Raw genomic sequence first — 72,089 nt, 5'->3', positions numbered from 1 at the left:
ATTATGAATTAACCCACCCTCATCATGTTCTTTTTTTCCTTAATCGGTTATCAAATAATTTTCAAACCAGTTAAATTGCTTGACCCTTTAAAATTTTTCCTGACCATTTTTTCCTTCTCCTTTTCATCAGAACTTCCAACCTTCTGTTGAACTGGCAATTAATCATAGCAACTCTGTTGGCAGGCAATTGCTTGCTCTTTATAGAACACACCGTATGTCTCTTGCTCACAACTATATAGTTTTTGGATATGTTAAAAATAAGGTTGGGTGTAAATAGATGAGATTTAAGCTAGAAGCTGCTTTTGGAATTCTCTGTATCATAAGTTCAGACTGTTTTGCATATCAAAGAAGACTACACTGTTAAAAGATATAAAATAACCTTTAAAATTTCTTTAACAGTACAAATAGATCCCATACAGTCATACAGTTTTGACTCAGATTTCCCTCAGATATTACAGCAATGTCTGTATGAAATAGGACTAACAGCCTGGATTCAGAGCAAGAGTGCTACTCAAAACATAGTTCAGATGTATTTTAATCATGTATACAAGCCTGATGGGAGGTAGTGGGGCTTAACCCTGTGCTTAAATCCATAAATAATCAAGAAGTGTTTATAATATATATGTAACTTTAAACGGAAGAGGGAATGGCTTTCTGATTTGCAATTGAAATATTTAGAACAGATTCTGGCTGTCATGTTCAATGTGACCTTGTTCCAGAAGTGGAATATATTTTTAGGGTGTGGTGGTTTTTTGTTTGTTTGTTTTGTTGAAATACATGTAGCTCATATAATAGTTTAATAATTCATAAATTACTTAAAGTAACAGCATCAGAAATTCTGCACTTAATTCTTTTAGTAAATCAATTTATTTTTAACAAATATTAGCATTCTCTTGGAGCAGACATCACCAGAAACTGGAGAGCAGGCTTGGGCCTTTTCAAGGATCTACTTGGTAGAGTCCTCTGGGAAAGACTCCTGGAAGAAATAGGGGCCCAAGAAAGGTGGTTGATAGTCAAGGATCTCCTCATCTAAACTCAAAAGTGAGGCATACCAACAAAGAAGAATTCAGGCGAAAATGCCAGGAGGCCTTCATGAATGAACAAGGAGTGCTAGGCCAAACTCAAACACACACACACACACACACACACACACACACACACACACACAAAAACACCACCACCAACAACAAAAAACCAACAATGAAAAAAAAAAAAAAAAAAAAAAAGCCTGCAGAGGGTTCTAAATGAAGAGGAATATAAAGTTATTGTTAGAGAATCCAGGGGTGGTGTTATGAAAGCTAAAGCCGAAATGGAATTGAATCTGGCTAAGGATGTCAAAGCCAACAAGGGCTTCTACAAGTACATCAGTGACAAAAGGACGACTAGAGAAAATGTGAGCCCTCTCCAGAAGAAAACACAAGAGCTGGTTACTTGGGACAATGAAAAGGCCAAGGTATTGAATACCTTCTTTGCTTCAGTCTTTGCCAGCATGACCAGCCTTCAGGAATCCCAGCTCCCCGAGGCCAGGCTGAAAGGCTGAGGCAAGGAAGATCTATCTTTGGTGGAAGAAGATCAGGTCAGGAATGCTTGAGCTAACCAGACATTCACAAGTCCATGGCCCTGATGGGATGCACCATGAGTGTTGAGGGAGCTGACATTTGTGATTATGATGCCACTCTCGATAATCTGGTCAATCATGGTAACTAGGATAAGTGTCTGAAGGCTAGAGGAAAGCAAATGTTACTGCTATCATCAAGAAGGTCAAGAATTCCCTCAAACTTTGCCATAGCTTATCAGTGGTGAGCCTGATTTTATCCCAAGCATAAACCTGCATCCATATCCCCCTATCTCTTCAGTACTACCTTCTGCCATGTGGCAAGAGTCTGGCTGATGCCTCCATTGCACGGAAGGTCAAGTACAATTTCAGCAGTCAATCTCCTTCTCAGGCTCTCTGATGCTCCTCAGCCTACCCACCTTCTCCAGAAGCTCTGCCACTAGGCTGAGCAGTTTTTCTAGCTGGACACACCCCCCTCCACAGGTGCACTCTTTGCTGCCATCAGAAAACTCAGGCACACCCTGCAGCCTGAGATCTATGTGGCCGCATACTGCCTTGGAAGCTCTGTCTGGGTAGCTGAATCAGTTTCTATGGGTGCAGAGGTTGCAGGGGACACAGAGGACAAGGCTTTCTGCTGGATGGATACCATTGCTGAAGCTCCTCATGAGAGGATTACAGCCCAGATTTGAACTGGCCATTTGAGCTGGTGGAGTGACAACACCCTCACACACAAATTACCAAGCCACTCCCTGACTGACATGCCACATACTGTTTACCTGCCCTGTTCCTAGTGCTTCCTAATGCTGCCTTCTACAGGTGTGGAGGTGGCTGCTGTTGCTCCTGGTCCTGCCCAAGCCCCCTCAGCCTCTCCTGGGAGAGCTGCTAGCTTCTGGTGGGTCTCTGCCCTCCCCTGGGGTTTCCGCAACTCCAGAAACCTGCCTGTACACTGAAATTCCAAACTCACTGCGGAACACACCAGCACCAGAGCTGATAACCTCAGTGAGCCACATTTGCCAATCCAGCCTAGGATGCGGTTGGCAGTCTTTGCTGCAAGGGCATGCTGTTGGCCCATAGTCAAGTTGTTGTCTACTAGGACCCTCAGATCCTTTTCTGCAAAGATGCTTCTTAGCCAAATGGACCCCAGCCTGCATTGTTACATGGCTTTATTTTATCCCAGATGCAAAACTTCAGAGTGGCTTTTAACAAAGCCCTGGAGGGAAGAGGGGCTTGAGAAAGCTGGTTAATATTTCAGGATCACCTCCTCCAAGCTCAGGAGCAATACATCCTAATGAATGGACAAGAGTGGCTGATCTAGAGATATCTCTTAGTTCCTTATAGAAAGATTCACTGATGTAGTCATCCTGTCTGGGTGGTCTACACATGTCTGGGGAGACTACACAGTAGGACACAATGGCACCATATTATTTGCTTTGCCCTTAATCCTTACCCAGAGGCTCTCAACTGCGTCACTATCTCCTGAAAGCTGCATACAGTCCAGCCCCTGCATTACATACAACGTCATCTCCCTTCCTTGCCTGCTCGTGTATCCCTTCTGAAGTCTATAACTGTCCATCGAAGTACACCAGTCACAGGACTCTTCCCACCACGTTTTGCTTATGTCACTTATGTTGTAGCTCTGGGACTGAGCCAAGGCTCCTCTTGCTTATTCCGCATGATGCATGCAGTAGTATAGACGTATATCAAATGTGCTTCAGTGTATCCAGTGCCTCACAAAGTAGACTGAAGGATTTCACTAGCACATCGTCCCTCAAATTTTGGTGTGTCAAATAAGTGACCAGGGCTTTTCTGATGGTTGGAGGAAATCTAGCTCTAAAAAAAGCTGCTACGGTCTATTTCTCAGATAAAACATTTATTGATGGTAAGTTTAGTTCCACATTTGTCTTTGCTACAGTCAACAGATGTTGCCTTTAATATATACAGCATCAGGAGCAACAGAAAGGGTCACTGTGGCAGCTGTATTTTTCCCTCCGCAATCAAGGGCTTTCCTGCCTTTTATTTGGAATACGTCTTTAGCAGAAGAAGCAGTGTAATACAGTGCACAGGGTAACTTACTGCTTTTCAGTTGTCTTTTGGGAGTAGATGTCAGTCCTTCAAATTCCAACAGATGCATGAGAAATGTGGGATGTGAAATAAATATGAGAAACTACTGAGTAGAGATTTTCAGCAAAGTACTTATGCATCTGCAAAAGAAACATAAATGTTTTGGCATAGGTTTGGTGTTTGGCAGCATGAAAAATAAACTCTGTGCAGCAAATTTCTGTCTAGCATAGCAATAGTGTACATTGCAATTATTCATTGCCGATTCATGCTAACTCTACCTACACCCCATATACTCTGTTAACTTAGCCATACCCACCTTTTTATTATTATTATTATTATTTTTATTATTATTATTATTATTATTATTATTTTTTCCCTCAATGTTTACTTGCAATTGTGTTGAGTTTCAAGATATGGGAACCTTACATTAAAGGGAAGGAAAACCTATATTAAACCATGAACCCCTTTGTTACTCCAGGGAGCACTTATTTATGGGACAAATCCCCATAAATTACCTGTACAATAATTATGCAGCCAAGTTAGAAGTTACTCAAATTACTCACAAAGGTACAGCCTGTTAAGGATTATATCTTCCAGCCTGTTAAGGATTATATCTTCCAAAGAAGGCAGTACATTTTGCTTTCTATCTCAGTACCTGCTCCTCAATAAATAGAAAATTCCTGATCTGAAATGAGGATCACTCCACAATCATGAAAACATGTGCCTACTTTCATTGTAATCATTTAAAAAAAAAAAAAAAAAAAAAAAAAAAAGTGTGAAAGAACTTGTTTATCAGCCCTGATTTCCAGACATAGTTTACTGAATCCCGTTACGTACATCTCAATTAAGTCTGGAGTTGAGGTGAATGCAGTGTGTGGTTTTTGTTTTATTTGGTTTTAGAACTCTGGAAAATGATATCATGTGAAACCTTGGAATGCAGTTTCAGTAGACTGTAGCTTATATGCACCTCTTTAATCTGAGTTGTAGATTTTGAATCAATCATTGTTTTCTATTAAGAAGAAAACTTTTTAAATACTAACTCCAATTACCAAGAAACTAGCAGGCAGGCCTGTTGCTTTCATTTGAGGAAAAATAAAAGTAGCAAATTCTGATATCCACAGGCAATTTTTTTTGTAGCTTTTTAGTAGATGATTTTAAAAAATAATCTAAAAATTAGTTTAATACATTTTTAATGTGTCTCATTCAATATTTTTATGGTTAAGTTAGAGGAATACACTTCTTGTGATAAAAATAATTTTTAGTTATGATGCATGTAAATAAAATATTATTTCTAGAAGCCAAAAAATATAGAATGCTTAAAGTTTCATACAGATATGTGACAGTAAGCTACCTTAACTGTCATTTTAATTAGCGTATAGATCCTTACATATAATTTCAGAAGCAAGTGAACTGAGGTAATAATTAAATAACATAGATGAGTAGATATGAAATTTACATTGTGGTGTTTTCCAATGGCTGTTTTTGCTTCATATATCAAAATACCAGAAATCTATATAACAACAATATTTGATAGAATATTTTTTTTTATAGTTTACAAAGGAAAAATGTTATTTATATGTAATAAGTACTTTAAGTTAATTCAAGGCAAAGAAAAGTAAAAATTAATATAAATAGCACTAGAACTCTAGATATATTACTAGTGATAAACTGAAAAACAAACGTAGGGTTTTTTTCCTCCTTTCTGAAGGAACAAAACAACTACAATATAACAAAGGATGCATTGAACTAACTTATGACTAAGGGAATGCAGATTAAAGCAGACAGAAGCAGCAGGGAAGAGCTTTGTGAGACAGGGCTAGCAATCACCTTAAGTGCATAAGTATTTGTATGTGTTCTCTGCCTTTTCTGGATAATCGCTCATAGTGTAATAGTGTGTATTCAAAATTCTATTCATTTTGCACTTGCATTACACATGTTATAAATTCATAAGCAAAGAGTTTATTATTGTTCCTCCACAGTAGAGATTAAATCCAGAGGCTTACAAATGTCAGGAATTGCAGAAGGAAAGAAGAAAAATATAATTTGGTTGTTATCTTTAAAACCATATTTACTCACTACAGACAAGCATCTACAACACTTTTGTTCCATGGGAAGATAATATAATTGGCAGAAGAATTAATGTCTTTCAAGAAACAAAATATTGGGCTGTTAATGATATCCAGGGGAAAAAAAAAAATAAATAAATAAATAAAAAAAATGAGATTTTGAGGCTCTTAGTGATGGATCTTTCATGTTCACTGCGGAAGGGAAACCAACTGCATTGATAGATATATGTATATGTAGGTGAGGAAGGGTGAGGAAGTTCTGAATAAGAATCTCTGCACAACTTCACTATTTCAACAGAATTTATGTGATAGTTGGATGTTGGTGCAAACTGAGATTGCAAAGGTGGAATTTAACTGAGAGTCATATTATTTTTGGATATTTTCAGTAATGTAATATGAAAGTTATGGTAACAAAATTTCTTTGCAAGTGTGCTTGTCTTTTGTGTTGATTTTGAATCAGTTAGAAAGCAGAAGACTGAAGAAGTAACTTGTTATGCCAAGTCAAATTCAGATAAAAGAAAATACAACAAAGATTGTTGTTATTAAGTGACCCACCTTTATCAGCTTTTTTCTAAAACATAAGTATAGTGCATATACTTGGGACCTATCAGTGTTCTGATTGGTTAAGGAACAATTTACATTTAATCCTGAGTAAATATTATTTTTTTTTCACTAGTACATATAATGCACATATTTATCAGGTCAGAATAAACTCAAATTTCATATATTTTCTTCCCAGGAAATATCATAGCTCCCTATTTAAAACTAAGTCTACATTTAGGATTTTTCATGAATAGGATTCTTCTGAACCCCTGCATGAATTTCTTTGTCTGTTTATTTTTTATTTTTTCTTTAAAAAATAGGGCTCTCCATGTACCATGTACCATCAGCATTACTAGAACCTGATCCAAAGACCATGAAATTCAGTGTAAATATTTCCACTAAGTGTAAAAAACTTTGGAGGAGGCTTCATGATGTTCATTGTAGGAGCAGGGTCATAGAAATAAGATAAATAGAAATGTCCATGTTTGATTAATTGTAATGAGACATTGTGTTTGTTCTGTTCAGACTGAAACATTCCCCTGACCTTTTCTGCAGCTAGCATTGGCTAAAAACTAGAAAGAACGAATGACAAATATTGCCATTATTATCTCAGTAATTTATACATCAGTATAATTAAACTGAAAAAATATATATATATATATTCAGTGAAAAATGGCAACATTTACAGAACAATTTATTCACATAATAGTATTGACCAAGTCTACTTGCAAACCAGACACTGGAGTTTTGTGGTACTTAAAAAGAATGGCCTGAGAGGGTTGAAAGAGTCTAGGCTGTATTCTTTGTCAATTTTGTCAATAGTGTGAAACCTAGCCAGCTTTAAAAGTTAGTTTTGCAGACATATGGCTTCTTTTGGTAATCTGAATGAATGTTTTTAAAAAAATTTCAAAAAAATTTCATATATATATTCTTTTAGGAAGGAAGAATATATAAGAGATAATTGTAACTCTCTATCCAGAAAATAATGATTTTCTGACATTTTTTTTTTTTAGTTATAGCACTATAAATATGTTATATTAACAATGAAACATTAACAATGTTAAGTTCTTATTTGTTATTTTTCATCTGGAAATGTAAAATTCACCTCTGCTCTGTGTCACAGTAAGACTCGTGAAGTGATTAAAGCAAGGACTTCAGTGCAGAGGGAGAACTTTTATGTTTCAGGCCAATGCTCTAACGAGACAACCAATATTAATTTTGGGTATGCTTGGTCTGGGAATACACAACAGATTACAGCTAGTGAGCAAGCAACATTTCCAGGTAAGGGTCATTTAGAAACAAAACAAAGAACTCCTCAATTTTGAGTTTTGAATATTTTGGGCGGAGAAATGCATATCTGAGAAATAGGGAAGCCAGCAGAGCACACTGGAAATATCTATTGCTAGCAATGATCTCTCCAAAGATTTAATGTATGCTGCACAGAAAATGCTGCATAAAGATGTACTCAAGATATTATAAAGAGATGTTACGTTACCTTAGCATTTCTATATTTCAATTAAAATAAGGTAAGTGAACCTCTTTCATGTGTTTCAAAATAGCTTTAGTGTGCACCACAGTGAACATTAGTGCTTTACAAATTGGATGAATTCATGCATCACTGGAAGACAGTTAAACTCAATACACAGAATATTTGTAGTACAGCAGGTGAGAGTGTTATAGTCAATAATATTGCAATTGTTAATTAACCTCAGGTGTTTTGATAAAGTTAGGCATATCACTTCATTAGAACAATCAGTAGAATTGTTTATTATGTAGAGTGATGGCTATGTGGGAATTATTTATCTGGGAAGACAGAAAAAGTTCCAGCCTGTTTTGACTCTTAAAATTAAATGACTATATAAGCTCTTGTTTTCCTATTTGCCTTCACATTTGTGTAATTTGAGTAATATTGTTTTGAGCTTTTCATATGCACAATTCTGTCTTGATCGAATTATGAATGGTCGCAAACATGGAGCTAATGTCTTATTCCAGTTCATTTAAATTGAAAAAAAGAAAAAGAGAATGACAATTTTTGAGTTCAATATAATAGGTTATAGAATTCATTTTTATATCCCTATCATCAGCTATTTCCTTCTCAATACAACTTATTTGAGTATTTATTTGTTTAATTAGAGGCAAAACTTTACACATGCCAGCCATAGCTGTTTGAAGACTGGGCTACACATAAACTTGCTGCATGGAAGTAACCCTACCAAAGTCAAATTTTGCCTCAGTTTTCAGTAAAGATTATGACATAAAGGTAGTGCAGCTCATGGATAATAGTGTCTGGATTAGCCTATTGCCACATCTAGAGTTAAAACAAAGGACAAAAAAATGTTATTTGTACAAATTAGAGCCATGAAGTGATATTCATTCAAAAATTTGTAGTAGCTATACTTTCTTAATAGTAATTTTTATTTTAGTAGTAATATTTTAAAAAGATTTTTTATCATTCTCTAGTGCCAGAGTTCCCATGTTACTGAAAATTGGCAAATGTAGCTACTATACATTTAAATAAGGGTGGAGGGGGATAGAGGATGCCAGAAGCTATTACCCAGTCAGTCTGACCTTAATAGTATTCAAGACTTCAGAAGAAATTTTTTAAATTGTAGCTGATCTGAGTAAAATAACAAGAACACTAAACACACACTTTTCTTTTTGCAATGGGAAAACAAAACAAAACAAAACAGATCTGAACTAAAAACAAGACATACTCATCTATTTTACAACTATAAGAATGCAGATTAAAGCAGACAGAAACCATTAAAACAGCTGGTTTGTTTGTTTGTTTGTTGACAAAGTTAGGTATCATTATAAATTGCAGTAGTTTTTGTGTTTGTTTGTTTTCTACACTTCTGAAGTTTTTGTTCCAGTCCTAAATTATATTATGCTAAATTATATTATGTGGGGCTCTTATATCCAGTAATGACTATTTCTGATTTCAATAGAGACTATAGCTTAGAGCTGAGTGTGTGTTGAAAATAATAATAATAATAATAATTAATAATAATAATAATAATAATAAAGACCCTGTTTAGCTGAACGGGAAGCCTTTGTAGGTTTTTCAACACAGGTATATGCTTATACCTTTGCATTCTGATAAATAATTAACAGGTTGAAAATTATTTGGCATTTTATCTTGTATGCAACTGATGCAGTATTTTGAATGCCTATTGTTACTGGGGAGTTGGTTGTGTTAACCTATACTTGCTTATTTTAATGTGGGGGAGGCAACAAACTTTTTACCTTCACGGAGTGGTTGTATCAGCAATGCATAAAGTTTGTTGTTAGTTGATAGTAGTCAGCCATTTTAAGTTTTCCATTCCACATCACTCAAGGACTTCTCTGTTTAGAGACAAATTTCTCATGCTGATTCTACAAAAATAAAAAATAAAAAAAAAAAAAAATCAGATGCATCAGCATTTTGAAAGAAAGTATGGTGAAAGAAGTTACCTCTTGTGAATTCTAGTGTCTGTAAAGAGAGTGAATGTAGTAAAGAAGTCATCAGTAAAGCAGATGAAAGCCAATTATTTGATTTACCAAAGCTTTATTGGCTATTGGTTTTTAAGCATAGTTTGTTTTTTGACTTGCTCTCTTGGCTTCATACTGGATGTGAAGATGCAATGTACAACCATCTTTTGCAGTCTGTTAGAATGCATTTCACATCAATTTACTTCCACAAAAAAAAACTCAGAGAAATATTCCACTGAAATTTCTTTTATGCATTTTTGAATGTTCAGTATTTTTCTGGTCTTATTTTCCCAGCTAACTGCCACAGGTCTGGAACAAAGCTCTCAATTCTAATAAAAGGTTAAATCACAGAAGAGAAAGTTTATGTCCATGCCCTTGTTCTTACAGACTGACAGGTTATTTTAATCATCAATCAGAGCACAGAAGCCCTTGCTTGTTACTGCAACCTTTTCCACCTTTGGGGGCAATGTTCAGTGACATTAAGGAACTTTATGATAAGATGATACCACCTAATGAGCTACAAGATATCAGGCACTTAAGATGAAGGCTAATACTGAAAGAAACTGGAATTCTTTGTCTCTTCTTTCTTTTCAGTCTGTTAAGTTAACCCTCGATTGTGCCTGTCTGTTATCTCTCCAGAACTTGCAGTTACGCAGCATCAGTTTTAACAAAATGAATGTCACTCCATTTCCCCAAAGAGAACTAATTTGCTTGATCTCTTATACTAGAAGTAGCATGCCTTTTCCTGTGTACGATAAGTTTCATCCTCCCATTCCATGATCCCTCCATTCACTTCTTCTTGAGAATGTGTGTTCCTGTAAGTAAACAAACCCCAACATCCCATCACTCATCCCATCACTCTCTCTTTGGGAATGCTGATGCAATGTATTTTATTGGTTTTGCTTTGAAGTTTTGAATTACCTAGAATGGGGGCTTTAATAATTAAGTAATTTATTTAATAAAGAGGTGACATTTAATAAAAAAATAAACTACTTACATGATTAGAGAGCGTAGTAGTGACATTTTGTAAGGAAAACATGGGCTAAAGTTTAGCATGTACAAATGTTTAATGTACTTTTTTGTTGTACTAGTGCAACCTTCTTGACTTAGATGTACCACTTCTTATTTTTGTGGCTAAATGAGTTTAGACTCATGGAATAGGTCTCAAATTTACATATGCACACTGAAGAATTATTTACAAAAATAGCTTAAAATGCAAAATTTACATGTTCAAACCTAGCACTTTCAAAATTTAGTACTTTAAACTCCATTAAGTAGATTTATCCTGAAGTCTTTACATACAACGTTATTGCCATTTATCTTTGATTACCACACTTTCTGAGAGGGGCACAGTCTGGTCCATGCTGTTTTGACTGCCATATGTTGAGACGAGCGTTTAAGAAATACCTATGTCTTCTTATTTAAGTGGTCTTAAAGCAAAAGAAGTTTTGTTAAAAGCAATTTTTCAATGCATCTATATCTGACTGGTTGCCCTAATTTCAGTGAAAGCAACAAGAACTGACAATATCACTCCAAGATTCAGGACGAGAGAATGAGAAGTTTATCAAATTAAAAATCCTAAGCATTGACATATTTGGACTGCAACACTGAATAAATCATAATTTAGATGGGGTCCTGTACCAGGTTTACGTGGCAAGGTTTTGGTAGCAGGGGGCTGCAGGGGTGGCTTCTGTGAAAAAATCCAGTGGCTGCCCCATGTTAGGTAAGGACCAATTTTAGCTGTCCCCAGTAGAGACAGCTGGCTAGAGACAAGCCAATAAGTGATGTTTGCGCCTCTTTGAGACCAGCTTTAAGAAAGGGGAAAAAAAAAAAAAGAAACACCAAAAGACACCACACTGGAGCAAGGGCAGAGAGTGACTATGAAGGAGCAGCTGAGAAGAAACTTCATGGAATGACTACAGCCCCAGTTCCCCATTCCCCTGCACAGTTTGAGAGCAAGAGGTGGAAGAGGGTGGATAAGGGAGGGAAGGTATTTTTAGTTTGCTTTTGTTTGTTTGTTTCTCACTGCTCTAGCTTCTGAGTAATAGGTAATACATTACATTAATCTCCCTATGCTGAGTCTATTTCGCCCATGATGATAATTGTAGAGTGATCTCCATAACCTTATCTCAACAATTTTCATCATATTTTCTCCCCCTTTCCCTTTGAAGGGGACTGACAGAGCAGTTGTGGTGGAGCTCAGGTGCCCAGTTAAGTAAAACCACTATATTATGGAATGATATTTTAAAATGAGAAAAACAGATGAAACACTAATTATAATGAACTGGACAACAGTTTACCTTAAATAAATAAATAAACAAATAAATGTTTTTTATGTGTTTCCATCGTGGGAGAATGGCCTCCACCAATCTGCAACTCATCAGTTATGCAGAGGGTACAGGGAAAAGACAGGTCTAGGAGTTTATTGGAGAGGGAGGAGAGCCTTTAAATTGTTGTTAATTTCCTCCTTAAAGATAAGGGATTTGGGAGGATTTCCTCTCTGTTTGTGGGATAATACCCCAGTGGCATTTCTCAAAGGCAAGTCTCATAATACAGACACAAATAAGCCTTAAAGAGAGAAACAGAAAAACATGAAAGACAAGAGTCCAGAAAGCATTTAGGAGAATTCATATTTGCAGGTTTGAATTAAAGAGAAAAAAGCTATGTCTGATTGATGGAAATGAATCAAAATAACCTTTTGTCTTGCTGTACTACAAAGATATAGCTCTGGTCTAAGTATGATTTACCAAAGTGAAAACACATTAAAGGCAAACACTGTCTCTTTTCCATTCCTGTAGAGTACAACAGAACCTCAGTTATATTTAGATCCTCTTAAGTACTGCCACTATATAAACATCTGATAACCTTTTACTGTGGATGAGATCTTCACATTTTCTCCAGTGCACTGCATAAGCTAAGTGACCCACTTAAAATATTACTATGAAAATTTTCCTCAAAGTAACTCATTCCTCTGGCAGTGGTTATATGAAACAACAGTAGAACTTCTATTTATTTAGTTAGTTAGTTTTCAGGTGTGAAATGTGTTTATTTGATTCGTGTCAGTATGGAACAATGCTAGGGCTGCATGATGAAATATAAACTCCTATTTAAGAAAAACAGAGTGATTAGTGTACATAGTTCTCATATCATGCCTAGGAACGATCCAGCAATTTGTGTAAATAAAGGGTTTGAAGGGCAAACATTGAGACTCTAGTCTGGGAGATAAGAGGACCAAGGAGTTTTTTTTTTTAGAAAACTGCAGACTTTTGCATGGGACGCTGTGCAAGCCTCTGATAACCAGCAAAGAGATCCACCAAATAAGGAGAAAGGGGGAATTGAAGGACGACCGAAGGACAAAGCCTGGGAGGAAGACTACAAGCCTTCAGCACAAGAGACCCCCAGAAAGACCACCAGAGACTTCTACGCATGCGTCCAGAGAGGGTTTGGATTACAAGAACTAATTATAATAACCCCGCCTTTTCTAGGAATAGTGATGAATATGTATTAGTCTAGGAGCGTAAAAATCAACCACCTGATGTAACAGGTGTGCGTCCTGGTAGAGCAGAGACTCCTGGTGCACCCAGCGCTGTTTGCTTGCCTCTATTCGCTTAATAAATCACAAAAATCCTATTTGGGACTTAATCATTTATCAGACAGGTAGGATCAGAATGTACTCTATCTACCTCCACAATGAAGAAGTGAGTGACCAGTTCTTACTCAGCAGCAGTATACATCTCTTTCTCTAAGATCTGCCTCATCCCTCAAACATGATGGCTGAGATTTCTGGGCATAGCAAAATCTCCATTCTAGTGCATTAGGAATCAAGAGAGTCTGTCCCCAAACCCAGCGACCAGTGTTCTGAAGAAGAAGTAGCCTTCTTCTAAAGTTCCTGCTAGCACAGAGTAGAAGGTTGTTCTAAGAGGGATGGATTTGGGGAGCAACAAAGAACCCAAGGATAAAAGTTACATCCAGCTTTGTTCTGTGAGCAAAAGAGAGTCTATTACATTCCCCTTTTTGTTTCCTCTGTTGCAGGGAGCAAGAGATATTAAAGGAGTGAAGTTCAAAGACAAATGCTATAAAAAGGTAAACATTATTTTTCTTTTTTTGGCTCCACAGAAATCAGAAGTTGTCATTCCACTAAGATTCCCTGAGGAGAATTTTTAATTTGGAGTCCTATAGGTATGCTACATCCCAGTCAGAAGTACCTGTAAAGTTTTAGTTCCTGTTTCAGTTTTAATCTCTTAGCATTGTTTCTGAGAAAAGAACAGGTCCTTTATGCTCTTTTCTGTATGAATAGTTGTCTGAATACTTGCCTTTATATACATAGAAATTATTTGCCCTGTTCTACTAACTGTGTTTTTTAATCACAGTTGTGTCTGTATGTGAATGTATGGATCGATACACAGAAAGATATTCATTCTGCCTGCTTATGCTCACAGTCACTAAATCTCTTTTTATTATACCCTCAGAATCAATGGGGCTTACAATGACTTTTATGCTTTTTTTTTTTTTTTTTTTTTTTGTCCATGTGACCTGCAACACTGTCACCAAACCATAGCAGACACAGTATTTTCCATGCTCTATGTACAATGACTATGAGACTGAACATAACAAGGATCTATGTACCACAACAAGAGATATAAAGATAATCCAACCAGGCAACTTTATTTTTTATTTATTTATTCTTGTGCTTGAATCAGAATCAAAAATAATGAATCCTATTCCCAAGTACTTGAAGAGTATTACTTTCAGCCTAAACGTTACTTCTGTTATGCTAAGATGATTAGAAAGTCACAGTAAATGATCACATATGTCACAAAAATACATCTTCCTCTTCCTTTCAGAAGTCTCACCTATTTTTAAATCAAAGCTAGTTGTTTTTGATTTTTTTTTTTTGCATTCATATTTGAAAAGCAGTAATAGTTTTATGTTCTAGACAAAACCAGACAACTGATACAATATGCCAAAAGTATTTTTTTTTTTTTTTTTTTTTTTTAATATTCTAAGTTGTGCCATTGTGGTGGTTTTACCGTGCTAGGCAGTTGAACACCACAACCGCTCTCTCACTTACCCTCCTCAGATGAGGAGGGGAAGAAGGAAAGGAAAGAACAACTCACGGGTTGAGATAAGGATGATTTAATTAAAGAGAAAAAAATATATATATATGTTATAAAGGAAATATTAATATTAATTAAACAATTAAACTAAAGGGTAAAAAGGGAAAGGGTAAGAGGGAGGGGGAAAGGGAGTAACTAAACAAAACAAGTAAAGGCTATGTGGAAGTGCAGAGGAAAGAAATTATTCTCTACTTCCCACAAATGAGCCACGTCCTTGAAGCAGGGCCTCAACGCATGTAGCCGGCGTTCAGGAGGAGGACAGATGTTTTCTCAATGAGAGCCCACCCCTCCCCTCTTCTTCCTTTTTCCACCTTTGTGTGGCATCACAAAGGTGTGACATCATATGGTATGGAATGTCCCTTTGTGTGACATCATATGGTATGGAATATCCCTTTGGTTGGTTTAGGTCAGCTGCCCTGGTGATGTTTCTTTCTCACTTTTTGCCCACCCCCCTAGGAGTGCTTGCTACACCCCCTGTGCTTGCTACAGGAACTGAATTCAAAAACCACTCTAAAGCAACCAGCAAGTAATATTGCTGCAAGTGGAGAAGTGGAGCAGAAGTACTGATGATGTCAACAACAGATGAGTCAATGACAGTGGATATGCACTCTGATATACAATAAGCACAGTCTTTAAATATTATATAAGGGAGTATTATATGTCATCATCTTACCTTTCTATTTACTCATTTACTCTGGAGCCAATACCAAGCTCCTAGCAAAATGTCAAGCCAGCTTTTTTTTTTTTTTTTTTTTTTTTCATTGTGCCACAAATATTTTTTTTCAACGTGTCACAAAAGTTATTCTATAAATAAGACCAGTGTGTTTCTGAGTCAGTTTATGAATTGAACAATGACTTGAAGGGTATTTTTATGCTCCCACTCAGGGGAGAGTGATGGTGTTCCCCTTCAAACACTTTTAGAGAATTGACTTAGCTTGTTATAAATTCCTTATTATTTCCAATTTATAAAGGAAAAAAAAGTAAAAATCCTTTCATCATGCTTCACAGTAACTTGGTGCAGTGGCTGAAAACCAAGGTGTCTCTAAATGAGTTACCCAAGACATGAAAGTTGTTTGTGCTCTTACTGGGTCTTATCACATTTCGAGAAGTCCTTTTATATGCTTTCTAGGAACCCAAATGTGTCTGCACAGCATGGGCACTTTGTGCTAGTCATCTCAGCAAAGAAATACTTCTTCGTGCTATAAGCAACCCCAGAAGCAGTAACAGAGAAATATATATAAATTAAATATCTGGGATTGAACACACAGAGCCAAAACCAATGGGCATCTACATTAGCATTCTGACACCCTGACTTTTGCTTGCTAAACTCAATAGACATTAAAATGCCTTTTGAATTAATATCTGAACTAAAACGTGGAAAAATTGAATGGACTTTTCCCCGGTCTTGGGGAAGGAAAAACAGTCCAACCTAGCAACTGTTTTCAGAAATAAATGTTGATTATGAAGAAGACATTAATTAACTCCAGAAGCCAAACTATTCAATTTGTGATCACAATATTAACACATTTCACCCACGCATAACAATCACTAAAAGTGAAATGAAATAGCACACAAATAGAAAGGTGGACATAGTGAAATTGTTGCATAACTCGAAAACTGAGAGGCTTGGAAAAAATTGAGAAGACAAATTACTAATAAACTGGATTTAAGCAAAGTGTGGACAGACTAGTCACTCATCAAAAGAAAAAGAATAAATTAAAGGATATATTTAACATGTTGTAGCCTATGTCAGATGGATCTGAGGTGATTTTACTCATCTGGGCACCTATTTCCATCACAACTGCTCTCTCACTCCCCCTCCTCAAAGGGCAAGGGGGACAAAACAGGGTGAAAAGAGCTCAAGAGTTGAGATAAGGATAGATAACTGCTCCAGCACAGGTCCTCCACAGGTGGCAGCTTCCCCCAGGCCCTCTGCTCCTGCGTGGGTTCCTCTCCGTGGGCTGTAGCTCCGGCCCGGGGCCTGCTCCTGTGGGGGCTCTCCATGGGCCGCAGCCTCCTCCACCTCCTCCACCGGGGCACCTCCACGGGCTGCAGCGTGGAGATCTGCTCCATGTGGACCCATGGGCTGCAGGGGGACAGCCTGCTTGCTCCACCAGGGGCCTCTCCACAGCCCGCAGGGGAACTGCTGCTGTGTGCCTGGAGCACTTCCTGCCCTCCTGCTGCACTGACCTTGGGGTCTGCAGGGCTGTTTCTCACTCCTCCTTCCCAGCTGCTGTTGCAAAGCAGTGTTGTTGTTTTTTTCCGTTTCTTAAAGCTGCTGTCACAGAGGCACAAACAGAGTCACTCATGGCTCAGCTCTGGGCAGTGGTGGATCCTTTTGGAGCTGGCTGAAACTGGCCCTTATCTGACATGGGGCAGCTTCTGGATTCTTCTCACAGAGGCCACCCCTGCAACCCCTTGCTACCAAAACCTTTCCATGTAAACCCAATGCATTTTTAAAAGACAAAAGCGATTATAGTGATTTTGCAGATAAGTAATGAAAACCCCTCTCAAGATATGGTTGCCCATTTATTAATTCAATTGACTGGAGGTGGGAAATTTAAGATTGTGTCCTCTATTGATATAAATTGTACATATTTGTTTGTAATAATCTAAAAATAGTGTTCTACTTTCATTAAGAAATGATAAAAGCAAGTATTGCCCCTTTTGGAACTATTACTATAATTGTTTTGGGCTTTTCACAAAGTTTTCTTCAGTGATGAACAGTTCTATGGGTTACATTGCCTTACAGCTCTCTTTATAACAGGGTTGTCATATACAGTGCTAAAAGTCAAGTATATGAAAGAATTTGTAAACAGAAGACCAAAATTTGGAAATTTGTAAAGAAACATGCAGGATGATGAGCCTTTAATTAGAAGTACAGAGTTACATTTGACACCTTGCTATAAGTATTATGTCCAACAAGGACAGAAGTGCAGGTCACTGCCAGCATAGGCTTGTTCTGCACTAGGGAACATTTAGAGAACATTCCCACCATTGCAGCTCCACTGACATTAGTATATGAGAAGCTGCAATATTCACAGCTCTCCAGCACCAGCAGCTGTTTCAACACTGTGTTAATTAGATTGGCACTGAGCTGGTTTAATAGACATGATGCTACTGACAGCTGCTGGGGTGCCATCTACACTAGGACTGCCAGCACTGATAAAGCTGTAGTAGTACTGGTAGCTGTGGCAGTTATATACAGAGTTTTCCACAGTAAGTAGAACTGAGGTATGTGGGCTGAAGTCATAGTATGTATATGAATGTATAGATGTGATTTTATTTGTTCTCTCTTTTCCCTTAACATCCTACTCCTATGTATACAGTTTACTGTTCATTTGTGAGAACTGAAACTCTCATGAATCATGTATCTTCTGGTTTGATATTGTCTTAGATCAGCAAGAGTGGAGGGAACAAGAAATCTTGATATTTAGGATCAAAGATATGAAATAAATTGTGTCTGGGTAAGAGCAAAATAAGGATGACAATTCTCTCACTGTGCACTGTGCAATCTGTGAAGTGGTAATGAATTGTGTATTGATTGTTAAAGCAATTGTTTTCAGTGCCCAATGCAAGTTGATTGTGCTGATCTCATCCACATGTATCTGTACGTGATACCTGCTTTACCCTACAAGGCAAAGCATGTTTGCATGAACCATGTATACCTCCAATGAAGTGTAACTTATAAAGATAAAGCAATAGTAGAGTGTCTGCACCTGAGAACGTCAGATCATTCATTTTTTGTACAATGCTTTGCCATTTGTCTTTTGTGTGCATGTGTTTGTGTGTATGTATGCTTGTTTTGTCTTTTTTTTTTTTTTTTTTTTTTTTATTCCACTTACTCAGAATAATATAGTTCTTGACATTTATTTATTCATTTATTTACCTGTATGGGAAATTAGCACTGCTTGGTTTAACTCATATGACAGTTTTCTTAATGGCAATAAACTACATGAATATAGGTAACATTCACTTACTCCAAGTAGCATCAGTTTCTTGATTTGTAGAGAGGACCCACCCTTTGAACATCCAGCTGTTCTTCAGTACCAACCACTTCTGAAGCAGCTCAAACCCCTTCATATGCAGCCCATATCTCCCTTTTGGTTGGCGTGTAGTGGGTCTGAGGTCATCTGTATCCCCGACTCCAGAACCCTAGGGGTCTACCTCAAGTCTCCCATGAGGCTTTCTTACCAGAGGTTCCAGATAGGAACACTTCTCTCCAGCTGCAATATAGAGCACGTTTTTTTTACATCTTTTCCTGCCTGGGCTGGACCTAAAGGCTACTGCATGATATCCTGTATAATTTGTTCAAAGGGTTAGGGAACAAATAACCTTTTATTTATTTATTTATTTATTTATATTTGTTATTTGAGGCCTTGGGGCCTCATTTGAAATTGTTCTTTCAAATCACTTGATAGGGAGGGCATACAATCAAACTTTAATTTGTTTTACTCTACCACACATTTTAGGTTTACTCTACCACACAGTTTAGGTTTAAAGTACAAGAGTCTCAGTGTGGTAAATTTTCTAATATTAAAGAAAATCCAGGCCTGTTTGTTATGCTTAAAGAATCTGCCAATTCCTTTTTACTTGCCTTTTTTTAAAACAACAACAACAACAATAACAACAACAGCAACAACAATCCCTTTGTTTGAAGAAAGTTTAAAGTTTATAGCTTTTAAAAATGTAGTATGTATGTCAAAGGTAGATTTGCTGTATTGATTACTTTTTGTGTTTAAAACAAAATAAAAATGTCAACTGTATTCAAGAATCTGCACTGGAGTCATTGAAGAGCAGTACATGCAAATAAAAGCTTCTTCTTCATTTGTGTTTATCTTAGTATGTACTACTTGTGCTGGAAATTGCCAAAAGCAACTGTAAACTCCAGTCATTTGAGAGTGTGAGAAAATTGTAATGAAAGGTCTTCAGAAAAAAATAATAATAATAAAAAAGTTATCTTTGATACTAGATGATAAGCCTATTTATTAAAAATCAATATAGTGATTTTACTGGCAAAGGCCATGCTTTGGCTCTGCTTTGCTATTTTATGTATTTAATTTCTTGTTCCTAAGCATCTGTAACACTAGCAGCCCTCTTGTGAAGGAGACATGATCATATTACCTTCTACATGTTGTTCTTTGTCTTTTCTCCTGTAGATATCATCCCTGAATAAATATACATATATTCAAAAGTAACCATGAAATATTCATGGTTGCCTTAGGTGCAGTGAGAAAATGGATGCTAGATTTTTCACCAGTGAAATAGTGAAAGTTTTCCAGGATTAGTGAATTTGGACTAAAGTTCTTCATTGTTTTTTAGAGACAAAAAAAATTAAATCCAGTTGCAATGCAGACCTTGGATGACCTAAATTCTGGCTTCCTTCATTCATTGTGCTTGATATTTTCAATGTTAAAATAATTAATCATTTTTATAAGCAGTGGCTGTTAAATACTTTCACAATAAATTCTCACCTCCTGTTAGTTCATATTATTCTTAGTCCTTTTTTCCATCTACAAGTTCATATTATTTTCCCAAGGGATTCCATCATGGTATTGCCCTGAAAATGTACAGTTTGTAGCTCTGATGCTGCAAAACCTTTTTTCATCACTAAGATCAGTCCCACAAGACCAGAAGATTGGTACTGTTAGTTGCAATACCTTTTTCCATACACAAAGAAGGACCCAAACCTGATATTGTAGTTTTTCAGTGATTTATAGCTCCTAGGCATTATTGCTAAAGGAGGTATATACATTAGAAGAACTGAAGTCAGCCACTGGACAATAGATGTCAGCAAGCATTGTTTAGAAGGTGCTCTAAAGATGAGAAGAATGAAATAAAGGAACCACTTAAAGCATCTGAACTAAGGCCAATTTTCCTCCACCTGCCTTTGCTCCATTTTTTCATTTGCTTCTGTCTTTGTATAGCTTTGCTCCAGAATTCATAACTGTAGTGTTAATAGTGAAGGAATCCTGAAACAATTCCTCACAAAATGTTTTCAAACCTCAGTGAAAACAAAGTGTGCATAAGGAAAATTGAGGAAAAATTACAAATTTCCTATTTTGGAATCTTTAGAAATTTAAGCAGAAATCACACACCAAAAGACAATATGGGATAAAGTCTCAATGCAATTTCAAAAGTTCAAGGTTTAAATTTAAGTTAGAGAATAATAAACAGTTAAACTTTGACATACAACGTTCTTCTGCTCTATTTCTTACATAACAAAACCAAATAAATATATATATATAAAACCCCGCCTCTAGAACAAAGTTCTTTCACCAGCTACTGTAAATTGTAATGCAACCATCATCTACGCTAATTTAAAATATTCCACATAAACAAATTAGCAATGGGCTTATGTTTAAGACCAGTGATGACAACTGCATACATATCAGGATAGTATATATATATTAAGTATGATTAACTGGGTCAATTAAGTACTTTGGGTAGGAATTTAACTTAGTTTTTTAAACAGTCAATTCTGGTAGGATTTGAAATGAACTCAGCACTAATGTGTAAATGGAGAGCTTGAGAAAGCAGAAATGGAAAAGTGCTACAGTAATGTGGGATCTCACCCACCTACCCATTAACTCACTTTCCTGAACTGTGAATTAGTAATAGCTATTTTACATCTAGTGTAAGTAGACTTCTGTTTCTAGTAACAAGAGCACATGGGGCATGAAAAGCACTGGAAAAAGAATAGCCTGAAAAAAAAAATATGAAAAAAATAAGAAAAAATGAAGAGGATAAAAACTGATTTGCAGAGAAATTACTGAATGTAAAAAATAATAATAAAAAAAATAGATATTTTTTTTCTCAAAGAAATGCATAAAACTTGAAGTTCTCTGCAAATGTCAACTAGCGTATAAACTAGTCATTTTGCTGTTTTGGTTTTGTTTGGTTTCATTTTATATTTTTGTTTGTTTGTTTTTTTACATTTTGGAAAGCTTAAAGTTGTTTACATTAAAATGATACAAGTTGCCAATGTTTCAGTGAAATGTTTTTTATGAACTGGCAGCATCATATTGTATTAACTGCCAAATTATTATCTAGTTCAGAAACTGGAGTTATCAAGATTATTTGCAAGAAGTTGCAATGCTTTGCAAGATTAGTTCTTGCTATAGTAATTTGATGGGGAAAAAAAGAGGGCTGGTGTACCCCTTGCTAAATTATATGAAAAGTTCTGAAGGTCTCAGCTGATCATAGATTTTGAAAAACAGAATATTCAAAAAGCCACCCTATTCATGTACACCAGCAAATCTGTGGGAGGTCCAGGTCTTGTGAACATTATGTGGAAAGTGGATTCCACACAGCCCTGAATTCTTCTCCCCCTGTAATTATCCTCCAACACGCTTACCACTCAACATTATATAAATGAAAAAGTAATAAAACCTAAGTATGAAATGGCCCTAAGTATGAAAAGACTAAATCTGAAGATTGAGACAGAAGCAGAGGGCTTGCTCGATGGCTAAGTCAGAGGCAGAATCTGACAAATTTGCACTACCTGTAAATTTGCATATCTGCATATAGACTATAGATACGAGTGCTAGAGACCAGTTGAATCTTTGAATATGACAAGTCCTGAACAGTAAGGGAGGCTTCAAGAGTATCATGTGGAAGATTGCACAAGGCTTTGAAGAATTCCAGCCTCTGTCAGACCTTTGGTGGAATTCAGTATCATTCACAAAGGCAAGTGACTCTTTCCTGAAGCTTGCATCATCTCCAAAAAATTTCCCTGCCCATGGAAGCAAGGCGTTTTTATTTTGCTTCTGTAGCCACGTGCTAGGGATTGTGCCTTCTAAGCAAGACAAATATACAAGCATTGCAGTATTTTCAGTTGATTTTAAACTTTAGGAAGTTATTCAAATAAATGTCAAATGCTGTCATATTTTTAATTGCTTTAGAAAGTGTTATGACTAGAACAGGAGAAAAAAAAACACATAGAAATACATATGTACATTATATGTATATATATAACATGTATACACATCTGTATGCAGAAATATTTCTCATAGTATCCACTAGGTGGACTCATGAATAGAGTGTTCAAAACCCAAACTCCAGGTAACGAAAATCTAATGTTAAGTTACTGCTGTAGTCTCACTAACAGCAGCACAGCTGGGGAAAGGTGCTTCAGCACTTTCACCTTCTGACAGTGCAACAGCTACAATAATTTTGCTAGGAGAGAAGTTCTGGCTGAATCCCGATGTTCTCTCTAATGATAGTGTTGAAAACACCTGCTTATATTCAGCCAAGAATCTTACAGATTTCATAAGATACAAAGCATTATGTCAGTACTTGAGGTAACATAAATACGACATTTGATGTGCTCAGAGTGGAGGTAGGGGTACCATATGGCCATAAATGTGGAAAAGGTATGTGCTGAGATGTGCTAATAACTAGCTTTAGCAGACAAATGAATACATTGCTTGAAATGACTGTCTTTCTCAATCCACAAAATCTGAACAGTTATCAATGTCTTCAACAATAATAATTTCATTAAAATCATAGAATGGCTCTAGTAGGAAGGCACCTTAAATATCATCTTATTTCAACCCCCCTACCATGGGCAGGGATGACACCCTCGTCCTGCTGGCCACTCCTCTTTTGAAGCAGCCCAGGATGCAGTTAGCCTTCTGGACTGCAGGCTCACATTGCTGGCTCATGTTGAGCTTTTTTTCCACCAGAACCCCCAAGACCTCTGCAGGGCCTTTCTCAATGAGTTCTTCTCCCAGTCTGTACTCATGTCTGGGATTGCCCCAACCCAGGTGCAATCAGGTGCCCTGACATCTTGCACTTAGATTTGTTGAACCTCTTTAGGTTCACATGGGCCCACTTCTCCAGCCTATCCAGGTCCCTTTGGATGGCATACCTTCCTTCTGTTGTATAGACTGCACCACTCAGCTTGGTGTCACCTACAAATTTGCTGGGGGTGCACTCAATCCCAAAATCTGTCATTGATAAAGATATTAAATGATACTTGTCCCAGGACAGACTCCTGAAGGACACCACTTACCACCAGGCTCCACCTGGACATAGAACCATTGACCACGACTCTCTGGTTATGATCTTCAAGCCAATCCACTGAACGGTCTACCCATCAAATCTATCTTTCTCCAATTTGGAGATCAGGATGTCATGTGGAACAGTGTCAAAGGCCTTACAGAAATCTAAATGGATGACATCAGTTGGTTTTCCTTTCCAGCTGATGGAGTCACTCCATTGTAGAAGGCAACCAGACTGGTCAGGCGTAATTTGCCCTTGGTGAAGCCATGCTGGCTGTCTCAGAACACTTCCTTGTTTTGCATGTGCCTTGGCATTGCTTCCAGGAGGATTTTTTCCATGATCTTGCCAGGCACAGAGGTGAGACTCACCAGTCTGTAATTCCCCAGGTCCTCCTTTCTACCCTTTATAAAAATTGGAGTGATGTTTCCCTTTTTCCTGTTACCAAGGATTTCACCTGACTGCCAGGACTTTTCAAATATGATGGAGATAGGCCTGGTGACTACATCAGCCAGTTCCATGGGATGCATGTCCCCATACACTTGTACCTGCTCAGTTTCATCAGATGGTCCTGAACTTGTTCTTTGCTTATAGTGGGCGGGACTGTGCTCTTAACCTCTTTATTGAGTTCATCTGCATTGGTGAGGACCAGATCCAGTAATGCCTCTCCTCTGGTTGTTTTCTCTAATGCCAGGACCAGGAAGTTGTCCTCAATGCACTCTAAGAATCTCCTGGATTGCTTACAGCCTGCTGTGCAGCTTTTCCAGCAGATATCGGGGTGGTTGAAGTCCCCCATCAGGATGAGAGCCTGTGAGCATGATGCTTCTTGTAGTTGAAGCAAGAATGCCTCATCCACAGGCTTCCCTAGATTAGGTTGCTTGTAGTAGACCTTGACCACAAGGTGTCTTTTATTGGTGTGGGCCTTAACTTTCACCCACAAGCTCTCAACCTGCCCATAGCTGTCTTTCAGAGGCATCTCTTTGCAATCAATCCCTTTCCTAATGTAGAGGGCAACACCCCCACCCTTCTCTGTCTATCTCTTTTGAAGAGCCTGTAGCCCTCTATTCCAGTGTGTCCAGTTGTGTGATCCATCCTACCATGTTTCTGTGATAGCTATCAGTTCATATTTGTCTAACTGCACCATGGTTTTCAAAATATTTTTCTTTATATCACCTTGAATGGACAGATGTAGTTATGCATACAGTAAGGGGGAGAAATGACCTCCAGAGAACACAATTACATTTCTAGTTAGCACCAGGATGCCAGAGTAGCACTGTATTATCTCCTTTCTCAGTTCTGACATCAGAAACAAGCGAAATAATAGTCAAAAGAGAAAATGTAAAAAGACATTAGCAAAGCTTTGTGACTAATACCCACTCTTGCTCCAACTTCTTTCTATTTCATGCAGTGTAGGAGCTGAAGTAGTTCTTCAGCAGCTGTAATGGCACTGGGGTTTAACAAAGGTCCTGGGTTGCTTGACTGTAAAACTGAATGGAGAGTATGTAATGACTCTGTTTGATGCTTGATAAAATAGTCGATGAAGTCAGTAAAGTGTCCCAACAGTAACATGACAATGCAACACAGAACACAGAAGTACTTTAGTGCTGTGAAAGTTGAGTAAAATAAATGTTAACAAACAATAACTACTGCAAAATAAAATAAACAAGTGCTCCTACCACAACCATTCAATCTTCATGATAGTGTAATATATGTTATATAAGTGAAAGTTGCCAGTCATAGAGTTATAGGATTGCAAGGAACTTCAGGAGGTCACCTAGTACAGGTTGAGAACACTTTGCTATATCATTCCTCATAGATTTTCTATTCTTAATGCTATGAACGGTTATCCTTTTCTTAGAAATTGCCAAAGTCAATGACTGACACTTCGCCAGGCAATCTGTTACAGTAGTTCATTATCTCTATCATTGAAAACATTGACTTATTTTTTAATCAACCACCCCTGACTGTATCCTGTTTCATTTTTCTAATCAACACTCATTTCTTGTCCTATCCACTGTGGACATGGAGAACAAGATTATTTCCTTCCTCATTCCAGCAGGTTTTTGTGTCATTTGAAGTGTTACCGTGGTGTCCTTTTGCACCTCCTTTTCTCTATTAAACCGTAAACAACCCTAATTCAAATGATTATGACATGTCTTGAGGAAGAAGTCTTATATTTCAATCTATACCTAATATTTTTAGATATATCAGGTGGATTTGAGAGGTCAATTTCATTAGATTGGTGATGAAATTGGGTTTTACTGTTCCTTCCAGCTGTGGATGACTGATCATTCACATATCAGCCTGTTGCTATGCCCTTCTGTGGGACTTTTTGCTGCGGTGATAATAAAACATTGCAATCTAAAGAAACAAAGGCTTTTTGAAGTTAACTAAGAGAAATTAGAAAGTTTTTTGATAGACAGGTTTCTATGTATGTTTTCAAATGTGAAGAATCAAAAGTGAGAAGAATGCAATTGTGAGAAAGGTTTATTAACTGACTAAGGAGGATCGAAGCCTGAATGCACTCAGGCAAAGGTGGAGACTTGAGGAACAAGAATCTTTTGCAACTCAGCCCGCAAATATTGAGTCAAACTAGTCTCTTGAAACTTTGTCTTTGGCAAATGAAAAATATTTGTCCTGAACAGGAGACACTTTAAGCATTTTGTATGTAGTCTCAGTTCATCTTCTAAATTATAAGACAGACTTAAAGAAGGTACTGTGAATAGCATATATGCAGTCTCTTCCAAAGGGAGAAAACTACTGAAATTTAAATGGGGAAAAAAGAGTTATAGTGAAGTTTAAAAATGGCTCTTGATTTCATGTGACTTTATTGTATTTTCCATCAGTTTGAGAATAATACAGTTGACAACCCTGTCATTTACATTATGTTTTGAGTAGGTCTCATTAAAAAAAAAAAAAATGGACATTTCCCAGCTTACAGTGTTTGTGGTCGTCCTAATACTCAGAGTGGAAGATAACATCACAGTAAGTTTCACTTACATAGGTGATAAATGATTTTTTTTTTTTTTCTTACATCACATATGTAATTGAATGAGTTTGATAAGTTGCATGGCCTTGTGAGGATGATCTTATGCTCTGTTTCTTTACCACTTCAGCAACACTTAGCTACTAAACTAGTAACAGAATAAACCGTGAATTTTGCTAGATATGCACAAACACCAAGTCTTAAGCATGTTTTGGAAGAGGTCTGAGTCACGCTGCTAAGTGTGATTCCTAATCCAGCCTCTCAAAATCTGATTTAAATCAATGACTTTAAAAAACACATTGCTTCATGCAGTGTGATAACTGCTGAAGTCACCTTACTTGGAACAATAGTAGTAACCTGCATTAGGGGTTTTTATGTCTATGGTAATCTAAAAATATAAGGCTCATATGTGCCTTATATTTTCTCAATAAAGAAAGTAGTTTGTAGTGTGTTTAGATTGTATTATATGCAGTTTGAAGTGTATTTAAGGTGCTATTCACAAGAATCCATCGGTTAGTACATCTCTGTGTAACTATGAGACAGGCCAAGCACAATATTAATTTTAAATACCTTTATAGTTTCTCACGTTAGCCCTTCTATCTTACTAGCCCTGATAATCTGACTAGACCTGATGATCAGAAGACTACAACAAGGCTTACTTAATTAATGAAAACTGTAGATCTCAAGTAGCTGTATGAATGTGTACTTGTGTGATAGCACAAGCATGTGGTTAATGTTGTGCCTTTCAGGAAAAATACAAATTATTAAAAAATCTGTGGTAAGATTGCAAAAACAGACAACATTTGGAGTAGAGAACTATTCCCAGCTCACACCCCCATTGTCTAATGCTTTCCTTGGTTGTAAAATTTGTCCTGTGAATGTTAAGAAAACAGTGAGCACTAGGGAATGGCAGTAACTGTAGTTCACTGTGCTCATGAATATATCAGCTGTGACAGCTTAGCAGCTATAAGAAAACAAAATCATGTTTTCATTTATGGAATTCCTGCAGTTTTAAATAAAAATGATAAATTAATTTCTGTTCCCTGTCCTACACCCTTACTGTTACAAAGGGACTGAACACAGAGACATGCACATTGTGCTCAGTTAATAACAAGATGCTAAACTGGGATTGCATTTTCTTCATTTTTAAAGCCTGTAAAAATAGCTTTTAAAGATTCTTAATTGCTTTTGAAAATCTAAAGAGGTTTCTCTTGCCTAATATTCTCTCTTCTAAACTATATTTGGATATATACATATATGGCCATATCTAGCCATATATACAAATATATTGTATTTACTTTGTCTGAATAGAAGAAATTCTCAAATTCATGCCTTTGGGTGAGCTGCTGTTGAATACATAAAGCTATTCTTTATGCATGAACTGATGCTTCTCTCATTAGTCAATGCAAGTACTGGGAAAGCCTTCAGATGTATCATGCCATTAGAAAAAAAAATAATAAATAATAATAAAAAAAATAATCAATTGCTTGTTTCACTTAGTTTGGTCCTCAAAAACACTTGGCAAAGACTGTAATAAATCTTTGTTATTGTGCTGAATAAGTTATTTCCTCTGGACATCAAAATAAATCTGGATGATCCACATAGGGTGCCTCATAAAAAATTCCCCTCATATATGCTGAACCCCGAAAAACAGTTCTCATGGTCTTAGAAATACCATGTAAGTTCTGAAAGCTTCCTGTGCAATACTTCTAGCTGAAGTCTTGTCCAGTGAATTCCTGAAGTCCATCAACCTACAGGTCAGACATTTTTATTGAAGGGTATTGGCCCTTCAAGCCATGTTTTATTAAAAGGGGACAATGCTACTACTAGACTGTTTTGGTGAATGCAAACTCTTTGGTGAATCTTCCAGTCACTATGATTGAGTTCTGTAATTATAGTCTTTATGGAGCAATTTTTTTTAATTTTTTTTTCATCCCAAAACTTTATTAACTTTCCAAAGGAATACTACAGGTTCATGCATTCTGAGAATCTGTTTAGAAGTTTTTCATAATTTTCTATTTCTGTGAAAGCTTGAAATGTTTAGGGTAGAAAGTGGGCACTTGAGTTAATGAAATTATGGAGTCATCGGTCAGTGGAATTTCCATGGGAAGACTCAAGGCACTCAGATGCCATCTATGTGTCACTGACTACGTGTAAGGTAAAGCTCATTTATGGGTATGTGTATTAACTGTTTCAAGCTGACTGTAAATTTGTTAGTCTGATGGTAGATATGCTATTCAACCACCTGAGATTGGACAAAATTTGTATTTACTCATTTTCTCTTACAAGTAAAAAAAATATTTTATATGGTCAAGTGTACTGGTATTTACGTTTCTGAAAAGAGAAGTAAATTAGGTGTGGAGAATCAATTAATTACTTCCAATACGAAGTGCTTAAGTTGTATGAGCAATGTCCGCTGTCACAGTTCGCTCGGGCATTTTGCTCAAGCACACGAACTAATAAATCTGTCCATTTTTCCACCTTAATTTAAAAGGAAATGTTTTTGTTGTTGTTGTTGGTTGGTTGGTTTTGTTTTGTTTTGTTTTCATGAGTTTATGAAGAGATAAGAGGCTTTCCTTCCTTTTTTTTTTTCTTTTTTTTTTCTTTTTTTTTTTTTTTTCTTATCTATGCCTAATTTATGATCTTGTGTTTACCATTCTTTAGTCTTACGATCTTATTACAGTTTGATAGGATATTTCTCTCAAGCAGGACTAAAATGGCTCTTTTAACAGCAAGAATATGGGTAATTTAGAGTACAGGAGACAACCAACAGGCAAGGCCCCTTTTATGACTAGCTAGTTTTTCGGAAAAGAAGGAAAATAAAAAGAATGTGGTAAAATTCTGTTTGACAATAGGACAATCACTTTATCACATAAATATAGCAGTCCGAGAAGGCCTAATGTGAGCTGTCCGTCCTGAAGCAATGGGACGTATGGCGATGATCTCCCCTTGAGCTGGGACACCTCTCAAGGTTACTTCTGAAGGTCAAGATATCCTTGTTATGCTTGTTGTTCAGTGAAACTTTATAGGTACCTGATTTATGTTAAGTTTTAGCAACCTGGATATGCAGTAAACTATTCACTGTAACTCTTGTCAACATAACAGATTAATGGTATCAATCTACTTCTTATAATAAAATAAATTGCTGCTATATCACTAAAACCATGTAAGAGCTGTGTATTTCCTGTGACACAAGCATAAAACAATATTTTAAACCCCTTAAATTTTCTAAGTAGTTGTGTATATCTTTCCTTTTCAATGGTATATTTTTCCTTCCTGTTTCTGTAAACTTTCACCTTTGTTGTGACCTGCACAAAGTCCAATCTAGTGCAGAACAGTCTATTCAATGGCTTAAGGATAAAATTCAGCTCTTTTAGGGTAGACAGCGCAGTACTGTATGTTATACAGGAACTGCAGGGAGGATATAGATGAACCAATATAGAGGCAATAGCATCAATCTTAAATGCTATAGATGTGGTGTCAGTAACAACCTCTCTGAATGCTCTGGAGTTAATCATGATAGGGAAATGACAACCAGAGACATAAGATTCCTTGGAGCAATCCTCCCTGATCTTTATAACTATGCATTTTACCTAACCATGAATTAGACTGTCAGTCCCACACATTCTTTACACTAGTTCATTTCAGAACTTCAGTATAGCAGTTTTTATAAACATATGCATCTCTACATAATAAATTACTCATTGTACCTTAAAGCAAAATGGTAATGACTGAATAATACTTCAGTGTAGTAACTTAATGAATAAATAATACATGTTAATTCCATGGTAAGTACAAGGAAGTGCTGCTTCCTTTCAATTTTAGTGTATCGGATGTGCAATTATTGCATAATTAAGTTCAGCTTGTATGACAGGTGACTGACATTTCCACATTTCTGTTCCAAGTTGACTACTCAAGCACCCTAAGTATGTTATACAACAAAATTTCACATATAAGCAATGCAGACAGCTACTTGAGTGCATTTCATAAGCCAAAATGGCTTCTGTCTCATTTTCTGCTTCCTTGGATAGGCAAGATACGCTTCTGAGGACATATGTATGAACTAAGAGACCCAATAAGCCAGTGAAGTTCCTTAATTAGAGAAATCACAACAGTGGAGCACAGAGGTTAAAATGAGTGCAGTTTCATCTCTTCCACAGTATAATTTCTATCTTTTCTTTCTTTGTTTAAATGCACCTACTCCCATTTGTCAACTGACAAGAGGTCCCATACCACATTTGCAATTCTAAATGGCTGAGCCCTATGAATCATTCTGTTAGAGATGTGTAAGTCAGTCTCAAGGGAAGGAAAATATTCCTCTAATCAAATTGATATAGCTGATTCCTCACTGCAGCTCTAAAAAAATATTGAAGAAAGTTATATTTCTTTAAAATGATGGATCTTGTAATTAAAAACAAAACAAAACAAAACCCTTTATTGTCATTGTAATTGCATGGAAATTCACAAATCTGTAATAGTTGACTCATAAACTGCTTTTATTTGGAGACTTTTTTCCACTAATAAACCAATTTATATTTACTATATGGAAGAGTGTTGTGCCATTATAGTCAATAAATAGCAGATTCTAACCTTACTAGGTGTTTCCAGTTAATGAATATTTCAAATACAGACTTTCTGGAAAGATAGGTACTCTTTATTATACTATAAAGCTATGAATGCCATATGCAGAAGGAGTTGCAGTAAAATCAGTTTTTCACAATGTGAAAATAAGCAACATTCCCCAAGTCCATAGAAAGGGCAAACCCAATAATGTTGTTTCAAAATTATTTCATTCAAGCTATGCTCAAAGGCTATGACTTTGTATTTTATTCTGTCTTTTCCATCCTTATTTTATTTTTAATGGGGCTTGTTTTGGGAGCATGGAACTCAAATAAGAGTTTTGCCTTTCATTTCAGCCCATGATGAAGAGTTCATTTGAGTAAGAAGAGAAATACAAAATGGTGAAATGTTTTCTGTAGATATGAAACGGTTAAAATTCCTTTTGGTCCACTTCTGTTAAATCTAAAATGTGAAGGAATTTGTTTTTACCAAGTGCCCAAATTTTTCTAGTCAAAAACTGAAGTGAGCTAAGCTAACTCCCCCAACATAGTGAGAAAATAAGGTAATCACATCTTTTAGCTTAATGAAGTGGAATTTGAAAGTACTTTAATTAAAATTAATATTACCATTAAAGTCAATTCACTATTAAACCATTATAAAGCACCCCTGGTAGTGACAAGCAGAAAACAAGTCCTCGAAGTTTTTCAACTTTGCTTATCCTCTGTTATGTTCTGTTCATCTGCAGACTGTTTATCAAACAAATATTCCCATGAATTACTCACAGGATCATGATTTCATTCTAGTTACTTCCACACATTGAAAAAAAAAAAAAAAAAAGAGAGAAAAAAAAAGAGAGAAAAAAAAAACATCCTTTCATGCATGTTACATTCATTACTGCTTATGCCATCAAATATATCCTTGCTTTTGGAATTGTACAGAAGGAGACCCTGAATAGTCTTCTTTACCTGTAGCATTATCTTCTTGTTCTGTTTTAAGCACTGATTGCATTAAAAGTCTTTTCTAACCCAGTGGTGGAAACCCATTCTTTCTGTGGAGATTTAATTAAATATACATAATTATTTGATAGATGTTTGAAAGGTCTCAGAAATTCCTGGTCTAAGGAACATGAGTTTTCAGTGAATGAAGGAGGTATTCTAAAATGCATAAACGTTAATCCTGTAGTTCTATATGTCATCAACTAAATTTCCTAAGTGTACCTGGACATGTATGCATTATTGAGACAAACTCATTTAAATACCTTGTTGCCTTTGGGAATATTTTTAAAACTGTGGCAAATATTTATCTTGACTTTCACTGTAAGTCAAAGGTGTTCTATTGTATTGCTTCGTTTGCTAAATAGGGGCACCCATAATTCTACTTATGCTCGGGTTTCATTTATTTTCAAGCATTTCCTCAAGTAGAAACAACACAGTAACCTGTAAGTAAAATATGGTTTGTGATTTATTTTTTCTTACTGTAAGAAGTCCACAGCAACACACCTGAACATGGATGAGAAGAGGCTTAATTAAACATCACAACTCTATATTTTTCAAAATTTCTTGTGGATGCTTATGTAGTCTCTTCAGAAAGCAATCTAAGAATGGTTGAATTTTCTATGTTATCTGCACATTCAGTATTAATTCTAGTTTTGCATTTTTCAGAGAACATCTTTTTCTTTTATATATATATAATTTCTGGAAGAAACTTGGCTGGCTTATTTCCCAGATTCGTGTTAGAAAAAAATTATATTTGAGTGTCATTTAGCACAGTAACTGATCTAATAAAACTTTTCAATCATGGTGTGTAAAAAAGGATATTGCAATTTAAAATATGTTGCATTTTACTAATAGTGATTTCCTCTTTACCTACTTTAAAATTTTCTGGAAAAAAAAAAAAAAAAAAAGTACAGAACTACTTAATCGCCCAAAAAAATGAATCACAATAAGGTTCTGTTTGTTTTGGGTTAAGCTCATGTTAGAAGTAAAGTAAAAGTAAAATGCAAACAAATGATAGGGTTCAATTTTTTTTTTTTTTTTTTTTTTTTTTTTTTCCCTGGATAATATGACATTAATAAGAAGCCAGAGAAAAAAGTAGTCTATCTAGCTGCCATCTGGTAGCTATCTAACACATTTATGGTGGTCAAGCAAGTTGTGATTAACCAGGATTCAAAATGACTATTCACAGCAATCGTCCACAGCAGGGAGTGAATCATGACACTCAGCAATATTCTGCTGGAATTCACATGCTGAGGAAAACAAGGTGACACAAAAGTTGTGTGGGCAGGAAGGGCTAGGAACTTCATTTCCTTTTGAAATTATCAATGTTTTTCAAACATCTGATGGTTTTGTAGGATTGTCCAAAGAACTGTAGGAGTAAGGGCAAGCTGTCTGATGTTTATTTTTCATTGCAATGTACAGAGATGGCTCAACAACTCTGAATATATTTTTAAACAAAATTATAAAGGATGTCCTTTATTCTTCAGTGTTAAAGTCATTCACTGAAATAAAACATGCATACTAGATAGAAGTACATGAAGTCCTCTTCAAATAGTCCCATTACAGAATCTGCAGTTGGACAGGTATAATTAAGAAGATGTAAATTGGAATACAATTCCACATTCTTAGAGAAGTAGGATTAATCAAACTGATCTCTATGTTTTCTTTTGTAAATGAGAACTTCATGATCATCTTACTTGGTTGAAAGTCAGCATAGCATTTGGCATGGAGAATGTAGAGATTAGACACTAACATTTTGCAGCCATGAATACATAAGTCAAGAGCCCTTTAGAAGGGATTATATGTTAGTACTACTCTACACTGAAAATTCATTTGGAATTATGTGCAATTCTGGTTGTCCATGTGTAAGAACGATTAATACAAACTGGAGCAGGCACAGAATAGCAGACTGAAAAGGAAGAATATAATGCAAGAAGTGAGTAAACAAGCTTGGTTTGTTTGATTTAGCAAAACACAGATGGAAGGAGAGATTATTCTACATTATGAATACATCAAGGGAAATACCAGGGTGGAAGAAGAGCTGTTCAGTTGGAGACTGTTTGCACACAGAAAATATGAAAAGACATAGCTATAAATGTATTTAGGATGAAAACTACAACATGCTTTTGAAAAGTGAGGTGCTCCAGCTCTTAACAAGAGGCAGTGAGAACAAATTTTAAACCAGGAAATTCCATTTAAACAAAATAAAATTATAACAAAAAAATACTGTCATGGTAGTCACAGAAGGGGTTGCCCAGAGAGGTTGTGGACCATCCCTTCATGAAGGTATTCAAAGGCATTCTCAATGCAACCCTGAGCGGCCTGCTGTAGATGTCCCTGCTCTGTGCTGAGTTGGTCTACATGATCTACAGAGGTCCTTTCCAATTACAACCACTCAGTGACTCTCTGATTCCAACAGCAATAGGAGAAGGACATGTGCTAAAATGGATGAACACAGATTTCAGCTGAAGCTTGATTGAATGTTGTATAAAATGAATAGTACTGGAGATGGAAGTCCACCCTTGTTCCTTAAAATAATGCATTGTTAGGACTAGCGGAAGATACTCACTTTCAATATGGGATGAGGGAGAAAAAAGAAAAGAAATGAAGTGTTTGTCTAAATATGAAATAAAAAGAAACATAATTGCACTTAGTCGCAGTATTGGATAGAATTATCTGTATAGTCATCACAGTAATTCAAGTATACTCAGAAGCTGATCACAGACAGCATCTGACTAATGCTCTGTATTTCTTTTTCATAGGCTGCTATGTTTCAAGATTGGACACCAATTACTTCAAACCAAGCAGCTTCCACTTATGTCAAAGACATCACTGATACTGAACCCAGTCATCAGATCATCAGAGATCAGTCAGAGCAGGTAAGATAAGTTTTTGGTATCTCGTAGAGTTAAACTTACAAAATTACAGTTTTCTTTGAATTTAGTAACATAAAATAAAGGAATAATATTTGTTGAAAGACTGTAACTTAACTCTTTGTCATTAACACCGGTGATGGGCACCAAGGACCCCTGGAGCCCTGAGTTGTAGGACTGTGACAGTGAGAACAATAAACTCCCAGCCAATTCTAAACTGGTGCAGGATTTGTTGCTCCAGCTGGATGCACCTAAGTATATGGGGCCCAATGGCATTCATCCCAGGGTACAAAAAGAGCTGTCTGATGTCATTGTGAGACCCTTCTCAATTACTTTTCAACTGTCTTGAGAATCTGGAGAGGTTCCAGTGGACTGGATGCTGGCAAATGTCGTTCCAATTTTCAAGAAGTGAAAGAAAGAAGACCCTGGTAATGACAGCCCTGTCAGTCTCAGTCTCATTACCTGATAAAATTATGGAGAAGGTTATCCTAGGAGTTATTGAAAAACACTTGAAAGACAATGCAGTCATTACTCACAAGGGACATGGGTTCATGAGGGGAAAGTCCAGCCTAACTAACTTTTTTTGACAGGGTTATCCACCTAGATGACCACAGGAAGCTAGCAGATGTAAAGATGGAAAGCTTTTAATAGTTTCTCACAGTATCTTTCTCAACAAAATGTCCAGAACGAGCTAGAAAAGTACATAATGCAAAGGGTGAAGAATTGGCTGACAGGTCAGCAGGCTTAAAGAGGTATAGTAAATAGTGTTACATCAGGCTGGTGGCTGGTCAGTAGGCTTCTGCAGAGCTCTATTTTAGGGGCTGTTCTCTTCAATATTTTCATAAAGGACTTGCATTCAGAACTTGAATATATACTGTGTTTGCAGATGACACTAAATGGGGAGGAGCAGTTGACTCCCTTAATGGCAGAGAGGCAGAGAGGCCTTACAGAGAGATTTCGACAAATTATAACACGGGTTACACCAAGCCAATACAAAGCCAGTTAACTTTTTTTATTTCACTGTCTTTCTTTTCTTCCACAGTTGCTGAATATGTTGGGCTCACTTCGTCTTTGCCTTTTTTAGGTTATGTCAATATTCACTCAGATCAGCAAGTTCTATGCAGGTTAAGGTTGAGGCAAATGATCTTTCGACATACAGGTGTTTTCTCTGCATAGCTTATATTTTGCATCTGGACATGGATAAACTGTAAATATTGTGCCAAAATCAATGAACAAACGGAAAAGTGAATCTAATGCTGCCTGAAGTGAACAGCATTTTATATTTGCTTCTGATCCCAGAATTAATGTAGGTAAGCCAGAATTCAATTAACAGGAGAAAATGTCAAGGATAATATGAACAGTCATGGCTATCAAGAGACTACACGGGTAAAATGAGAACAGGATTTCAGGAAATAACAAACTGGATCCATTTTAAACACATTTGTCAAGATTATCTGTTGTTTTGTAATATTCTTAAAAAAAATATTAGCCCAAATAATGAGGTATACATCTGCTTAGTGAAATGCTACTTACTGTCCACCTAGATACTATGTAAGATTTCTTGAAATGTCTTTGATATCTAGGGTATTTTGCTTTCACCCACATCTTCAATCATTTCTAAACATCACTAAGCATTTGATTTCTTTTCTCACACTCACACTAACATTTTTCCATGTCATAGTTTGGAGGGTTTTTATTCCACTTTTATTTCCCACTACAATAACATCTTTCTAAGGTCTAACCATATCTTTCTATGGCCTAACCATACACAAGTGGGAGTTAAGCTGTAGCCCAGGGCCCACATGTTGTACAGAAAGAAGTTCCCAGGTGAGACCTCTGTTTGCTGCCTACCTTTTCCTCTGGTAACTACTTTTTAGCCCCACTCCAGCAGCTCTATTATCTCTCTGTCTTGAACCAATCCCTAACATTAACCTTTACCCCTAGCCCTTCAAACCTGCCTCAGAAGAATTTTATGAAGGGAAAACTCTTTCTACAGTCTACCCCTTTCTACAGAAGACAGTCCCCTTACATCTCCATCTCCAAATGAGTCTACGACTGGTTCTCTGTCATGGCTATGCTCTCTAATAGTCTGTAGCTATGTCTCTTTCCCCAAACAAGCCCCAACCCTAGCCCCAAGCTAAGCCTTAGCTGAAATCCCTCAGCCTTGTCCTAGATTAATTTCTCATGGGAGAATTCTTGGCACCCTTCCTCTTCCTTTGCCAGCTCCTTTACATTCCAAGTGGAATAGTAGGCTTTGTTTTGCTCCCAACCTTAACACTATTTCTTTACTAGACGAACCAGTTCTCAGAGAACTAATTTTTCCTTACCTAGGAAGCCCCTTTACAGCCCCACTACATGAGCTCTAAACTCTTTCTCAAACCACACTCTAACATCAATATTGTCTCTAGGCCCAGACTAAGCCTTAACACAAGCCCCTCATCCTTGTCCTTAATGAGGAATTTCTCAATGGAGAACTATTGGCAGCCTGTTCCTTCCTTTGGCAGCCTTATCCCAAACCTCTATACTCAAACCAAATGAAGAAGTTCTCAGAGAAATGCTGTGACTGCAGCTTACCCCTTGCTTTGACAACCCCTTTTCAACCCCATTCCAGCTGGATCTTTAGACTATGTCTCTCACTTAAATGAAACACTAACCCTTAAAATAAACATCATCCCAAATTGAGTTTACAACAAGACTATCCAGCCACTGACCAGACAGAAGGTTTCTCACAGCCCAGTTCTCTTTACTGTCCACATTTTTCTTTTGTAGCCTCCTTCCTGCCCAAGCCAAAATACAGCACGAAGCTTTTTCTTTCTCTGCACTTGAACCCTAGCCCTAAATGTCATCTTGAGCTCAGCATCTGACAAGAGATCCCCACCATTACCAAGACAAATTTTTTCTCACAGCCCAGTTTTTCTTTGCAGTCAACACTTTCCTGTTCCAATATAAATGCAGCTCTAGGCTTTCTCTCAACCCCAACCTTAACTCTAAACCTTGGAAAACAAAACAAACAAAAACAAACAAACAAACAACAACAACAACAACAACAACAAAAAAAAACATAACCAGAGACCAAGCCTTTGTCAAGGGCTACCAACTGTTGCCCAAATTTCTCGCAGTCCATTTTTCTTTGCAGCCCACATCTCCCTTTGGGAGCCCTTTCTGAGACCCTTCTCCAACTGCAGCTCTGATATTTCCCTCTCTCAGCCTAAGACCTAACCTTAAAAAACATCCATAATCTCAGTCTGAACCTTTGACAACAACCATGAAACACTGCACAAAATAAAATGTCTCTCAATTATGTCTCTCTCACTTCCCTAGGCAGTGCCACTTTCAGTTCTTCTGACAGCTTCTTTCCAACTGCAGATCTGTGGTTTCCATTTCTCTTAACCTGATCCTTAAACCTGACCTAACCCTAATCATTGGCTAGGTCATTGTCTTAGATTCCATCACCCTTTTCCATATGAAGTTCTCAGGAAAAAGATTTTTTTCCATCCCTGTTCAGTCATCCACTTGTTCCATCTGAGTTCCTTTTCAGCCTCATGGCAACTGGATGTCTAGGTTTTGCCTCACTCCAAACACTAACTGTAACCCTGTTCTCAAACAAAAGCTTGTCCTAAGACTTAGCCAAAAGTTTGGGGGTTGGATTCAGGTTAAATGTGTTGTGACATAGACTAAATCTTGATCTCCAGCTAGACTGAGGCAGCAAAGGGACTCCCCATGGTGAAACTGGCTAAAAAATATTTGTCTGCTTCTAGCACTTTTATTGTGGCTCAAGAATGGGTGTCTTGGGCTAAGGGTCAATCCCTCCAGGGCTTACAGTTAACATTAGGGCTGGGCTTGAGAGAGAGAGAAATCCTAGAGGGCTGCATTACAAAGGGGCTGCTGAAAGGAGGGGTAGGCTGGAAAAAGAGGTATCCCCTTGAAGACTTCATTCAGGGCTGGTCTGAAGTATTTGGTTTCAGACTTACCTCTTGTATGTTGTTAGGGTTAGGTTTATGATTAGTTCCAGGAGAGAGACAAAGTCTAGAGCTTCAGTTGGAGTTGGGCTGGAGGAGGTAGGCTGAAGACAGATTGTTCCTCTTTGTCAGTACCTTTGCAGCTGTACTCCATCTGAAGCTCTAGGTTTTGTCACTCTGTCACTTAGCTCTAGTTCCTCAAATACAACCCAAATTAAGGAGTTTTAAGGGGAGAGTTCTAATATCCTGTTTTAGTGTTTGATTTTTCCTAGCAACAAAAGAGCTGTGTGAAGGATATTTGAACTGACTTTTGCCTACTGATGTTTCTTATGCTTGTCTTGTTTTTGTGAAATTGGACCTCTTACAGAGTTTGTATTTGAGTTGCCATAAGTCATAATAGCAACAATTCTGTTCATACTAGCCGACCTTCACTGCTCTGTACATCATACTACGATACTTATCAGGTTTAAACTAATGATAGGCCACCATGTGTTCATTTTTATAGTCTGTGAATCAAGCAGTACCTCTAATAATTTTGTTTTACATTATGTATTTACGGTCTATGATTTTCAATGAACAGTGTGATTTCTGAGTTAGTACAAGGTGTCATTATAATTGCCTTTTCTGAAGGGAATAAAGTTACCTGAGAGATTCGATTCTCTGCTCTGAAACTTTATTTTTCAAAGTACAAATGCTTTTTGTACTTAGTCATTAACCTAGGTACACATAAGTGGACACTTCTGTGGTGACACAAAATCTGCTATAATTTGTAACTTCTGTTGGTGTGCTGGAACTTTGTCCTGTCTCTTGCATTTCCCTTTAATTAATATAGATTTTCACTTAATATATTTTTTTTTAATATATTTTCTAGCTTTTTATCAAAGCTTTTACATAGAAAGCTGAGAGTTCTAATGCTTGCTTTCACCTTTTAACAGATCTAATTTCAGGACATGTGGGAAATGTTAACTAATGAGAATTTTTGAAGTTGTAGGACTGTATTTTTGCAAATAATAAATTAAATAGGAACTTATTTGTTGGCCATTTATTAGTCTGGTGTAGGCACTGGAGATGTTAAACTGTTATTCATCTTCAGTTTATGTATGTCTTTAAATCACTTTGCAAAATTATATTTCAGAATTTTTAATAGTTATTTTTTGTGACTAAAATAATTATAAATCAGTTTTAAGACATATCCAGAAATGGAAATAAAAGCCATAGTGAATTTGATTTGGGAACTGAAAAATACTTGGCCATGTCACATGTAACTTGTTCTAAAATAAAGAACATTTCAAGTATAATTTTCCATGTATAATTTTCCAGTATAATTTCCATTTTTCCATTCATTTTAATCACCTCAGTTTTCTTTATCAGTTAATGAAACTGAAGAAAGAAGCTCCAGAATATCATGCCGAAAGATGTTCTTGCTTTATTTCTACACAGAATGCACACAGGAAATGCTGCAAATCTTGGTAGGAAGCATTTTAATTCTCTCTCTCTCTCTCATTGAAGTTGTGAAAATTAACTGGCTTCCAAAGGAGGGTTTTGGTTGTCTTTGTTGTTGTTGTCTGTTTGTTTTCCTTTTACAGGTCAAAATGCAACTGAAACCTTGAAATTTATTATCTTTAGAAAAAGGACAGCCTTCAGACACATCATACAAAACAGATGCCAGAACATTTTCAACATAAAAATTAAAGTAGTGGGTATTAACTCTACACTGTACTTGAAAATAAAACATCACTGAAAACAAACTTATTTCTTAAGAGGATGCTGAAGCTTCTTGTATAAGACTATTTTTACTATTCTGTTTAGTACTAGGGGAGATAACAGTGTTAACTTTAGGTTAATGTTACCAAGGTTAACAGTTCATTTGTATGAATGAAAAAATTCAAATTCAAACACAAACAGTATCTTTTCATTAGTGGCCTGAGCACTGTAACCTGTATTTTTTTCCAAATAAAGGTTAAGTGTTAATATGTACCTCATAGCACATGACCATCTAAAGGTAGCAGAAAGGAACTGGAAAAGATGCAAACATTAGAAATTCAGATTATAAATAAACTGCAAGTATTTAGCAATCGGGGATACTGACCTCTGGAACAGTTTATCTAGTGATGTGATAGTTTACTAAGTACTGCTAGACTTGAAATAAAGTTAGGTCCATATTTGCTTGAAACCCATGATGTTTTTTTCATGTCTTTCTGCATGAAATCATTGGTCTAAAATTTAAATATATAAATGGTCTTCTTTTCATCATCAGACTATGAGCCTCTTATGAAGAGAAATAGCATATCACTACACATATGTCTTCTGCTCATAAAAATAATACATCTGATTCTAAACAGAATTATGCTAAACGGTTTTCCAAATCCCAGTATGGGATAATGTCTTCTTGTAAGATGTGAAATTTAAAATTCAAAGAATAGCTTTGTCACATGAGAAGAAGTACCTTCTTTTAATTTGTCAAGTATGCATTGTGCTGTGGGTTTATGGATGCTGAAGAGGTTTCTCTCTCCATAGAATGCAGTCATTTATTTTAACATTACTATTTCTGCTTGCCTTCAGCAGATTTTTCAGTTCAGTTATAAATTCAGTCACAAGGATTTGATGATTTATGGGTCTTTTCCAACCTCAGTGATTCTATGATTTTAAACTCTCAATGCTGTAGTTGAGCTTTACCTTGTGGATTAACTTTCCATTCTGCTTTGTCCTCTTACCTTTTATTGACACTCTCTTTTCACTTTACCATTTCACTATTCTGTTAATAAAACTTCATTCTTATCTGAGAATGTTTTTGTGCTTCTTTCTGCTTTCTTGATACTCTATTTACAGCAAAGTTCAACCAAAAAAAAAAAAAAAAAAAAAAAAAAAAATTTTTTTTTTTTTTTCCTCCTTTTTTTTTTTTTTTTTTACTCTGACTTTTGTAATGTGAAATGATACGTGTGCAAGTGGCTTACTATGTCTTTTGGAAGTAATTTATAAAATCCAATCAGAAGAGTAGGGGCAATAATAATCAGAAAGCTAAAATTCTTACTCCTTTCCTTCTTGCCTTGCCTTGCCTTGCCTTCCTTGCCTTGCCTCGCTTTGCCTTGCCTTGCCTCGCCCTCTGACGCAGCAAGGCCTCTTTTTGAGGTCTGTCCTTTTGAATGTTATTTTCTTTGGTTGTCATGCTGTATTTGGATGTTCCTGCAACATACTTAGAGATAAATTTCAGAATCAACTCATAAAATATTCATTGTACACACTGTGCAGCATTAGACATCAAACGTGAGACAGCCACTTCTTAGTTAAATTCTAGAGGCATCTACTTTTTACTCTTTTGGCATGAACATTATATTGAGACATAAACCAAAACATACAATAAGGAGCTGGTAGTAGCTTCTAAATAAAGTTTAAGCAAAGAGTTCTGATTAAATCTTGGAGATTTGCTTCAAATTTATATTTTATATCATCAGAATCTCATTACCTATATCTCATTCTTGATATAATACATAAAATGGTTTCCTGGTGTGTTGTATAATCTAAGGTAGAAAAGGACCAGCTGTTGTCTGCTCAAAAATGAGAAAAGCATGAGATTCCAAAAACATGACTCTTCAAAATTCCTCAAGCCAGGTACACACAGAGTATTTCATGCTTTTTCAGTATGATTCTGACAATTTCAAACCTCGCATTTGGAGGTATTGGAGCATGTAACCTGACTCTTAAAGGTTTCTAATGAACAGACAAGACAAAATGGCATGGACTAAAATGAAAGAAACTCCATTCAAACAGAAAAAAAGCTATTTACTATGAGGGAGATCAAGCACTGGAACAGTGCTTGTGACTCATAGCCTGAGTCCCAGGTTGACAAGAAGCTCAGCACGAGCTGGCAGTGTGCGCTTGCATGCCAGGAAGCCAACCATATCCTGGGCTGCAACAAAAGATGGGTGATTGTCCCCTTCCATCTACCCTGCTCTTGTGAGACCCCACATGGCGTACTGTGTTCAGCTCTGAGCCCCCCAGCACAAGAAGGACATGGACCTTTTAGAGTGAGTCCAGAGGAGGGCCATGTTCCTGCTCAGAGGGCAGGAACAGCTCTCCTACAAACACAGGCTGAGGGAGTTGGGGTTGTTCAGCTTGGAGAAGAGAAAGCTCTAGGGAGACCTTATAATGGCCTTCCATTTTCAGGTGTTTTCAGGCCTTCCCGTTTTTCAGGTGTTCGAGGCCAGGTTGAATTGGATTTTGGGCAACCTGGTGTAGTGGAAGGTGTCCCTGCCCGTGGCAGGGTAGTTGGAAGTCAGTTATCTTTAAGGTCCCTGCCAACCCAAACCATTCTATGATTCTACAATTCTATACCTTAAATTATGACATTTCTTTTTGAGACCCTGATCTTTTTAAAGTCTCATATATGTGTGTGGGGTACTTTGTTTACTTTACTCTGATGTTCGCCTGGAAAACAGTTCAAATTCTTTTCTTCTTACTTTTTGTAGTTAAGTGATATGAATAGTAAAGAGTTTGGGACTCAAGACTCTGTTGATAACAGTTATGAGTTCTTCTAAGTGAAATAAGGCAATGGTGCCAGCCATTCTAACACAACAGGTCAGCCTCTTAGCTGATGATTTAGTGATCAATTCCTTAACTTTGGAAGTAAACATATATTTAGAAGCCTGAGGAAGGAAATTCATGAACAAAATTATTCCACAGTTCATACTAACATTCTGCTTTTTCTGTTAAAGAAGGAAGAGTGATAATCTTTTATTCTTTCATCGACTCATAGAATGGTTTGAGTTAAAAGGGACCTCATAGATCATCCAGTTTCAGTTCCATAGGCAGGGATTCCACCCACTAGATCAGGTTGCCCCAGGGCCTCATCTAAACTGGTCTTTAACACCTCCAGGGATGGGACGTCCACAACGTCTCTGGGCAACCTGTTCCAGTGCTTCACCACTTCATCACTAATTATTCTGAGTGAATAATTTCCTCCTAACCTCTAATCTAAATCTCCCCTCTTTTAGTTTAAAACCATTCCCCTTGTCCTGCCATTTTTCAATTGAGCAAAAAGTTGCTCCCCATCAAGACAAACATTTTAAGAACAGATGGATAAAAGGCTCCAAAAGACCTTCCAGGTTCTTCACATCTAATAGGTTTTCACTTTGTCCTCCATGTAGGACTTCCTCATTTTTTGTGCAAATGTTTCTTCTACTGCTTACTGTAAAAGGACTTGAAATGTTTCTTCCCTAGATGTATGTTCTACTACATCTCTTTAAGGCAGCTAGTGTTTGTTTCTCCATTCCTGGTTTATATTGTTTTTGGAAATTAACCAAGTGAGTGCAACACAATCTGATGAAAACTCCGAAGCTCAGGACCTGAGAACTCCTAACAGGCTGGAAGATGAGCTCTCAGGGCAATCCTCTGCTGAACAGTCATCTGGACTGGTAGGTAGATTTGAATTTTTAAGGTGTTGAAGGGAGGACTTATATATGGAAATTATTCAATAAATCAACTGTAAGGATCCAGTTACTGACCACAGAATTATTGGCACAGTTTTATCTAAACCATTGATTCTTCAGAGCTTCAAGGATAATTTGCTTAAATCAAGGTTACCTAATTTTGGAAATTTGATTAATTGCTACAGTTCTCTGGATTTCTTGAAACATATTAATCCCAATAGAGGCACCTAAGTACCAAAGTTTGACAAATACCAACTGTTGTGTATATGGCAGATGATTTATGTTATCAGTAATGTAACTGTAACATTCAAAGATACATTGTGTTCCACTAAGTGTTATTGCATCATTTTGTATAATTGTTCCTGACTGGCCTAGCAACACACATGAAAAATGAAATGTAATGCAGTCAAATACCCAGGAATACATTGTCCATTGCTTGCAGAAATGTGGCATATAAATACAAAATGAGAAGAAAACTGAAGTCGACTTTGATTGGAACTTAGGGGAATAACGTAGATCTGGTCCTCATGTTATTTAAACAATGTGGAAAAGCAATTTATAACTAAATAAAATGCTGTGTGTACTTATATAAAATTGCAAAATAGCACTGCACGGTTCTGAAGTTCCAATGAAATTGTGCTGTGTTCTCTCTGCTGCTCCTAAATTTAATCTTTTCTCACAAGAGACTAAGTGGCTTAGGGACTTAATAAGATCTGGCACTTGGACTTTTATTTTATTTTATTTTATTTTTCACAATGAAAGCATTCTTAAACTGTGTTTTTGTACTGGAATGACATTCAGAGAAGAAATAGTTAAGTAAGCAAATGCTTTATAAACACTCAGTATCAGTATTTTCGTTTTCTCTCCTAAACTGGTATTTGCCACCAGTGGTAAACTGGACAGTTAATATGCAAATCTGTCATACCACACCTGTCATACGTGCTACCACCTTTAAGCAAGATTGTTTCCTTCAGCATTAGATCCAGAAACATCAATTATAATTTCCATCTTAAACAAATATATGTCACAGCTTTCTATTGACAATTGTTTCATTATTTATCAGCTGTTCAGCTGAACATAATAAGCATAACTTAGTTTTCATACTTTCTCATCATTTTCCTCGTTTGAAAGAAAATGGCTTGGGGTTTCATATGAAGTTGAGCAGCAAACAGCATAGCTTCTGAAGCGTAGGTACACGAGTGATAATATATGTGTACACCCACTACACCCTTACACACAAATAACTTCATCAAGTAAATTTACAAAAGTTTGTAGGTTTATAAGTGGAAAACAGGAGGCTAATGGACTTCAGTTACTTAGGCACATTTATCAGCCTCGCAAAGCACCTACTTGAATCTTATGACATCTAAATACCATCTAAAACATAGCCCTAAGAAATACTGTGTTCATATGAACCCCAGGATAAGTTAAATGAGTCTGAAAAATGTTTTGTATGATGCAGGTTGTTTAAGGTCCTAGTAATTTTTGTCCACGTTTTATTCATGACACTGCCTCCTTTCCACCCACCCCATGAGGTGGGTCATGGGTGGCAAAGAATTTGTCGTGTTCTGCTCCATGGGGAGCCTCGCTGCAGTAGAGACTGCCCTCAGGTTTACTGAGGGTCGCTTAAAACTGATCCTCCTACAAAAGAGATTGATTTGAGGAAAAAATTCCTGTCACAGAGACTTGAACATTCAAAAAGGAGTAAATAAAGGCACTATGTGTGGTGATGCAATCTTCACGTACAGGAAAACATACTAGTTTTAGCCCGAGTTTCAGTGTTGCAAACATGTAAGATAAGGTTTGGTATTGCCAGGATCTAGAATGCATGTTATTAAAAATATTATAAATATTATCTAGTTAACTAACAGCACCAATGTAATGTTTTCAGAATGCATGTAATAAAGCTATCTTTCTTCAGTTTATTTTATGATTCAGGGAATGAGCACATTAAAAAAAGCTAAACTGCAATTAACACTATGAAGTGTATTTTCACCTCATTAGGCATTTTCTAAATAATTGGGAGTGGGAAAGAGTCCTGAAATCACTTTCTTGGATCATCTAGGATGTAAGAAGTAATGAATGAATTGGAAAATAAAGCTTATTAGGCCATATTTGGAGTGTACCTTGTTTTTTTTGCTTGTTTGTTTGTTTTTGTTGGTGGTGGTGGTGGTGGTTTTTGTTGTTGTTTTTTATGACCCTGGCAATCAAAGACAATCATTGAAGAAGAAAGTATACATTTGTTTCTTTCTTAAGTACAAAGTGCCATAAAGACTCTTAATGTTGGATTATAATGGTCTGCTTGGATCTTATAATTTATCTGATATGTAAGTGCATTGCTTAGAAATCAGGAAAGTGTATACAATGCAAAGTATACATTTTTTCTTTGCTGCAGCTAAAATAGTATTTACATAAGAAGTATAGAAATGCAACTTGTAGATAACAAGTATTTTTAAAATAATACCCAGAATTTAACAAAACATAGGAGATAGTTATTTAGCCAAAATTAAGGATATTGCTTCCAAACTTACAACAGGTGTTGGAAATTAATCTTTTTACTAAATCTTAATTTTAAAGCCTAAGACTGAAATAATGCTGAATTCTCTTGCAATTCAGGGCTTACGTAAGTTCCACGGCTAAGTAAGTTCCATAGTTCTAGACTTTAAATTAAATTTGTGAGTTATATCTTCTCACTTATTTGGAGAACTCAGCTACAGAAATATTGTATATAACTATCTCATTGATGGAGTACATAGCTATTGCGTTAAAGAGTAAGGAAGTTTGGCAGGACCTAAACCTCCTTGCGTTCCAGCTTGCCTTCAGAGGGGATGGGGGCATCGAGGCTTAGATTATGAGTGATGTCCAATTTGGTACTATAAGTCCAGTCACATTCAATATATTAAATTATCATGATCACAGATGCACAAATAGCACAATATTGCAGTACTAGAAGTCTGGTCACATTAATTATATTGAATTACCACAATCATGGATGCACAAATAGTGCAATCAGCACTGTAAGTCCGGTTGCATTAATCATGATCACAGATGCACAAATAGCACAATACACTTTCAGTCTAGTAAATGGCTGGTGTAGTTTATTGAACCAGCAGGAGTACAGGCTCTTTTGGATTGCCAGTGATAAATATACTGTCTGCAAAGCACATGCAAATACCAAGAATATGACAAGCACAACTACAAATGTGCTAACTTATGAAACAACTCTATAGAGAATGTTAGGTTTCCCAGGGAAGCACTTGGTATAACTGAGAGTTTGAATCTGACCCAAAAGGTGTCCCTGCAGGGGGGAAGAGAGGTTCAGCCCATTGACCAATCCCAGAAGTAAACAATATATTTCCAACCTATGATGGTGTCTTCCCCTATGTTTTCCTCTCTTGATCCATTTTTACACTATTTTCCTACTTTTAGGTAGAACTTGAGTGACTAGCTATACATATCTTTGTTTTGACTGGTATAATATTTCTTGCTTTTGTTTTAAAGGTACAGGATCAGAGAAATTCAGAGCACCTGCTCAGTGAGGGGTGCTCACACCTTGCAGGCAGGTAGCCTTTGGGATGGAGGTGTGTTTTGGCATTATAATGAGTTCACCCAGAGGACATGATTTGATTATCAGTTAGACTAAGGGCTGGCCATGGCTATTAGTTCCATACTACCATCAGGTTTCCCATCCCTGCAGTGATAGCACAGACCTGGCCTCGGTGTCTTCTCTCTGCTCCAATCTCCACTCTACATCTCTTAGAGTCAGCACACCAAGATCCTCTGGTGTCACCTACACCTAAGGTTGCAGGCTATGTTGCCAAGCAAAATCATGAAACAGATTCCTTGCATAGCTGCCACATCTGACCCTGGAATTTTCCTCAACGTTAAACCGTTAAACCTTCTTTTAAGGTGTGGACATGCGTTTAGCCTCAGTAAGTCCCCTCCATCAATTATTCCACAATAACAAATTTTGAATTTCTTATCTTTGATCAGGAATTACACTGCATATGGTAAACAACAGAACATTTCATATCTTGAAAGGTAATAATGAATGTTTTTTCTTTATATACAAATCTATAACCATGGATGACAACACCATCAACAGTCTTCAAAAAAGCATGTGCATCAAATCTAGGAGTTTTTTTTTGGTGGTGGTGGTGGCTTTTTTTGTTTGTTTGTTTGGTTGGTTGGTTTGTATGTTTTTGGTTTTGGTTATGGCAGTATTCTATGTAAAAATGTTTGGACATTGTAAGACAGAAAAATAATAATTCCTTCTTTGTGTTTTTGGAAAAGGTTGTAAGTGATATGTTAATTCCTATTGTTAAATATTGTTCATGTGAGAAATGATATCATCAAACAGATATTTCAGAGATTATTGTTCTCTGAAACATCCTAACTGGGACTTCTTACATCCCAGTTATATATAGTTATATATATATATATATATATATTTATTCTAAGACAAACATACCCATCTACAGGTCAATATAACTGTCACTGAAAAAAATAGATATTTCTTCTTGACAATGCAGAGCTCTTGTGTACATGAGTAAGCTGGTGTGCAGAATGGTGAAGTGTAAATATGCAGCACAGACACTAGTCCAAACCCTGGGAAGAAGATTCATAGTGCCTATTAAAATCAAATTAGCTCAGACCATTTTCACTAAACTCAAGGTCTCCTATCATAAAAGCCCTCTCATTCATGTGGTGAACTACTGTGCTTTCTCTTTCCTGCTTAGGCAAAATCAAGCATATTATTTATTGCAAAAGTGCTGAAGACATTTAAGTTTTGTCTTGAAGGACTGATTCTTCAAGATCAATCAAGCACTCACAAGCCAAAGAGAAGGAACAACTTGTGAGTCCTGAACAACAGTCCTTCTAAACACGGAGATGCTTTATTTATGAAGAGCAGTAGTCATGTGTGACAGTTTAAATATTTACAGATCTGCTACTTCAAATGCTGGAACACTTCAACAACTTGCCATGCCTCATATTCCTCAATGAACAATAAAGTTACAGAAAGAAGAATGGAAACTTTAAGTAGAAAAATATCCTTGGAACCTTACATTTCTTAGAAATCAGTGTAAGTCTGTCAGACTTTCAGAAACTAAAAATGACCACAGAAAGGGTAAATATTTTAAATGGATAATCTAGTAAAATATACTTGGTGATATATTTTTAAATATCACCAAGATTAGATGTCTATACTGCTGGCATATGTGGCACAAATTATAATCTAGATTTCCAGTCAGCAGTATGCACAGCAGGACACCTAAAATAATTGAATGTAGATTAATTTAAACCCGTTTAAACCTTCCAGACCTTAGCTGTTTGACACACTGAATCACTTGAATAGAACAAAAAAGTCCTCTTTTAATGTACGTGCTTGGACTTGGGACTTGCTTTCCAATATATTCTACGAATTATCCACAATTACCCACTTTGACAAGACCAGTGTTCTCATTCTTCTTCTTTTTATTGCTGCCAGCCTCTACATTTTATACTTCCAGACTTTTTTTAAAGTCCCCTAATTTGCTCTTAACTTATTACTACAACATGTTTGTTTGTTTGATTTTGTTTTAATCGCTTATACATTTATTCGATGTCAAGTATTTGTTCTGCCTTATTTGTTAGTACTGGGGTAGCACATATCGATGTTTCTATGAAAGACTTCAATCTTAAGCAGGTTTCATTATTTCAGATGTCTTACACTGGTTAGCTTCTTATTGAAGAACCTTGCCAGTGTATATATGCTTTTGAGGATAACTTATTTGAGATGTTTTAGGTGCTGTTTATTTTTCCTCTCTAAGGAAGTTAGAGACCAGGCCACACGCGCCCGCTCTTGTGAGAGAGGCTGACGGGAAGGAGCCCTGCCAGGGCAATGGCGACGGCACCCAGACCAGCCTAGGAACAGCCCCAGGAGGGCGGTGCCACACAGTGCCCGCCGCGAGCAGAGAAGGGCCAGGAGCACCAGTGTGCTGCTGATGTGGCAGGGCCCGGGGCGCTGCACCAAGTATTGGCAGTCTGAGAGATCACACACCTACCTACCATGGTGTCCACTAGGCAGAGAACTCACTCCAAGAAGACTGGGGCAACCCAGACAGAGGGCCTGCCCAGAGACGTGGTTGTTCAGGCTTCTGCCTGCAGGGAATGCCTGAGCCTGCTGCTGCTGGGGGAGGGCAGCGGGAAGACCACCTGTTCTTGGGGAAGGTTGCCATGATGGCTGAGCTCAGGGAGGAGGTGGAGAGACAGGAGCATCAGGGCATGTGAGGAGGTAACTGGTAACTGGTACCTGGTGGAGTAACTCTGGTGTGCCTGAGAGAAGGGAGCCGGGGGGAAGCCCCCCCCCCCCAGAGGGTGGTAGAGCCCCTGCCCTGCCGCTATCAGGCAGAGGGAGGGGACCAGAAAGATGAGGCGGGTTGGAAGCAAGTCCCAGAAGAAGGCCACAAAGATGATCAGAGGGCTGAAGCACTTCTGAGAAGAAAGGCTTAAAGAGTTGAGGATGTACATCCTGGAGAAGAGAAGGCTCTGGGGAGTCCTCATTACAGCCTTTCAATACTTAAAGGGAACTTATAAAAAGGATGCAAAGGGGGAGTATATCCTCACTCAGGGTATAGTGACATTACAAGGGAGAATGGTTTTAAACTAAAAGAGGATAGATTTAGATTGGACAGTTGGAAGAAATTCGGCACTGTGAGGGTAGTGCATCACTGTGAGGGTGGTGAGGCACTGGATGGATGCTCCATCCCTGGAGGTGTTCAAGGCCAGGTTGGATGGGGCCTTGGCCAACCTGATCCAGTGGGTGGCATCCCTCACTATGGGGGGGGGGGGGGGGGAATCTAGCTGGTCTTTAAGGTCCCTTCCAACCTAAGCCATTCTCTGATTCTATGTAATCACAGAGAAAAAGACTTAGTGGTTCCAGCATTGAAGTCATTGTGAACCTAATAAAGCCATTTTCATCAGCACATGCAAGGGAGGACAGGAGTTTCCAGTGCCTGAGTGACTGCTTGAGGTTTAACTAAAGAGGGAATCAGTTTCATTCCAGTCAGTACTTTCTACACATCCATTATATTTCACGGAAATGTGAGAATTTTTCTCACATATTATGTAGCACAAAAAGAATGAAACATAGCACTCAAAGGGAAAATAGCCTATGCCAATCACTGCTGTACAAGTCTGTTCATGAAGATTTATCTTAATGCTTTAGTGATGACAAATAATCTATTTGCCTACTATTAGAAGTTAACAGACTCCTCAGGTTTTAAAATGTTTCTGTATCTAATGAACTGGTTTTACACTAAGGCATTACTCATCAGCGGAGTACTCATCAGTCATCCTCTTTACTTATAGATGTTTGTTTGTCTGTAAACCAAGCTGTTCTCTGAGTGGTGAAAGAGTATGTTGGAGGTAGGGGGAAACAGAGGCAGTTGGCAGTATTGCCCAGTAAAGCATTTTATTGCAAAGTAATACACTGAGAAATGTTACTATTCATATGTTACAGCATGGACCGGTGGATTAAGCCTTGCCTTTCAACTCAATGCAGCGCCTTTCTAGAAACAGACTAAGAATTTGCTGTGTTCAGTGTTAAGAAATATTATTGTTCTCTCTCCTAACAGATTCTAATACTTAGTATCTATTTATTGGGATTACAACCCCCAAATTCTAATTTGAGTTCTTTCAGATAGCTGGTAACTTTCAAACAAATTCTATGTACAAGATAAACTTGTTACCATCAGTAAAGATCTCTGTCACTTGTCACAGTGACTCTCTGCTTTTTTAATACCATCAGATTCTAAGGAACTTGCAATTTAAACAGTAATGTGAAAAGAAAAATAATACGCTGGTTCCCTGAGTTCCTTCTGCTACACTGTCAGGTAAAAATAAAATACAGAAAGGTGAAAATGATCTTCTCAACAAATTTTTGACTGTTAAGAAATGGAAGAAATAAAGAAAAAAGCATCTCTTATTCCCCTGCTTAAATGGATTCTCATCTATTTACCAAAAGGGGTAAAAATTCAGCACTTTAAACTCTGATGCTGCCATTCAATCTTAGTCATCACCTTTCAAAAGCCAACTTCCTATTCCTAACCTGGATTTCAACGATGTCTTATTTGATTTTTTCACTGAACGAGCAGCTGCATGCTTCAGCTGGTGAAAACTGGCTATCAGTCATTTGTTTACAGATATGAACACAGTTTTATTTATATATATAGGTAGAAATATAAGAATAATTATTGTGTGGTTGTGCATTAGTGCTCATGTTGATGGTTGTAATTTAAGTGATGTCTGGGTGAGGAGAGCTGAAGCATCTCAGAAGACATCATGGGTTATTCTCAAAATTCAATTCAATATGAATTCTAGCACCCAGGGGAAAAAAAAAAAAAAAAAAAAAAAAAAAAAGTGTCAGAATAAACAGTGTCAGAATAAAAAAAATCTGTCAGAATAAAAACTGTTCTGAATAAAAATGTTTAGTTTTGATCTGGAGACATCAACAGAAAATCAATGCTTCCCTTTTATTTTGTTCCAGTAGTTCACTGTCCTTTTAATAAATAAATAAATAAATAAAACTGTTTTTCATTTCTATAAACTTGCAGAGGATGTCTTCTGAAGGTTACAATTGTCCTTTACAATTGGGTGGACTAAATTTGCTGAATGAAGCCCACAAGAAAATCCTTATGGATTGACAGTTCCAGCTGACTAAACACTGGATAAGGCACACTGGGTTAGTATAACAGGCTCATTGCAATATTTGAGTCTTTGGGTCTAGAAGGACATGTCCTGTTCTGCCCAGCCATACTAAAATTTCCTTTTCCCTTTGTTGTCGTTGAGTACATGACCTTTGTAGTCAGGGGAGATTCCTAACTCAGTGTAAGAAAATGTGAAAACATTCCCTTTGTGAGACTTCTAATTGTGGTAATTATATAGGGTGGAGTTTTTGTGTGCTTTTGTTTGCTTGTTTGTTTTGGATTGCTTTTCTCTAAGACAAAGTTTGAATGGCCTTCAATATGAATAGAGATTCAACATCTCCAGAGTGGTAAGAAGATTTTAGCAAAGGCAGAATTTGACTTCATTATCTCCTGCAATTCTGTCAAAGGAGAGATGGAATTGTGACAATTATTTTTTTGCTTACAAATTTCTGGCACTCAAAGGAAGATTTTGTTTAAGAACTGTATCCTACTAAAAATAACTTGTTAGGACTGCATAAGTTCAAGGTAATAATTACCAAGTTTTGAATTTATAGAGTGAACTTAGTCTATTCAATTTCCTGAGATGTATAGTTAAAATGAAGTAAAAATTGGCAGCTTTGCCTTAGATACTTTAATAGCTAATTTGCAAGCATTGATTATTTCATCTTGAAAATGATACTATGCAAATGTAAAATAACTGCAGTGTAAGTAGCTGTGGTCACTGGAAAACTATTGACCATCTGCTTGTCAGAATGAAATTACATGTTTCTGCACTGATAAAGTGAACATCTGATAGCTATCTTACATATGCAGCATATACAGTTTAGAAACCTTTTTTTTTTTTTTTTTTTTTTTTCATAAAGAACAAGTGTTTGTAGTGGAAACAATTCCCAGAAAAAAAAAAAAAAATCTAGTTTCAATGCATTTTTAATTCATTTAACTAATAATAGTTTTATTGTTATTGTTGTTTTTGTTTGTTTGTTTGTTAATCTTTAATAAGTCTTACCACTGTTTTGTTACATTACTCTCCAGTGCTGTATACTTCCTGGATATGATAGAAAAACAAGCCTGAAACAAGGAATAATGAAACATTCCCTGCCACCTCTCTAACAACAATGTAAACAACATTTTTTTTTTTTTTTTTAAAAAAAGAAAAGCTCAAGCCTGACTTATCCTTGTGAACACAAAGTAGGACACTCTAACATACACTTTCTTGACATTGAGAACTAATTAGATTAATTTTTTACACCTACGAATGAAGTCTTACACTCTGAAAACAGACTGAATGGTTTCAAGGACAGAAATCCATCCAGTCTCCAAAATATTTATATATATATATATATATATAAACTCATTATTCTGCTCTGTACACATATTGAAAATACTGCCTGATTCAAGGTCTTCATCCTGATACTTAAAATCTCCATAGAGATTTTTCCTGAGAGGAATTTTCAGTTTTAAAATTGAAACTGTTAGCCATGAGGAAAGCTCATGCAGGTAAATAGCAAAAGATCTCATAGTGGTGGACCATGAAATTCAATACAGTGGGAGACGGGACAGGCCATGTGCATTTTTGCTCTGAGAACAGCATTTTAAATTCTGCACAATGTAGCAAAGAGAGGTATTTTTGTTCATAGTTAGGGTCCTTATGATGCATTGATGCCTAATGAGATCTTAAAATGTGGGCTCCTTTCATCACTTCAAAACTTAGTCTACATGATTTGCTCCAGGTCCCATTGACAGTGAACGAAACAGAATCTATTTCTTGAATGACTTGTTCTGGCAATCCAGCTGGTGGATCATCTGTTTTCTCTCAGGCATAAGAAAAAGCAGTAGCCACTGGCAGCAAAGGTCACAAAACTGACAAGTTCTGCTTATACAGTACAGCCTGTAGAAGCAGTGTTTATTCTGTTTTGTTTGTTTTGATTTTTTGATTTATTTATTTATTTATTTTTAAGCTAAGTGGTACACTTGTGTTCTCCTTTCTTGCTGTACACTATTTTATATACAAACTGACTCAAAACTGTGATGCCCAAGATATCTTGTGAGCTGAAACTGTAACCTGCGAGAAGAATATGCAATTCTTATAGTACAGGATATTTGCAATGTCCCCTCCATTCCCCTCCATGAAAAGGAACAACCTAAATCAGCTATGCCATAAACACGGAGGAAGTATGTGGAAGTATTTCTCACTCTCTTCTCCCCACCCCCCACCCCTCCCCCCCCTTTTTTTTTTTTAATGTATGGTGTTGTTTCTTCTTTGCAACTCCTAGCTGGGCTTCTATGAAGAACTCAAGAAAGACAAAAATTTGTAATTTTGTGCTCACTTTCTGACATAGGGAAGCACAGGGACTACTGCTACAAAAACTAATTATCTGGCATTAACACTTTTACCATCTGGAGATAGTAATTTTTTTCCATATACCATCAAAGATGAGACTGTCCTGAAGACAATGATCAATCACCTCAATCCAATGATTTTCTTATGGGATGAAACTTCTGTACATTTGTATAGGTGATGCTGGTACACCACCAGATCTTCCGTACATAGCTCAACCTTACACCACACAGGGACCTTATAAAGGCGCTCCCCTTAAATCAATGAGGTTTTTTGTTCAGCAGAACATAGGCAACACATGTGGGTACACAACTATGGATCTGTTCTTGCTTTCATTATTGAAACAGAAGATTTTGCAGTTTGACTGTGTATTCATCAAAAATATGTTTCATATTCATTCTGCAGGACAGCAAGGAATGGATACTTGGTAAAGAGGGAAAAAAAGGGGCAGAAAAGCACTAACAGCACCCTCCAGCAAAAAGCATTTCAAGTATTTAAGCCAGTGTAAACCAGAAGGCTATATTTCAGATTCTATTATTACTCAGAATGACTAAATATAGAATAAAAAAAAAAAAAAAAGAAAAGAAAGAAAAGAAAGAAAAAGAAAAACCTTCCACAGACACATGTTAGCAAAAAGGTCATTTTTAGTGAGAGTAGCATATGACTGATACTTCTTCAGTTTCCTTTGAAAAAAGGAAAGTCTGAGATGTGTGAAGTTGACGAGCGTGAAAACGAAATCCTAATGAAATGTGAATAAAACGAATATAACCCAAACCCCAAAATTCCCTAACCAGGGTTTATAGTATTGTCCCCAGCCCAAGACAGAGCCTGAACCATTGTCTCTTAAAGACTTAAAGAGAAGAGAAGTTAAAAGACTTCCTTAGCTTTCAATAAAGGTTTTTCTTGAAACTACAGAGAAGGATGTTCTCTTTGTTCTTTTCACAAGGTTCTTAAAATCTAGACAGCCTTGAAATCTAGGGAAATTGAGCACTTCTGCACACACGCCTCTACTACATGATATTTCCTAAAGAATTGATACATGTAATTAGTATAGAACTTATCCTCTTTGGTCTATTTAAAATTCCAATATAATCTATACATTTGAATATCTCTCTCTATATATGGATAAAAACAATATATTGTCAGCTTTCCCATGTAGTGAATAAAGCTGGTAACTAAATACCCATGCATTTAATGCATGCATTTAATGTAAATTCATGCATTTAATGTAAATGCTTACCCATTTTCATGATTCCATGCTTTGTCTTCCTATACTATTATTATAGCATTAAAGAAAAAAAAAAATCTTAATTTAATATGTTCTTTAAAATATTCACATTAAATCAGGGGAGCTAATGACATTTTATTGTCAGATATATTTTTACCTGCAAGACTAAATATTAGTGTTTGAGAGAGGACACTTGAAGACTGCCTGCACAGGCAAGCATTTGCTAATTTCCTTACACATGGAAATGTCTATACCGAGACACACGCAAAAGAAGTAAAATTTTGCCAAATCTTTTTGTATTTATTAATCTAAGCAAGACATTAGTGTTACGTGGACACTTCTTGGAAGAATTTTATGACCTGTGTAACAAACTTGTATTGTCGTAATGAATAGCAGATTGTTTGATGTGTTTATTAAAGCACTGGTTCCTGTAGAACTGGTAATACGTGAGCCTCTTGCTGCTCATTTTAAAACTTCTGCATATCTCCCCTTGTGACTGGAAAAAGGAACCTCCGTGTCCTGGTTTCGGTTAGGACAGTTATTTTCCTCCTAGTAGCTGGTAGGGTGCTATGTTTTGGATTAGGATGAGAAGAGTGCTGATAACATGCTGATGTTTTAATTGCTGCAGAGCACTGCTTACACTAAGCCAAGGACTTTTCAGCTTCTCGCTCTGTCCTGCCAGCGGGCAGGCTGGGGGTGCAGCAAGAGCTGGGAGGGGACAGACCCAGGACAGCTGACCCAAACTGGCCCAAAGGGGTATTCCATACCATCTGATGTCATGCTGAACAATATATAGGGGTGGCTAGCGGGGGTGGGGGGCTGGCTGCTCGGGGTTGGGCTGGGCATCGGTCAGTGGGTGGTGAGCAATTGCATTGTGCATCACTTGTTAGTACATATTATTATCATTATTATTTTCTATCTTAATAAACTGTCTTTATCTCAACTCACAGGCTTCACTTTCCCGTTTCTCTCCCCCATCCCAGAGAGGGAGAGGGGAGGGTGAGCGAACAGCTGTGTGGTGTTTACTGCCAGCCAGGTTAAACCACAACACTCTGAAAACGTGTGACATGCACATTCAAAACTCAGAAAGAAAACATACAAGAACAAAAATGTAACTAAAAAGTTTTTAGAAAGTGAAGGTCAGTGCCTGAATTCAGATTTTCTGTTGTTTAGAATCACCGAGATAATACCTTATTAATGAATTTTACACTAAACAAAACATAGTAACACAGAAATTATTAATGGAGCCTAAAATGCTGTTTTTTTTTTGTTGTTTGTTTTTGTTTTGTTTTGTTTTGTTTTGTTTTTTTGTTTGTTGGTTTGTTTTGTTTTGTTGTTGTTGTTTTTGTTTTTGTTTGTATGTTTGTTTGTTTGTTTTTCATGATCTCCATGCAGTTATGTCATCTACCAGCATGCAAGTCAATACGCAGTACAACATTTCAAATTTCTTCCTCCAGTGAAAATCATGATTTCCAATGAAAAACATATTCTGCTAATATCTTTAGAATTTCCACTCCTTTTTCACACCAGAAATGTTCCTTGGAGATTGGAGGACAACTTAGCAGTTATGTTAAATATACTAGAAAACTTGTTAAATCTAGTTAAATGATAATCAGCCTTTGACATGTTTACAAGCTTATCAAGATCACAACCGACAAACACATGAAAGAACAGAGGATATTCCCTTCTATGTGCAAGCTGCAGAAGCAGTTTTAAAGTTGTGAGAAGAGATCAGCTCTGAGCTCTTCTTTCAGCATGAGAGCTTTAAATATCAGAATACTGACTACTAATTACAGAAATGAAAGTGCTGGCTACCAGTGTGCATTTCCTAAATTTGTGATGAACTATTCTCAAAATGTGAGAACCAGCAAATAGGATGTGGTTTTCAGATACAGTTTTGCTAGGGACTCCGTGTAGTTGTTCTAGGCTAGTTTTGGTGTTCAGTTTGAAAGTTGTACTATAACACAAGACCTAACTGGAAGTCACAAGAGTTGTCATTTATTTTGTTCTATGTATTTCTACATATAAATACAGTTTTAGCTGAGATATCATCTGTGATATGTGCTACCACATGCTATTCACACTTCAGTAACACAGGCCTTATGACCACAACATAGTTTGGTAGATAAAACGTTAGTCTTCACTTTGAGATATGAAGGTGGGATATCAGCCAGTGTTGAAAACAAAGTACACATACTTGCAGCATGCCATGAATGATCCCTGCAGTGCAGGGTCAGTCCAGAATTTGTGGACTTTCATAAGGGTGAAGACTTGAATTTTAATGATGCCCTGCAGCTACCTTCCATTGACTGCAGTGATAATTATGGTCTTAAACACCGCTGAATGTTGAACCCGGATCCTGAGAATGAACCTAAATGTTAATGTGATAGAAGTCGCTAACTGCTGCCCACACTTTTTTTTACCCAAATGCTCACTTTGGGAGGATGTTTCAAAGCGGCTAAAATTCTCCAGTTTCAACCACAGTAATTTGTGGGATTAAAGAGAGCCATGCTGTATGAAATGCTAAAGAATCCCTCTGCAAGTATTTAAATGACATGATCATAATGGCATGAAATATTACATAATTTAAATATAAACATTGCACTAACAGTGCTAAATAGTTTAAATGTGAGCACTTAATGTCATGAATCTTCAATAAGTTCATGTGACTTTCAGATTTCTCTCCCTACCAGGTGGGTTCCTGCTTAAGTTCAGAGTGAGGAGACAGACTGTTCTCTCCCAAACCTGTCACAGCCATTATATAAATGACACATTTTGGCCTTTGCAATATCTTTGAATATTTTATTATTTATAGTAAGTACTTAAAATCATCTTATTTCCCTCTGCCACAAGAAAATGAAAGCTGGTACATTTTGATCTCATTTACATGCCACAAATCTAAAATGACATTGCTAACCCCATAACCACTGAATATTTTGCAAAACACCGACTCATGTATTCCAAACAACTTTCCAGTCAACTTAGTGGGGTGTTTCTCCCAAGTTAGTTCTTGTAAATACAGCATTAACTTGCACCATGATAAATATGTGACATGCATTTTTTGTGGACCATGTATTGAATTGAGCAATATGTACAATGATCTCTTTCGGTTATGTGTGCTGTGTGTGTAAATATTGACTTCTGTTGGTGGTGTTGTTTAAGCAGCAATTTGCACTACGCAGACATTGATCAGCCTGCATTTGGTAGTCATATTGAAGATAAAGTTGGATTCATGCTTAGAAGGCTGTATGGTTACAAAATAAGCAGCTGCACATGTTGAAAACTCATCTTATTAAGGTCAAGGGTGGCTCTACTTGCAGTGTTTTCTATATGATATATTACACATATTGACTTCTGCAATATTCTGCTGCATAGCTGGGATATTCACAGTTCAATGGAATGGGCTTTATTCTCTCTGCAACAACAACAACAACAAAAATCAGAAAATCTATGGATAATATTTTGGTTAATCCTGCAGTAAGATGATACATTACCAGATGATTTCTTCTGCCCTTGTCACTGTAGATTTTATTTGTTGTTGGTTTTGTTTTGGGAGTAGGTCATGCTATCTGAAGTAGCTGCTTGTATTAAGTTTGTTCACTACAATCAGCTGAAGGAGAATGTTTTTGTTTCTTTTCTTCCTTTATTATTATTATTATTATTATTATTATTAGAGGTGATTTGAGGTCAAAATTAGATTTTTTTTTTTATATATATAATGCTTTTACCAATATTATGTTCTAATTACCTGATCTCTTAGTCCTTCTTTTTGATTCTTGCAGTGTGTGAAAAACTAAACTAAAAAATAAATTAATAATTTTTTAAAAAATACAATATCTGCTAGTTTCTTGAAGCAGAGGCTATATCGATTAATATCCATGACAGTGCTCAGACCAGCATGTGCAACATTTTCTTCCTCTTGAGATGAGTTTTGCAGATCAGCAGTGCAATGGCTCTACTCTTGGAAGTAAGTGTTTGCCAGTGAAGGATGAATGTTACAATTTCTGTACCTTTGAGAAGCAGGTATTGTCTTCAAATCATTATGTTTTTATGCAAATTTGAAATCACCCAAAGAAGCAGAAGAATTTCTATATAGTGACATGATAGGTTATGTATAAAGTTTATTCAGGTTTGTATCTGGGAAACAACCTTTTCTCATACAACCAATAACTTTTGATGTTGACTTCTATGTAAATTATAATATGAATTAAAAGAAAAATCTAAATGTTTTGTTATAATATAATGTGTTCTTCAAGGTACAGAGTGCCTTCAGCTTCCATTGTCTCCACCAGAGATTTAAGCTTGTACAAAGTGTGACATTGTCTTGAATTTGAAATAAGACTTGATGATTCCAAGAAAAGTTACATTTTTTTTTTCCATGTTAGATGTTTTGTTTCTTTGGCAAACAGGAGAGCTATTAGTGAGTTATGTGGATCATCAAAAGTGAGTGTCACTAAAACTAATTCCCATGTCAATGTTGGAATGAACATTTGACATATAAGGGAACACTTTTCCCTACAGATGAATATTGCAATCCATTCATGATATATATATATATATATATATATATATATATATATATATTTTAATGGTCTCTTTTCAGTCTGGATAGTAAAGTCACCAGCTTTCAATAAGAACCCCATGCAATTCTGGGAATGAGTGATGTGAGCAAATGTCTAGGTTAGAGAACAGGATGCCAGAGCCTCATAAAAAAATAAAAATAAAAATAAAAAAAATCCACCAGGCTCCCACATGCATTCCTGGCTTAACTTCCACAAAGCATGGTTCTTGTTGCAGTGATGAGTTTTATGTGCCCATCCAGGAAGAAAAGATAAAAGGAATATAAAATAAATGTATTATAGGGATATGCATGCTGTGTTGGAAGTGATTACTCAGCGTGTCCTCTTTGTGTCAAACCTTTTCCAGTCTGTCACAGTATCATGTGTGGAAGAGATTAATTTTTAAATCATTGTCCTGTTGTCTCAAGAACAGAGACATATGCTGTTGTGCTACTTTAATGTAGTAAGCTATTTCATCATTAAAAATATTTCCTGTCCCATAAATGCCAAAGATTTCTTCTAGACCTATTCCAAGTCAAATAGATTGCACTGAAGGATTTGCCAAAATATACTGAAAATGATCATTCAGATTACTGTACAGTGTTTAAAAAGAAAAGATGCATAGTTTCAAAGATATTCTTAAGCTTTGAGGTTCATTAACAATGCTTGTTTGATACAGCCATAAAGTTAGATTGACTGCATTACTTAACTACACAAACAATTCTAAAACTACAAATATCACACACCCTCAGTAAAAATCTGATTTTGAGGAAGTCATTTAATATAACTATTTAATAACTATTTTCTAACATTAAGTTACTAAAAACATTGTACTTGAAATAATATTCATATTAAACAATATTATTTTTCTTTCAAGCAAAGGCATTTTTTGTATGTCATTCATGTGAAATGTGAAATCAAATTCAAAATACTGATCTGTATTTGCATTTTGACTGAGCTTTTGTTGCTATTATGTTTTTTGCCTGGGGGAAAAAGAAAAAATAAAATTGTTGGCAGTAAGTTATTTTACTTATTTAAAATTTTATACTGAGATTACAAGTTTTTGTGCTTAAAATTTGTTTTGTTTTTCTTTTGTTAAATAGTATAGACCATCAGTTTTACTGGAAAAAGAAAGGTGGCACTAGGAGAGGAATTTCAAAGATGTTAAGACATTAAGGAAACAACAGAGTCCAGAGCTGAATGATTTCCTGTTACTCACTCTAGTTTTACAAAGTTAAACAAACAAACCATAACATTTCCAAAAAGTGTTTTCATTAATTCTGCATGAATATTACAAATATTTTATTTACTCTTCTAAATTTCTGTGTGTTTGATCATAAATTAAAGCTTAATATTATTAAGCTTAACAGTCTATAATGTTGTAAAAGACTGTGGGAGTAGTTCTCTTCAGGGTCTTCTTACCTCTTGTTGCCTCCTGCAGCTTCTCTTCGAAAGAGCCTTCTTATGCCTTCATTTTTGCGCAGCTGCCAAACAGACATTCCTTTATTTTCCTTTAGTTCTTTAGTTACATAACAGACTGGCGATGGATGGGTTATTTCAGAACCAATCAGAATTTTTTAAAGCTACTTTGAACTTGATTTGTTTTTTGTTGTTGTTGTTGTTGTTGTTTGTTTTACTAAATCATTAGTTTTTATACTGCTATGGGGAAGCATGACTTTTTTTTTTTTTTTTTTCTGTGAAATTTCAAAACCTTAAAAAAAAAAGAAAAGAAAAGAAAATATAGTTGAACTTCTGGCAATGTTATGAAATGATTGCAGTAGTTAGAGAAGCTGTTTGAAATTCTCTTCAAGGTTATTTGTTTTCTTTAGATGACCATTTTATATTTCCACGTCATGTAAGTATCAAAATTTGTTCTGTATTGCCTTTCCATCCAGGAGTTCTTCTGAACAGCAGGTGTTGGAGCAGAAAGACCACTGACACTCACTGAGCTTAGGATCACATTGTTTATCATTATGATATTAGCATGTTTTAGGATTTTCCCCTATATACATTTCTTGGGGAGGTTCTATCATAGAAAACTGCTGCTATAAGGTTGTACAGATGTCCACAGAAAAAGAAAGTGGAATATATGATAACCTGTAAACTCCATTTTGTTCATAGGTTTCACCTTTGCCTTCCTGCTTTCTTGCTTCGTCAATCACATAACACACTGTGTAGAAGAGTTACCCTGTGGTTGCTCTAATCCCTTTTAGCTGGCAAGGATCTTCCTCCTGAGGTTGTGCAGGCAGGAGGTACTTTTGGTGTTGCTGTGCATTAAAAGTTCTTCTGTGCCAGGCTTGGTGCCGGAGTATGAGCTGCTGCCACCCCTGCTTTAAAAGAAGAGGGAAATAACTCAGGCAAGATTTTAGCAAGGTAATTCTCAGTTAACCTATGTTGGGGATAGACCACACTATACCCAGTGTTACAGCTGCCCTGGACCTGTAAACACAGACTTTCCTTAAGACAAGACATTTAGAATCATAGAATCATTAAGGTTGGAAAAGACCTCCAAGATCATCTAGTCCAACCATCCCCCTACCACCAATAACAGCCAATAGACCATGTCCCTAAGCACCATGTCCAGCCTTTCCTTGAACACCCCCAGGGACGGTGACTCCACCACTTCCCTGGGCAACCCATTCCAATGCCTGGCTACTCTTTCTGAGAAGATATGTCTTTTATTTTCCAATATAACCTCACCTGGTGCAACTTGATGCCATTCCATCTAGTCCTATAACTAGTTATCTGCGAGAAGAGGCTGACCCCCAGCTCCGCACTCAGAATAAATACTAGAGTTACAAGGATTGGAATCTCTATGTAACAGGGTGAAGGGCAAGAAGATGTGCAGAGGAAATACGCAAGGAAGGCTAAAGAAAATGAGTCTTATAACTTGCATAAATAATGGAGATGGAACTAAAAGATCTTAAAGATCTTGCAACTGAAGCCATTCTATGATTCCATGAATTTCATATGAAGAGTTGAAGCAGACTGGGATCTAGTACAGCTGCCTGGGGAGTATCTAGCCAAAGGAGAGCTCTGGAAAGACAGTGAGAATAAGATTATTATTGACATTTTTCTATGAATAGAAAAAGAAGCAGGTGCTTCTAATTGTTTCGCATAATGCATTCAAAACATATGCTTGATAACTATGGAGAACATTTGCCAGAGTGTTTACGGAATAATAAGTAGAACAATTAGAATAACAGATCATTTTGTGTCCCTGGAACTGTTCCTTTTTCCCCCACATCCCCTTTCCTTAGCTTTGCTGTTTTTTTTTTTGTTGTTGTTTGTTTTTGTTTTTGTTTTTTTCCTATTCTTAAAGCCTTTTCACAGTGTTGCTCTTCTGGTAGCTTGGGCTGATTTTAAATTCCTCATCAAGCTGTTTTATTCTCATTGACAAGATATATTGTATACCTCTCTGTCTGATCCACAGATAGCAAAGCCCTGTGAATTTTTGGGTTTGAGTTTGAGCCTACTCCAAAGATGGTTTTCTTCTAAAATACCCATCATTACATTGAATAACCTGAAAGCAGGAACCTCTAAAGCAGTCTGACACCAGCCTTCTCACACTTCCCTCTTTCTGGTTTCTCACCTTTTTTTTTACTTTTCTCTAATCTGTATTTTAGCAAATACAGAGCCAGAGGAAAGTCAGATTGTCTCTGGACCAGTGTGGACCAGTCCACAGTATCCCTGACTGCTTAACATGTGAAGTGAGTTCAACTTTGGTGTGAGATGGATTACACATTGACTATCACTGTAGACATACTCTAATTACTTCTGCCTTGACTACAGATTTTCACTTATTTGGCATAAGTTACACCCCATGACAGCAGAGACTTAATAAGGTTCTGGCTCTGGCTCATTCACCAGACAGATATGAAATTAATTTAATTAATAAAAAAGCAATGTGGTGATTTTTGGTGATGGTTTGAGATGATTTCTTTCAGCAACTGAAAAAGGTAATTTCTCAGGGATTCCCATATGCAATTGGCATTAGTCAATTCAATTGACATTGAACTGGATAATTTTATATAATTTTATTTTATGGAATTCAGTTAATTGAGATTACTATTTGGAATAGAAACAAATTTTAAAAATGGTAAGAAATGATGCAGAATCTTTCCAGTTCTATTATACCTGTGTGCAACATGAAAACTCTGTTGCATGAAAACCTAGTTTAGGGCAGGGGAGGATAAGGTGAAATAAAACCAGCTAACACCCCTATATCCCTCACTCAAATCTGATGAAGCACTAATATAAAAGAAGTTAAAATCTGGAGAAGGAGCTATATGGTGGCCTTCATATTATAGGACCTTGCATTAGTGTGAAGGCTGTAATTGGTATAGGGTTCAGGATTCATCTGTGGCTGATGCTGTAGTATAAAAGTGATTCCACTGGTCATAGGAGATCTCTGACACTATCTCAGTGTTTTTTTTTGTTTGTTTGTTTGTTTATTTGTTTGCTTGCTTGCTTCCTTTTATGACTGACCTGCACTTTTGAAATACCAGTCCAAATACCTGGAGATTTAGGACAATCAGCAGCTTTCTATAAGGAGAGTTTATGAAAAGGAAGAAAAAGCTTGATGTGACTAAATATCACTTCAATAACAATATCTTCACTTCATCTCACACATCTGATAGCAGATGTGCTGTTTGTTTCTCTCTTCTAAATGGTGTGATGAAGCAGTCAGGTAAAAGGAGGAGGACTTTGCTTTTCATTTTACTTGAGATACATCAAATATATATATATATATATATTGGTAGAGTAAAAGCATGTGGTATTATAGGACTAGTTTTTAGTTGGATGGGGCATATTAACTCTCCGTTAACACCTCAGTTGACAGACACAGGTTGAAGTTTGACATGGCAAAGCTATAACTGTAATACAGTGATATTCACAGTTTTAAAGTCTATTCGCACAGTGTGGAAGATCAGAATTAATTCAAAATGACATGTTTTGTTTGTCCATGACAATCTACAAGATCCTTAAGGAGGGAACTGCAGAAAGAAGCCAGACTTCAGAAGTTCTAGAAGAGCTTGAGTTACAATGTTTTCATGACTGATACAGCGAAGCAGACACTTTAAAATGTGTTTTATTTTTTTAACTTTCCAAAAAAAAAGGAAAGTATCTTTGCAACTCTTCTTTGCATTCTTTCATTATTCTCAAACCAAACATAACAAAAAGATAGGAAAATATCCTGTAACCTGATAGGAATGAATATTTGAAACACTCCACAAATAATGCTTGCCCTTGTGTAATACAAATACAGTACATTTTACAGCAATGCAAATTTGGTTTGTAATTTCAGATTAGAAGAATAAGGTAACATTTTTTTTTTTTTTTTTTTCTGTAAATTTGGATATTCAATATTGCTTACCTTGGGCAGTTTTTTCTAATTTTGAGATTTTAATTTTACTTATCCTAGGCAGAGCTAAGATTATCTGAGTGATGTAGTTACATTGCCGGATCGTAGTGAAGTGAAACACTATAGTATTGCTGTTTATTTTTTTACATAATTTTTACTAAAGTCATCAAAATATTATTAATATTTTGATATAAGTAATCATAGCTGAGAAACTGACAGCCACATTCCCATTTAACTTATTCTGAATGTACATTATATTGGGATTCTTTGTTTTTTAATTAGTAACATATTCATACAGGAAGGAGTAAACATGAAACCTAGAGAGAATACTAACAGTTTATATTTCCAGTAGCAACAAGGTATACATAAATATGACAAGATTCATCCACTTCCTCTGGAACAAATATTTGTTATTGTCAGGATGGCTGATGTTGAAATAATAATAAGTTTTCCTTTGATGAATTGTCAGAAGAAGCTATAAAATAATAACACATGAAAAATATGCTGATAATGACTCTATGGTCTACAAAAGCTTCAGTAAGTTATCTTTTAGTAGAATAATCAGCAGGAGAGACACATGTTAAGAGCTTATTCAGGTTTGGAAAGGAAGCCATTTTTCTTTCAGTATTCACTATATGCTTGACAATAAGTGATGTGACCTTTATTGCAGAATTTTTAGATATTTACATAATGATTTGTAATGTGATTGCTCAAAAAGAAAGGAAGCCACATTAATCTATGTGGTAAACTGTTCCATCAGGCTTTCTATTTATTTATTATTATTATTATTATTATATGATTTTTAAGACATACTAATCTCAAGATTTTGCAACAGAATAACTATGCTTGTGTGAAACTTCTTTGTCATATTTCTTTTCTATTTCATTCCATAAAATCTTGTATATTCTAAGTGCCTTTTTATTTGAAATTTACAGCAGGCTGCTCATTTTCAATTCAAAACATAAACAAATGCTTGCTCTTCAAGGCCCAGCACCATTATCATGATGTAAAATACTTGATTTACTAATTAAACTCTTACTTGTTTTTTTTTTCTGATTTTGATCAGATCAAAAAAGCAGAATATACCATGCACCCAGATCTGCTCTACTGTTGGAAACTGGTGGGTGAAAGACCTAGAATTCTGCTTTATTTTGAAATAAGTGCACTATGTAAGTGGAGAGAATTACATGGCTCAGGTTTTATGCATCCTGTTTGTTCTCCAGTCTTACTATTTCTTTCTAAAGTACAAAACAAACAAACAAACAAACAAACAAACAAAAAGCAAAAGAAATTCAACTTTTCTTGAAGAAGTCTTCTAAACCAAGTGATTCTAATGTACTAAATTTAGTTGCAGATGGGAGGGAATGAAGGACTATATGAAGAGAGCTTCATTCAGGCTCTTGAAACACAAAATGGGAAAAGTACATTTTTTTTTGCTGTTGAAAAAGAGCAAATTATTCTTGCTGCAAAAAGCAAAGAATCTCATTGTTTACGTGCATTTGTCCATGGGACATTCTAGTGATATGGTCTTATATTTAAGGAAACTTTTCCATCAGATTTACATTTTGGTTCAGTCCAGTAGAAAAGGAGAGCAAAATAGGCTTTTTCTTCTTTCATATGGGAGATGATCATACCCCTGCATATCCCACAGCCTCTCATCTTCTGGAGAGTATATTTTCAGTTTATTCAAATAGTCATTGTTACACTGCCTTCAGTAGCATTGTACTGATTCCCACCAGCCTGTTCCTAGGAGCAGTAGACTGATGTCAGATGGTTATTTGATGTGTATGTGCCCATGTTATCATTATCACAGAGAATTCCTTGCTTTCTACCTCTACATCTTTGTCTTCAGATTTCCAATAAAACCATCTCTAATTTTCCAGTCTCCACCAGCAATCTCCAATACATAAAGGTGTATTATGGATTGCATGCACCCTTGGGTAGAATTGGCTTGATGTTAATTCCAAATTTATTTCTCCTTGTATATGTCTCTAAGGATGGTATTTGCAGAAGAGAGGGATTTTTAACACTGTATTTCAGGACTTTGGTCCAAAATAGAGCCCTTTGTTAAAAATGGATACAGAGTAGAATTATAGCTTGAATTAATTTTTCCTATTTTTTATTTAAAACATTTAAGTTTAAAAACATTTATATTCTGTCTTCTGACACTGTTGAAAAGTCTAAGACAGCAGTATTTCACTACTTCCTGAGGACCATGGAATATAACTTGTATTAGTTAAATCAACACTGTTAAGAAAGTGGCTATTTTGCCCATTTATTTTGTGTCCAGAGGCCATGATAATTCTACAATTTTTATGGTTGCTTTATTATTTAATGCTAGATCACTTTGAAGAATAGATGGATCTATTGACATCTATGACAAGGTAAGTACTAAAATATTTTTCTTGACTAGCAAAGGATTTTCCATTTCATTAGAGGTCTCTGAACACACAGATAAGCAAAATGAAAATGACAAAAGAGTAAAAAAAATAAAATCCCTCATAGGTCTTCTCTAATCACTGGACTCTATCATGTTTTTTTTTTCCATTTGCTTTGTAAGCCTGGATGTTCTGATTTACTTTTTTCCAAGTATCAAAGACTGTAAAGTTCCTCTAAATCCTACCTTTAAAAGTGCTCTGCTTTAGCAGGCATGTAAACAGTTACACCAGTGCCATTAATCCCATCTTCTTTAACAAAGAGAATTAGGAACTAAGTGAATAATCTATGATGTCAGACTGTCTTCTAGAATAACATAGATTTTCATCCAGTTATTTTTGTATTGAATACATATCCTTCTATCTACGATATCTATCTTCTATCTATGATATCTATGATTCAGACAAGATATTTTGTCCTTATTAAAACATCTTAGAGGTAGAGGATATAATTTCCTTGGTATTTGCTTCCAGTGGTTAACCATCCTCATTGTCTGTGTGTAATTTCTCTTTTGAAATTGTCTAACTGAGAATTCAAGTTGTCTCTTTTGTAATTGCCACTCTCTCAGTGAGGTAACTTGTATATGACCTATCATCTTTAAATTGTCCTTTGAGCCAAACAGTTTTAAGTCCATTAAGGCCCTCTTTACATAGACTCTTTCCTCAGACCAGAAATCTTTTGGCCCCCAACATTTCTTATTTAATAGCCTTTCTAAAGAATGTTTAAAATGAAAATGTATTTTAAAAAGAAGTTCAAGTATCATTCTTGACAGTGCTGTGCGCCATCATGAAAGAAACATCCTCTCCAGCTTGCTCTTCTCTCTTGAACTGTGCAAAGTTCATGTTAATCCTCTCAACCTGAGCATCACCCTGCAAACTGTTTTCCATTTTTTATCTTCTGTGATTCCTGTACCTTTCATGCATTACTGCAATGCACAGCAATATGTAGAGGAGCAATTTTTAACCTCTGAGGAGGAGGTGCTTGGATGAAGTTAGAGATGAGAAAGGGGAGATAAAGAAAAAAGAACTGAAGTGATACAATCATGTGTATCTCTCCCTGGGTCAGGTTATTAGAGACTTGGGAAACAGCAATATGGTGAAAGTAAGGTAACTACATTAAATGATCTAAGATCTTTTATTTCTAAGCACTGTGTGACTCATTCTGTCAGTGCATTTTGGGGATTTTGTCTGTGTGTGGTTTTTACTCAGGGTATTTGTTCAGGCATTGGTTTTTGGTATAAATTAGCTGTATAAGTTAGCTTTACCTTGTTATTATGTTTTATAATGTAACAATGTATTTTATGTGAAAACACTTGGAGGATCATGTATTCAGAAAGTTTTAAATTTTGGCACTGTAATAAAGTTACTGTTTCAACAAATATGTTAGAAAGGATCAAGGAATTTTGATCATCGACTAAGGGGCAGAAGAGCTGGTTATTCAGTAGACAGAATGCAAAAGTACAAGTTCCGTGCGCAGATGAGCCAATATTTTCTGAGCATTAGGTGTAAAACTTGCTCAGATTCACCAGTCTAATTTGCCCCGTTCTTTATTTTGTAGATAGGGAGCCCAGTTTTGATATTGAAGTTACGTATGGAAGAATGCCTCGTCTTTTATAGCTACCAAGAAACCAAGATGTCTCAGCTACTCTGATAAATTCTTTCTGTGGTTTTGTGGGGCAGCTCACAGAATGTGGATGTTGCATTGAACAGGGGAAAGCATCCAAGGATATCATCCAGGTAAAGTTACTACACTGGTGTTACTATGAAATTACATAGTTATATTGCTGCAATGCCATTTTTTTTTCTCTGTTTTTCCTATATCTATTCTATTTAAAACTGAGAAACTTAAACTCAGAATATGCAGCTTTCATAACATTATATTTTTCATCTATTTTGTTGCTAGACTTACAGGAAAAATGTTTAAACATTCATAGTGTTCAAAGTACTAACCATTCCCAAACCTTTTGTAAACTTGAATATTACTGGAGGACTGCTATACATAAAGATTTCTTAGTGCTATCTTACTGAGATGATAATACAATAGGAGCATTTTGCTCTCCCTGTCAAAAAACAGCATGATTTTTTTTTTTCTCATGTTGTTGCTGTTTGTTTTTTTTTTTTTTTTGTCCAAGCATTTTAATTCACTGACATTTTAACTGACCAGTGCAACAAGAATTCATTTTTATTTTAGCCACTTACTCCTATAAACACTATAGGCTGAAGAAAACCATATTTCAAAGGCTCTTTGAAAATGGAGATTAAAAGAAACCAAAAAAAAACAGATATTTCTTGACTTGGGGGTACATTTGAACACGTGGGATAGAAAGGCTCATACAAATCTAGTTAGGCAAATGGTTTAGTTTCCACCAACCCCCCACCCCCCCCCCAAAAAAAAAAAAACAAAAACAAAAACAAAAAAAACTATAATTAAAACCGATATATCTAAATTTTACAGGTTTCTCTGAAGTTTGTTTCAGAGGACTGATATGTTTTCAGCCACAGGAAGATCTTTACAATGTGATAATTTTAGCTGACAATGTTCTTGCACATTCTTATTTCTTGTCAACACCTTGATATCACTGTCATGGATCAAGGACATGTACTGGTGATCATCAGAAAAGCCCCTGTGTTATAGGGGTTGTGCAGCTGTCATTTGAGAACATGGAGATTAATGGTGTAAGGCTTATTGTTTCAATAACTGGTGGGATAAAAATTAATTGGTAATTAACATATATATATATAGTGCTCCAGTGAATGCACTTTTTCCTGTTTGAGCTGCAGACCACTGTAAGTGTGAAAAGAAGACAGGTACAAAAAAGATACTTGGGTGACTTTATATACACTTTTTTTCAAGTCCTCTAG

General features: G+C 36.3%; 2 long non-coding RNA genes across 2 annotated transcripts; both read right to left on the bottom strand.

The window, feature by feature from the left end:
- Nucleotides 1-19,765: 19,765 nt before the first annotated feature.
- On the bottom strand, nucleotides 19,766-24,806 carry LOC118164984. Its single transcript, XR_004749793.1, has 3 exons — nucleotides 24,536-24,806; nucleotides 22,315-22,317; nucleotides 19,766-19,781 (listed from the first exon to the last, which is right to left on the bottom strand). It is a non-coding gene; the product is annotated as an uncharacterized LOC118164984 (long non-coding RNA).
- Nucleotides 24,807-63,694: 38,888 nt separating this feature from the next.
- On the bottom strand, nucleotides 63,695-68,522 carry LOC118164983. Its single transcript, XR_004749792.1, has 2 exons — nucleotides 68,355-68,522; nucleotides 63,695-63,754 (listed from the first exon to the last, which is right to left on the bottom strand). It is a non-coding gene; the product is annotated as an uncharacterized LOC118164983 (long non-coding RNA).
- Between the last annotated feature and the right edge of the window lie 3,567 nt (nucleotides 68,523-72,089).

Source organism: Oxyura jamaicensis, chromosome 3, assembly GCF_011077185.1.
Source record: "Oxyura jamaicensis isolate SHBP4307 breed ruddy duck chromosome 3, BPBGC_Ojam_1.0, whole genome shotgun sequence".
NCBI lineage: Eukaryota > Metazoa > Chordata > Aves > Anseriformes > Anatidae > Oxyura > Oxyura jamaicensis.
This window is presented reverse-complemented; position numbering and strand designations above follow the sequence as displayed.